The 70,400-nt window shown below is 33.2% G+C and overlaps 7 protein-coding genes across 20 annotated transcripts; 1 reads left to right on the top strand and 6 right to left on the bottom strand.

Annotated features, from left to right (window-relative positions):
* Nucleotides 1-4,735: 4,735 nt before the first annotated feature.
* LOC118046015 (protein NDL2) lies at nt 4,736-10,797 on the top strand. Of its 6 annotated transcripts, none has more exons than XM_035054770.2 (11): nt 4,745-4,945; nt 5,525-5,624; nt 6,104-6,201; nt 6,325-6,413; nt 9,054-9,114; nt 9,223-9,309; nt 9,400-9,477; nt 9,561-9,617; nt 9,755-9,810; nt 10,002-10,140; nt 10,244-10,797. In XM_035054770.2, exons 1-11 carry the CDS (start codon nt 4,886-4,888, stop codon nt 10,463-10,465), a joined length of 1,047 nt encoding a protein of 348 aa, XP_034910661.1. In that variant the 5' UTR covers nt 4,745-4,885; the 3' UTR covers nt 10,466-10,797. The 6 variants fall into 6 exon arrangements, with proteins under 6 accessions (XP_073262386.1, XP_073262383.1, XP_073262384.1 ...); XM_035054771.2 differs by having other exon boundaries at nt 4,746-4,945; nt 10,005-10,140; XM_073406284.1 differs by adding an exon at nt 5,329-5,439 and having other exon boundaries at nt 4,758-4,945; nt 9,054-9,309.
* A 763-nt stretch (nt 10,798-11,560) lies between these two features.
* On the bottom strand, nt 11,561-14,020 carry LOC118046016 (thiamine phosphate phosphatase-like protein). Its single transcript, XM_035054774.2, has 4 exons — nt 13,651-14,020; nt 13,248-13,369; nt 12,346-12,550; nt 11,561-12,114 (listed from the first exon to the last, which is right to left on the bottom strand). The coding sequence occupies exons 1-4, from the start codon at nt 13,786-13,788 to the stop codon at nt 11,740-11,742; spliced, it is 840 nt and encodes a 279-aa protein (XP_034910665.1). The 5' UTR covers nt 13,789-14,020; the 3' UTR covers nt 11,561-11,739.
* Nucleotides 14,021-19,368: 5,348 nt separating this feature from the next.
* LOC118046014 (homeobox protein ATH1) lies at nt 19,369-24,992 on the bottom strand. 5 transcript variants are annotated; one of them, XM_035054767.2, is made up of 5 exons: nt 23,682-24,992; nt 21,055-22,368; nt 20,294-20,646; nt 20,111-20,171; nt 19,369-19,956 (listed from the first exon to the last, which is right to left on the bottom strand). In XM_035054767.2, the coding sequence occupies exons 2-5, from the start codon at nt 22,240-22,242 to the stop codon at nt 19,801-19,803; spliced, it is 1,758 nt and encodes a 585-aa protein (XP_034910658.1). In that variant the 5' UTR covers nt 22,243-22,368; nt 23,682-24,992; the 3' UTR covers nt 19,369-19,800. The 5 variants fall into 5 exon arrangements, with proteins under 5 accessions (XP_034910658.1, XP_034910657.1, XP_034910659.1 ...); XM_035054766.2 differs by having other exon boundaries at nt 21,055-22,477; nt 23,682-24,991; XM_035054768.2 differs by having other exon boundaries at nt 21,055-22,456; nt 23,682-24,991.
* A 6,116-nt stretch (nt 24,993-31,108) lies between these two features.
* On the bottom strand, nt 31,109-32,094 carry LOC118046013 (abscisic acid receptor PYL2). Its single transcript, XM_035054764.2, has one exon. The coding sequence runs from the start codon at nt 31,883-31,885 to the stop codon at nt 31,316-31,318; it is 570 nt and encodes a 189-aa protein (XP_034910655.1). The 5' UTR covers nt 31,886-32,094; the 3' UTR covers nt 31,109-31,315.
* Nucleotides 32,095-35,080: 2,986 nt separating this feature from the next.
* LOC118046012 (K(+) efflux antiporter 6) lies at nt 35,081-42,922 on the bottom strand. 3 transcript variants are annotated; one of them, XM_073406349.1, is made up of 20 exons: nt 42,543-42,921; nt 41,992-42,035; nt 41,466-41,524; nt 41,257-41,335; nt 41,116-41,177; nt 40,962-41,037; nt 40,742-40,816; nt 40,184-40,255; nt 40,014-40,096; nt 39,261-39,330; nt 39,081-39,158; nt 38,859-38,947; nt 38,647-38,743; nt 38,463-38,516; nt 37,611-37,706; nt 36,826-37,014; nt 36,657-36,734; nt 36,395-36,439; nt 35,564-35,653; nt 35,081-35,435 (listed from the first exon to the last, which is right to left on the bottom strand). In XM_073406349.1, the coding sequence occupies exons 1-20, from the start codon at nt 42,763-42,765 to the stop codon at nt 35,352-35,354; spliced, it is 1,743 nt and encodes a 580-aa protein (XP_073262450.1). In that variant the 5' UTR covers nt 42,766-42,921; the 3' UTR covers nt 35,081-35,351. The 3 variants fall into 3 exon arrangements, with proteins under 3 accessions (XP_073262450.1, XP_073262452.1, XP_073262451.1); XM_073406351.1 differs by lacking the exon at nt 41,466-41,524 and having other exon boundaries at nt 42,543-42,709; XM_073406350.1 differs by lacking the exons at nt 40,014-40,096; nt 40,184-40,255 and having other exon boundaries at nt 39,261-39,329; nt 42,543-42,922.
* A 4,994-nt stretch (nt 42,923-47,916) lies between these two features.
* Nucleotides 47,917-53,431, bottom strand: LOC118046010 (protein REVERSION-TO-ETHYLENE SENSITIVITY1). 3 transcript variants are annotated; one of them, XM_035054760.2, is made up of 3 exons: nt 53,074-53,431; nt 48,964-49,337; nt 47,917-48,554 (listed from the first exon to the last, which is right to left on the bottom strand). In XM_035054760.2, exons 2-3 carry the CDS (start codon nt 49,270-49,272, stop codon nt 48,132-48,134), a joined length of 732 nt encoding a protein of 243 aa, XP_034910651.1. In that variant the 5' UTR covers nt 49,273-49,337; nt 53,074-53,431; the 3' UTR covers nt 47,917-48,131. The 3 variants fall into 3 exon arrangements, with proteins under 3 accessions (XP_034910651.1, XP_073262520.1, XP_034910650.1); XM_073406419.1 differs by having other exon boundaries at nt 48,964-50,233; nt 53,097-53,431; XM_035054759.2 differs by having other exon boundaries at nt 53,097-53,431.
* A 5,582-nt stretch (nt 53,432-59,013) lies between these two features.
* Nucleotides 59,014-67,773, bottom strand: LOC118046009 (serine/threonine-protein kinase EDR1). Its single transcript, XM_073406189.1, has 13 exons — nt 67,080-67,773; nt 65,365-65,787; nt 65,039-65,142; nt 63,414-64,549; nt 62,189-62,229; nt 61,472-61,540; nt 61,275-61,375; nt 60,607-60,691; nt 60,437-60,529; nt 60,235-60,303; nt 60,090-60,139; nt 59,802-59,978; nt 59,014-59,719 (listed from the first exon to the last, which is right to left on the bottom strand). The coding sequence occupies exons 1-13, from the start codon at nt 67,476-67,478 to the stop codon at nt 59,614-59,616; spliced, it is 2,853 nt and encodes a 950-aa protein (XP_073262290.1). The 5' UTR covers nt 67,479-67,773; the 3' UTR covers nt 59,014-59,613.
* Nucleotides 67,774-70,400: the final 2,627 nt, after the last annotated feature.

The following is a 70,400-nucleotide window of genomic DNA, read 5'->3' as shown; positions in this document are numbered from 1 at the left end:
AATGACAATAATAATGTTGGGGTATTGTATAATTTCCTTTTAGGGTTTAGACATGGGTGGTAGGTGTGTTGATGTTAGATGGTTGAAAATGACACGTAAATATTATTATTATTATTATTATTTTCAACATGATAAACTTTATTAATAGGGTTCTCAGATATGTTTGTTGACCTAGATTACAATGATCATGTGTCTGCAGAACAATATATCAAATCAGTATAGAGAGTAAGCATTTAATTCTTGTACGATTTAGTTTTGTATTTTAAAAATATTTTAAAAAATAATTAAATATTTTTTATAATTTTAATATTTTTAAATCATTTTGTTAAGTTGATATTAAAAATATTTTTTAAAAAATAAAAAAATATATCATTTTGATACATTTATAAATAAAAAATAATTACAATTATATTTCTAAATAAAACTCTTACTATTTTTATAGATACTAGTTTCAAAATCAGGTTTAAAAAATAAACTATTAAAATATAAGGAGAATAAAAACTATGTAATACAAATAAATAAAAATAATAAAAGGACGTGGAAACAGTAAACACAACATTAAAAAGATTAATATTTTAAATATGAATACAATTTTTCTAAATAAACATGATTTAGTTTATTTAGAGGTTGTTTGTTTACGCGGTTACGACAGCTTTTAAAACAAACTATGTAAACAACATAATTGGTAATATTAAAACGTAAATTACTGTGTATGTGGGGCCCATTGAAACATTGGTTCATGAGAAGCAGCTCTCAGGTGCTTCTCACACGGCCTCAGACAATGCCAAGTGAATTAATTCACTTGAGCACTATTCACGTCAAACAATGCGAGTGAAGCTCCCTTGGAATTGCTAACGTGAATAGTGTCTCAACTATTCATTGTACCGCATTCGACTCGGTAATTTTTTTTTTTTAAATTGTGTTTTACTCAAAAACCTAATGTTTAATATTATTCAATAACACTACATAAATTAGAAGGACGTCGCATGATAACGTAATATTAGCAGAATTTGATCTCAATTCCAATTTTGTTTCTGGTGATATTTTACCTGATTTTGTTGCATGCTCAAAATGACATGGAAACTATAGTTCTTATTGGATGAATTTCATACGTGATGAAATTATAAATAAGTTAATGGAATGATAAAAAAAAATATTTGATATAAAGTATTATTTATTTAATGATATAATCGTGATAGTTAAATCTACAATATTTAAATTAAAAACTATCAATATTAATATATCTTTTTTTTAGTTATTTTATAACCTCAATTTGAAAAGTATTTTTAACCAAACACATTAAACTTACTTTTAATCCAACCTCAATTTCATGAAATTTCATCATTTTAGAATTAAAATCCCTTGTCTTAAATTTTCCAAAGTAATTTTTCAAAAAAGTAAAGAGGTAAAAACACTTAAAATTATTTAAATTAATTTATTCTAAACAAAAACCAATGTAATTTTTATAATTAAATACGTAGGCAACATTTATAAAATAATATTAATGACTAAGTTTAGATTCACACTAGAGTTTTTTTATCTGCGCTATGTCGCGAGGCGGGTGAATTTTTTTCTAACATAAAAAATATATTCAAAGAGTGATGACATGAGTGAACCTGTCAATTTGGCTAACTCACGATCCAGAATAACCCTAAAGGAAGAAAAGGGAAACAAATATAAAATTCAAGGTACAATAGCCTAATGTCGAATAATAAAATAAAAAACTCAAAGTTAAATCATGCTAATCTTCGAAACTAGCAACTCCAGTTACAAGACCGAGATGACCATACAAAAAATCAAAAAACATCTTGAACAAAATTCTTAACCATCAAGAAATTAAAAGGAAATAAATATAATGAATTAAAAGAAAAACAACAATCAAGAGAATGAATACTATATATATATATATATATATATATATAAAATCAAATGGAAAGGGATGAAGCTGAAAAAAATTTAAAAAGAAAAAAAATCAAAAGAAAGAAAAAAAAATAAAAAAAAGAGGATAATGATTGAATTTTTGCCCCATTATTATTTTATCAAAACACCATTTTTACTTTTTAACCAAATAAAAAAAATCAAGTGATTAGCTAAGGGAAAATTATGTCAAAATCCATTGAATATTTTTTGCCATCATTTTTTTTATCAAAATAATATAATTTTTACTCTGTGCACAATAAAAAATCCAATTGAGCCCTGTAACCCTAGTTATTTGACCCAACCCGTGACTCAAGATATGACAGGGGTTGATTCCAGGCCGGATTTTAAAAGCATGATAAAGAAATAAGCACAAAATATGCTATGAAAATTCAATGAAATTAAACAACGAGGGATTGAATTGCAAAAAAAAAATAAAAATTAATCAATAAGAGAACTCATAATAAAAAGATTTGTAATCATAAGAATTAGAATTAAATTCAACAAAAAAAAAGAATTAAAATCAAATGATTATGGATAAAATCCGATTAGAAAAAAAATTAAAAACAAAAAACTAGAAATCAAAATAATGAGGATCAAACTTGATTAAAAAAAATTAAATGCAAAACGATGAAATTAAAAAATAAATAAATTTAATTTAGTACAATTAAAAGATTGAGAATTAGGCTGCAACTCTGCAAGATTGACACACCTTTTGAGATAGAGGAGAGAGAAAAGATGGAGGAAAAAAATTGTGTTGAAGCTTCAATGTGCAATAGATGTTGACATGCACCAACCCACCATATAAAGGGTGGCGTGATGCTAAGGATGCCAACCTGAATGGCAACAAGAGACACCTAAAAGGCATTGCATATCCCATCCAAAGGGCACTAACGTCTCTCGCCTATTGGTGCATGCATCAATTTTTTTATTTATCAAAAGATCAAAACACCCTTAACCCACACAAAAATTACAAAAAACAAAAAAAACCCATTGACCTTGAGCAAAAAAAAGTTGACCCCAAAGGTTGCTTAGTAATTAAACTATACAAAAAAAATATGAAAATCATAAAAAGCCCCTCAATTATAAGCTTTTTTGTTTTCAAGAGCATGAGAGTAATTACATTATGCAATAAAAGTGTGAAAATATTATTTTAGGCCGAGTGTGTGTTCAATCCTCTTATTTTTTAAAGGCAAAATAGTCATTTTACTATGGATTGCATTGTTCACAATCCGCATTAAAACACTGATAGGGTTTAACTTTATGTATAATTGACCATGAACTAAAATAAAATGAAAGAATATTACATTACAATAAAAATTGCAAAATTAAGTTTCCTTTTGAAGTTATTGCAACCTAAAAAAGATTATAGTGAATTTCAATAATAATCCACAATGATTTTTTTTTAATTTTTTAATCCTTTGATATTTTAGCTCACATAATGTTTGGTTTTGCAAAATAAAATTTAATTTTATTGGTTTATACCAATTAAAACTTTAGAGACTAAATTTAAGACTTTGACAAATATTGAGCCCCTTTAATTTTGTCATATTAGGGCAATATAGGGGTCTCACAATGTCGAATGGAAAGGTCTAGTGCCAAGTTGATGCTCAATTTGTTAAAATATGTTTAAGTTCGACTGATTTAAAATAATAAGGGATTTAAGGATCAAATTGGATTCTAAAAAAAATATACGAGAGATTATAGTTAACAAGTAAAGTAAGTTTGGTCATGTGAGGAAGGTTGTAGTGCTTTGGTTGTGCCGGTAGCCTTTTCGTGTGTTATACTAATTTTGCCCATAATTTTTTTTTTCTTGTTGTTGTAATTGCCTTATATTTTTTTATTGTATTATTAAATTTATCAAAATTAACTTAATTATTGATTTTTTTTTTATTTTTTTAAAAGTATGATCGTCTCTTATTTTTTTAAGGGTTAAAAAAATTTAATATAGTCCGTGGCATCACGAAGACGATCAATCTAGCAAATGCTACAGACAAAAGGCAGCATATTATAGTAAATTATACTTCATCAACTGCAACCAATAGAAAAAAAAAAAAAGCACAATTAAAATGTGATATCTGTATTTGAAATTAATGAATGTTAAATAATTATAATAAATATAAAAAGTATCTACGACGTCTCTTTTTTCCAAAGCTATAAGCTACCGAAAGTGAATGAATAATTAATTGAAATAAATATAAATATAAAACTAATTAGAAATAATAAAAAATCTCAATCTTTCACTCCAAAATGAACAATTGTCTATCATTTTCTTTTTGAAATAACTAGACAAACCATTTAATTTTTAATTTGACAATCCATTTAAAACCCTAACTATTATAATTATAAATTTCATTGATATAACCATTATAATTATAAACTTCGAGAGACGTTTATTTATTATTTTAATATGTCATATGTTTTTTGAATTATATTAAAAAAAATATAATATCTCAATTTCTAATTGAATTAAACCATGTATTTTAAGTATTTTAAAAATCCACAAGTTACTTAAATTTAATTTTAAAATGATTGAATTTAATTTTTCTAATATCCCACATGAATTAAATTAAGGGCTAAAATTTTAGACTAAACGAATTCTATGCCCGCCCATTAACCAAAGCACACTCATTAGTCAAAAGTCAACAATCAAGAAATCCATATCCATTGAAAAATAAGGACAGAATAGTAATTTCATCGAACTGTCGGTCTCTAGCTCAGGTTAAAATTAACCACGGCTCATGTTAGATACAAGGTGGAGGGGCCTCTCGTGAGTTCGCTGTCGAGCGTCGGTGACTCGCTATCAAGTTGACACTTTAAAGTGTTAAAAGAGAGAGAGAGAGAGAGAGAGAGAGAGAGAATGAATAAACGATTGACAGAACGAGAAAGAAAAACAGCCCTCAAATTTAAAGAAGAGAAGGGAACGAAAAAAGAAAAACAAAAACACAGAGAGGAATAATATCAAGAAATGGGAGATTCAAGTGACTCAGTCTCCATTGATATGGAGACGCCTTCTCTTTGTGGAAAGGTACTTTCAGTTGCCTAGGAAAGGAATCCTGACTTTTGGTTTGGTTTGGTTTCTTTTCTTTTGAATAAGGTGGAAATTAATTCCTGAAGATTCCATTTCCATTTCTGTTTGTGTTTCTTTGGTTCTAGTTTTGGTTAACAATCAAGAAATGTTTTTGATGTTTGATTCTTGAATTAATAAATAAAATGGTATTTAAGGAATGCAAATATGGTTTAGCTATGTGAAGATCTGCATTTGGTTAGTTGAGTGATGATTTTTGCCTTGTCAGTAAAGGTTTGTTTTTCAAAAAGAAGTGCTGCACATGGAAGTTTTTATATGCTTGTAGAATATACTTGACTTGGGCAGGCCTAAAATATCCCTTTTTTTTTTTTTCGTTGAGCAAGCGAGAGAGAGGTAAGAAGAGGTGGTCCTTCTTGGATGAAAGGTTTACCTTTTGAATGCTTGGTTTGTGCATTGATCATTTTACCAAATTAGTAGACCCTGCAATTACGATGGTAACGGTTTTTCTTTATTTTTGTTCGAGTTGATTTCTTTTGAGTGTTTAGCTGATTGAAATTCGATTTTGAAACGTGTTTGCAGGAGTATGTTATCGAAACTTGCTATGGTCATGTGTCTGTTTCTGTATACGGAGACCAAGACAAACCAGCTCTTGTTACTTATCCTGATTTAGCTCTAAATCGTAAGTAAACTGCCATTTCATATTTCATTTCAATTTTTTTTTTCATTCGTCATGCTGATAATTGATATTTGATTTTAGATGAATATGTGACCTTGCATTGCTTTTTTCGTAGTCAGCTAGTCAAGTTTTTATATCAGGCATTTGATATATGTTTAGGTGGGTTTTTGTTTTGGAATATGCATGCGGAAGAAATAGATCAAGCTGTCCAGTAATGTGGGAATTTATTGAGATCTATTGTCCGGGTCTTGTAAAAATGTTTGCTTCTAGGCTCACAGATGCAACTTCAATGAAAGTTTACTCATTGTGGACCAGGATTTGAATTGGAGGTGGTTTATTATTTTTACTAGCTCTATCAGTGTGTGATTCTGCGGACACAATAGGGTTTACTGGGTTTTTATTTATTTGTTTTTATCTTTTTTTGGAGACACACCACTAACAATGCTTTGACTTAAACTTATCCTTTTGGACTTTGTAAACAGATATCTCCTGTTTTCAAGGATTATTATTTTGTCCTGAAGCATGCTCGTTGCTTCTTCACAACTTTTGCATATATCATATCAGTCCTCCTGGGCATGAGGTAGGTTTGTAGCTCCTGGTTCCCCATGTTTTCCTTGCCTAAACTGCTCTAATTACTGGTTCTATGGAATGCGATGTATTACCTGTGTTTCTTATGCGGCAATTTCTTCAAGAGTTATTGCAGTTAGGAGCTGCAACAATTAGCCCTGATGACCCTTTGCTTTCTGTTGATGACTTGGCAGACCAAATTGCTGAGGTTCTTAACTATTTTGGGTAAGTACATATCGCTACACTTGCTTAAAACTTTCTTTTTCAAGAGTCGGTGATGCGGAACACTGAACAAAAAGAATTAAAGAATAAAAGAAATAAGCTTTTAGAAAAAGAAGCTAAGAATTGAAAGCTAAGAAAAAGAAAGAATGGGGATTGGAAACGTGCAAATTTGCAATATTTTTTTAATTAATCATCAAAACTGTCTCACAAAATGACAGAGAAGTATATAAATAGTAAAACCCTAAAACATCTCATTATTGGGCGCAACCCATCAAGTCAAATTGTTTAACACAAATAATTCCAAATAAATAAAATAAACAATGAGATAGGCCTAAATGGGCTCAGTCTCCTAACCAAAGAGTGATAGGCTATGCCATCCTACGTTGTCTCCATCCAAATACTCGTGTAATTTGCGGCGTGGGTCTAGTGTTCCCACCAACTCTCCAGGGGTTGGAGAAACTCGACCCCGTCGAGTGTAGTGCTGGGCGACTCTGATAATATTTCCAATGATCTGGATCAATCTGTTGCAAAGTAGCCCTAGTGATCTAAGTGCAATCTAAATCAGGTCGACCCACCCAACGAACTAAAAATTGTTGAACCTCACCATTCCTGGTAAAAATAATTTGTTTATCTAAAATAGCATTACTATTATCCTTTTGTTTTGATGTCAAGGTGAAAGGGATAGAGTTTTCAATAGGATCATTAGGAGGAGAGTTAGGTGGTATCTTAAACGGATCATTTGGAATAGGAAGTGGCCATCTTATGTCGTCTCTGTCCATATACTTGTGTAATTTGCGGTGTGGATCTGGTGTTCCCACCAACTCTCCAGGGGTTGGAGAAACTCAACCCCGTCGAGTGTAGTGCTGGGCGACTCTGATAATTCTTCCAAAGATCTGGATCAATCTGTTGCAAAGTAGCTCCAGTGATCGAAGTGCAATCTAAATCAGGTCGGCCCACCCAACGAACTAAAAACTGTTGAACCTCACAATTCCTGGTAAAAACAACTTGTTCATCTAAAATAACATTAATATTATCCTTTTATGCTGATGTCAAGGTGAAAGGGATAGAGTTTTCAATAGGATCATCAGGAGGGGAGTAGGTGGTATCTCAAATGGATCATTTGGGATATGAAGTGGCCATCCTACGTCGTCTCCGTCCAAATACTCGTGTAATTTGTGGCATGGGTTTGGTGTTTCCACCAACTCTCTAGGGGTTTGAGAAACTCGACCCCGTCGAGTGTAGTGCTGGGCGACTTTGATAATACTTCCAAAGATCTGGATCAATCTGTTGCAAAGTTGCTCCAGTGATCTAAGTGCAATCTAAATCATGTCGGTCCACCCAACGAACTAAAAACTATTGAACCTCATCATTCCTAGTAAAAACAACTTGTTCATCTAAAATAGTATTAATATTATCCTTTTGTGCTGATGTCAAGGTGAAAGGGATAGAGTTTTCAATAGTATCATCAGGAGGGGAGTTAGGTGGTATCTCAAATGGATCATTTGGAATAGGAAGTGGCTTATGGTATGCAACTAGATCTTCAATGTTAAAGGTGGAGCTAATGCCAAAATCATGTGGTAAATTAAGAACATAAGCATTTGGATCAACCTATTGTAGTACTTTGAATGGCCTTGCACAACGTGCATGCAATTTTCGATTAGTTCCTGAAAGAAACCGCTCGGGTCTAATTTGTATCATAACATTGTCTCCCACATTAAATTTATTATGTCGTCTATGTAAATCAGCTCGAAGTTTATATTGCGCATTGTTTGCTTGAATCTGTTTAGTGATCTTAACATGCAAATCCTGAATTCCACATGCAAAAGACTCGGCTGACTTAGATACTCTAGCATGAAGGGGCATGAGAAGAAGGTCTAAAGGTTTCTTAGGCTTGTAACAATGTACAACTTCAAAGGGACTTTTGCAAATCCAAAATAGTTTTGATGATGAACAATTTTTTTTTTTGTAATGAGAATAGTAGGACACTTTTTTTCCAGATCAAACTAGATCTAGGGTTAGGGTTACGAATTAGTATAAGCATGTAGATTGTTTTATTGTAAGAACAATTCAAACCCTGGCTCTGATACCAAATTTGATGCGGAACAATGAACAAAAATAATTAAAGCATAAAAGAAATAAGCTTTTAGAAAAAGAAGCTAAGAATTGAAAACTAAGAAAAAGGAAGAATAGGGATTGGAAATATGCAAATATGCAATATTTTTTTAATTAATCATTAAAACTGTCTTACAAAATGACAGAGAGACATATAAATAGTAAAATTCTAAAACATCTCATTATTGAGATCAACCCATCAAGTCAAACTGCTTAACATAAATAATTCCAAATAAATAAAATAAACAATGAAATGGGTCCAAATGTGCCCAATCTCCCAACCAAAGAGTGATAGGTTGGGTCATCTTACGCCGTCTCTGTCTATATACTCGTGTAATTTGTGGCGTGGGTCTGGTGTGCCCACCAAACGGCTGATTTGAAATTCATGCTGCAAATTCACCCTGGTTCACATTTAGATGGCCTAACTAGGTGCACTGGTGCATGCGTAGAAGGGCTTAACTGTCCTTTTCTTTTTGTATCATGAACATTGTTGTTTCTTTATTTGATGGATTTTTTTTCACCATCTGTCAGACTTGATGCAGTGATGTGTATGGGGGTTACAGCTGGAGCTTACATTCTTACTCTATTTGCTGTATGCTTTCCTCGGCACAGTTCTCATGGTTTGCTTCTTCATGATTCTAAATTTTGTTTTGACCTGACATTTTTACTGGTCCTTTTGTTTTATACTGTTTGGCCACAGATGAAATACAGGCAACGTGTCCTTGGCTTGATACTTATTTCTCCTCTATGCAATGCACCCTCTTGGACAGAATGGCTGTATAATAAGGTTCCTTCCCTGGACCCTGTTATGTTCTGCTTGCAGTCAAGTTATCCTATTTTCACTCTTATCCTAAATGTGATCTTAATATACTTGCAGGTCTTGTCTAATTTACTATACTATTATGGAATGTGTGGAGTTGTGAAGGAATTATTGCTTAAGCGGTATTTCAGCAAGGTATTTTTGTGCATCTAGATCAGAAATTAAGTCCATCCAAAATTGGATTGGTTGGATGATTTGATTCTAAATGATGTTGGCAGGAAGCTCGTGGTAGTGCTCAAGTACCAGAATCAGATGCAGTCCAGGCCTGCAAAAGAGTTAGTCCTCGGTCTTACCTATCCATATGTTTGTTCATTTTAATTATAACGCATGTAAAATCAGAACTTGAAATCAACCAATAATTGGCAGTCAAGACCCATACTTACCTTAACTTGATGGCGTGTGTTTTTTTCAGTTGCTGGATGAAAGGCAGGGTTTAAATGTATGGCGATTTCTTGAAGCAATAAATGGGTAATGCCTGTTTTTTGTGATAGTTTTTCTTGCTCATGCACCCATCTAACAAGCGTGGATGATAGAAGTCCATGCTTTGTAGGTTGAGTATTGTTTATTTTTATTTTTTGGCATGGGGCACTGTTTTAATGAAACAATGCCAAACTCATGCTATGTAATGAAACTTAAGTTTGTTATTCTTTGCTTTCTAGCAGGAGACAAGACATTAGTAATGGATTGAGAAAACTACTTTGTTGCTCACTAATATTTGTTGGCGAGAACTCTCCGTTTCATTTTGAGTCTCTTGACATGACCTCAGAACTAGACAGAAGATATAGTGCCTTAGTAGAGGTATGCATTACAGGTCTATATCCCCAACTTTCAAAATGTGGCTTGTGTGTGTATGTAAAACTGATGGAGCACTTTTATTTACTGAAACTATGGTGGTCTACAGGTTCAGGCATGTGGGTCAATGGTGACAGAGGAGCAGCCCCATGCCATGTTAATACCAATGGAGTACTTTCTCACAGGATACGGTATGTACAGGCCGCCAAAGTTAAGTGTTAGTCCAAGAAGTACTTTGAGTCCAATTTGCATTTCCCCGGAGCTCCTCTCACCGGAAAGCATGGGCTTGAAGTTAAAACCGATAAAAACACGAATATCTCTAGACGTCTAAAGGATTTGGATGGCTGGGGAGAATGCATTTTGTAATCTTATTTATTGGAGGAGTTTGTAATTTCTTTGATTGGTTGGGACATTATAAATGTTGGAGGATTAGAAGATTGTAGATAGAAGGAAAGGAGGAAAAGATACAAGGGAAAATTATTTAGAAAGAAAGCAAATGTTGCCATTCTTTTATTTGTAATCATAAACTTCAGTCCAGGTTGAAGGGGGTTCAGTTGTAAATCCTTGATTTTATTTTAAGCAAATAATGACGGTGACAATAAAGGGTGGGCGTTGAACTTGTGTTTTCACAGGTTTTATAGTATATACATATTTTTTCTTGTCGGGTTCCATGTCAATTCGTTTATGTCTTTGTTAATAAGGTAAGGGTACAAACTTTTTGGCAGGTTTTCGAACCTTTTTTGTAATTTAAGCTTGCAGATGCATTGGCTAGCGGGATGCCCCTTCCCTCTTTACTGGTATTGTATTGAATGAACTAAAATGTTGGGAGCCTTTCTGGAATTTTGTTCAGCTTCATGTTGATAACGAGCAACTGCGATAAGACTTGAGCACCAATGGGTGTTGAGTTTTGCTTGGATTCCTTTTAAACTACTCGTGCATGAGAGGTTAACCGGAGCCAAAAGCACGCCGTAACTGCCACCACCCTCTCTTGTATTGTGTCAATGAGTTGTCACTAGAAAGATAATGAGTGGTTCATCTTATCGGTAGCCGAATGCAGAGACGGTGGTGTTAGATAATAGCAAGTGGTGGCAGCAGGATATCCTTCAAGTATGAGGGATCTTGATTGGTTGAATTTTGGGATCGAAAATGAAATCACTACCGGCCATGTTTTATGTTAATTCAATGAAATGCTCTAGTAAGAATGGCGGGGCTCTGCTATCATTCAAGACGTGCAGACAGGGTGGTTGCGGGTGCATATTGTATGGTTTAAGTGTATTCTTACGTCATATTCCGAGTTTCATGGAAATCACTTTATAATGCTGACATTGATACACCTGTCATTAGCAAAGTCACTTCTGAGAAAACCATCCCCATTGCTGATCAGATCATTCCTTAAGAATTATCCAATCAAGCATCGACATGAATCGGGCAAATCATCCCTCTAGTTTCTTGCCAATCAGATTCAAAGCCATGCCACCGCAGGTTTATTTATTTTTACAAAGAAGAGAATCCAGCAGGAGACCTCCTGGGAGCGAGTGGTCACTAATGTCATAATACCATAGTTGATCATACAAGAAACATAATATTCGAATATATCTCCGGCACCTACTGAGGAACTGGAAGGACGTTTCTGTTAACAGCATCAGGTGCAGAAATTGAACTCGTTTGAAACTTGCAATCAACTAGAACCAATTGATCTGCTCTTACACTGCATTTCTCTTCAATAATGATATTATTCGTTAAATTATGCAACTTGGTCTCAAGCTCCTCCCAATCACTCCATTCCTGAATATTTGCCTCGACAAGCATTTTGTTGTTGCGAATGAGCTCCCACAGTGGAAAGTTCTTCCTTGGCATCAACGCATCTGTTTCTTTAAGCGTCAAAGCAGGGCAGAAATCATTTTTTCCATCACCAACATAGATGAACTGTTTTTCTCCCTCGGCCGAAACAGAAGCTTGGATCCTTTTCATCACCAGACCCTATTGAGAAATTAACTTTTGGTAAGCCAAATATCCTTATAGTTCTTAATTCTAGCTTTGTTCATTGAAAACTCCCTATCTAGTTTTTTCAGTTCTTTATTTTAGCTCCTACTTTCATTATCCAAGTTCAGCCATCAGCATTAAAAGGTATTTTTTCAGGCACATGCAAAAATTATAATTTCTTTTGGCAGGGGTTGAAAATGCCACTAGAGGGGGAGCTAGTGAACTTGCCTTGCACATGTTGGGAGGGCAGCTGGTGCACCCATGAGAAGGGAACTTATTAACATCATGGTACTGTAAGATTCTAAGCCTTCCTTCTGCATCAACATAGGTCGGGTTTGTGTTGATCTCGGAGAAGCAATCCATCAGCCCATTATGTTTCAAGACTGTCTCGATAAAGAAGTAATTTGAATCGCTTACTATCCTTAAGTCACACCTGAACAAATTACGCATCATATGTTAATGCAATGTCTTTTTTATATGCAGAGTTAAGATTTTTGTGAACTGATACATCATATACCCAGGACTTATATTGGCAAAACTAGAATATGAGGACATTAGTCTTGATGCTAACCGATCTAGCTTGAAAGACCAATTGTTCATTTCATCCAAACACACATGCATATGTGTAGGTATGTCTAAAACACCATGCTAAATGATTAAGATCTTGTCAAAGAACAATATATAAATCATATCTTCGGATCTCACTTAATCGCTTAAGTTTTTAAGTTGAATTGATTTTTTGATATGATATTAGTATCTTGAGTTCAAATATTAGCATCTTTATTTATTCGATAAAAATTAAATACAAGATAATATGAGTCTGTGCAAGTTTCAAGTCTAAAGAGTTTTTTTCACTTGAAGAATGTGTTAAAAATTAATATAAATCATATCCAAAGACCTCATTTAACAACCTAAACTTTTGGGTGAGATGATTTTTTAAAATGATCTCAAAACTTGAATGGTTAAGTGACCTGAGAATTTTTCTAAAAAGTTTTAGGTTCAAAACAAAACCAAATTGGAAGGGGTGGGATGGGAGTTTAGGGGTTGAGGAAGGACTACCCTTATCCTGTTCTGTTGAGTTGGAACAATAACAATAATAAAAATAGAAACAAACAGTTGAGGTACATTACCCAGAAGCATGGGCTGATTTAATTGCAGAGATAATCCTGGGATGCAATGGGGCCTTTTTCAAGCACTCTGCAATATCCTGAACTGTCTTCCCTCGGGAGTGAAGCTCCGTCATCATCTTATCCTGATATTTACAGGAACACGAGTTTTAGAACTAACTACTCAAACCCCTCTGATGTTCCAGGATCATTAAGGAACAAATAGAGTAAGAGAGAAAACCAAGAACATTTGTTTGCCCTTCCCTAGGGAAAGCAAACAGAAAATCATTCTCCTAATGCTATCAAAGAATCAAGTGCGTTGTCACCCCTGTTCGCAGACTGGTCATTGCCAGCACACAGCAATAGTAAAATCAATAATGCGTGATAAATGCAAGAAATTAACATGGATACATATTCAAGAACAAACCATGAGACGGTTCCAAGGCAAGGAAGGGAGGAGCTGAGCGAACAAGTCGTGGACATCTAGTTTTTCGACGACCCAATTATCACTATCACAGTCAATAATGGTCTTGTCGAAGTCGAAAACCACAACCACTTTTGCCATCACACCTCCTCCGACGCCCAGCTTCTGTATTGATAGAGAAATGTGTAGCAAGGTGGCTTTTTATAGGGCCGGCGCGCCAAGGTATTGGAAACAGCTCAGCAAGCACTACAAAGACAGGGCGCGCATTTGCAGTGGAGTGTCTGCTCAGAGTTGAACTCCTAATGGATACAAACTCGCTAGAGTTTAGAATTAATACGGTTTGAATTTCATTGGCCACTTTATGTATGTTATGTTTACTTCCTTGGTGGTGGGAATTATTTGATGGATCCATACAGATAGTTTTGTCCCCCCCCACCTTACCTTTTTCCTCAAAGTGAAATCCATTGAATTATTTGATGAAATCAAGGCCTTCTTAGAATATCCCTTTCATACCATCTCTCTATTGGGTTTCTTATATGAAAGTTATTATTATTATTATTATTATTTTAAGTAGAATTTCATGTATTTTACATTCTTGAACTTTAATTGCCAGGAATCCGAGCTTTAAATAATAATAAAAAAAACATAGCAAACAATTAATCAATTATAAATTAATATTCATATACCAAACAATAAAACCCTACCTTTTAATTGAAAATCCCAATTTGAAAACATTATGGTAAATTAGATATTTTATAATTATAATTTATTTTAATTTGTTTAGTTATTCTCCTGCATAAACAAACTATATATAACTCATAATCAATCCAATTATCCCCTGTTTTAATTTTCTGCATGTTATCGTAACTTTTTCTAATTTATAAGCTTCCTTTAGAGATGGAATAACTTTGACCTTAATAGATATATTATGGATCCATAATATCAATTAAGGAGAAAAACATAAAATTGAGGATCCAAATTTAAAGAGATTATGGGAAATCAAATAAATTACAATCATAAAATATTTGATTTCTCATCATCTCTTCAAATTGGGATCTTTTGATTATAAGTTTGTATTCTTAATTGATTCCATGGATACATAATATCTATTAATTATACTCTTTAATATGAAGAAAACTAAAAATGAAGAAGAAGAGATAATTGTAGTGATTTACCCATGTTATATATATAAAATGCCTTGATATTATTTGTTTTATGTTTTGAAGGCACTTTTGGATGAAAGATGCAAAAAGGAGTAAATTGAAGGTAATTGGCAGATTTGATGTTTAGTCGATGTTTTGTGCAGAGCGTGAGTTCTAGAGTTTGAAATGAAGTGATTCCAGTGGTGCTAAAAAGCTAACATCTATCTTTCTAGAAATTTAATACAAGAAAAAAAAAGAGAAAGATCATGGAAATCACATCCTTCAAAGTCAAATATCGCAGTCTGCCAATGTTGACATTTGCCCATTCAAAATTCAATATTTGGAGCTGCAGAAGTCCAATTGATGTAAATTCAATTTTTCTGGATTCCTGACTTAAAAACCTATCAACACTCAAAACATCAGTAAAAAATGATGTCATATGAGGGAGATATTAATTTTCAAAGTTGACAGTTGAATTCTGCCAGCAAACAGGTTTCGTGAAGGAACATGTTCAAATTATATTTTGAAGCATCTAAACCGGTGTCCAAGTTTTTATTTCAGCAATTTAGCTCCTCTAAGTCAAAGCTTGAAGATTTAATGCAAAGCTATTTCTCATTTTTAGAAAAATAGTTATTGAAGTACCTAAATGTAAATTGTCAACTTAAGGAAGGGCTATTTTGTAAAATAGGGACTAGAGTTTCTTAGCATATAAAACGAAAAAGAGAAGGGAAAGAGGGCAGAAAAGGGGCAGCAGCCAAAAGTGAAGAAACACAAACTCTCCTCTCTACAAACCAGAAATAATGCTTTCTTCCATCTTTAGGGATAATTGTTACATAGATATGTAAGGCTAAGCTCATTTTCTTGGTTGCAAGGACACAACAAACCTTCAGATTTCAAGAACTATGAGATTTATTCTTCCTTTATTTTTATTTTATATTATGAATGAATATGCTTGTTTTCCTATGCATATTTTCTATGATTGTTGTTGATAATTGCTAGAGCGGACTTTAAGTTATTATTATGAACAATCTATTTCTAAATTTGATATCAAAACCAGAGTTGTGATATATGAACTTGTGAAGCAACTAAGCTTGATAATTGTGGCGGAACTACATTATTAAACTTAGGGAGAACACTCAAACAAAGGAACACAAGCTGCGGACAACTTGGTTGTCAAGAGATCAATTAATTTATCTAGTTCTTAGGGCTGCCATTGAACTAAATCATTAATACAGATATTGTGATTGTTTGTTGGTTAGGGTTAATTATACGGCAGATCCGTTAATTAACCAATGTTAAGAAAAGATAAAAATTCAAAATATAAATTGAAGTTTCGTTTTAAGGATCAGTTCTAATTTCTGTTGGTAGATGTGTGCTTGCGACCAAGGTTTATTTTCTTGATAAATTTTGGTTTCAATTGATTTTGTTTGCTAGTTTAATTTCTTCCATAGTTTAGATTATCACAAATCAAAACCCCCCAATTGCATAACATATAACATAAAAATATGAACTAAATCTTTCTTGTGGGATCGATCCCTTGCTTGCTCTATACTATCTTGTATGTTGTGTTTTAAGCTAGGGTAATTAATTTGTACGACCGTGACATCGCAACATAAAATCATACATTAATTTAGTTGAAATTCCATTCTATCTTTTATAAATATTCTCATCCTAAATTTATCAAAATTCTTCCTTTAAAATAATTAGTTTATCTGATTAGAAAGTTTACGTGATTTATCACTAGTTAGCATTTCGTGTTATGATTTTATTACTTTATCTCACTCGAGTTTTAAGTTAATTTACCAGGGATGTTCATCCCAAATTACAACAACTTTCCTTCTAATTTATCATTTTTAAATTGAAAATTACCATATATAACATTGATTCACTAATTTTTAGGTTGAGTATGTAGATTGGGAGTTGAATTGAAGCAAGGTTCAGATCACGGGTCGGAAGGGTTAACCAGGTTAACCAATTTTGTTTTTGAACTATCTAAGCAATCCTGTTTTGACAAAAAAAGGTTTTCATAAAAATTCAATGAGTTTCTGATTTCTGTTTTATCCTAAATCAACACGGGTTTCTGACTGGATCAGGTCGATTCAATAATTCCTCTATTTTTTAAAACTCAGACTATTCTAGGCCCATGAGGGGCCTAGTTCAAGTTTAACCCGATATGCCAATCCTTGTTTTATAATTAGAGTTATTATAATATTATTAATTTTAACTCTTAATATAAACTAATGTAAAAAACTAATTTCTAATTATTTTTCTAAACATGTAAGTTTGATAGTAATATATATTAAAGTAAAAAAGATTTATTTTTTTTTTGTTTTTTTTTGTCTACCATAACCAAATATGATACAAAGACAGTCGTTTTGTCTTGTACACCACTACCAAACACAATTCTTTATTTCGTCTTCTGTTTTATCTTATTTTCTTTGTCTCCATTGTTTCTGTATTTTTTTTCTCTTAGGATATGAACCAAACACTATCTAGATTATACACAAATATGTTACACATCTACAATATATAAATTGTAGGTCAAAATTTAGAACTATTGATTTGATGTCTAATTGTTGAGTGGATGACAATTCTTATCTTCTTGTCTGAACAAAACATCATTGATAACATCAAAATTTGAATAGACTTAACTCATGAAAGTTCTAGGAAATTGTCTTGGCTTTATATAAAAAAAAAAATAAAAAAAAATTAAGATCATTTGGACTTCTAGAACTTGAGATATAGGCTGAATACTGAACAGTGTCCGGGTTGCAGGACAAATTCGGACTTCTCCGTTGTTGCTACAATTTGGACTTGAAAACGGTCTTTTTAAATCTTGGACTCCTCATGAAAGTTTTAGGTCTATGTATTAGATTTCCATCCATATAGAGCAGACCTAAATCCAAAATCTATAACTCTAGATATGACCCAATGACCGAATAGTGTTCCAGTTAGGACTAAACCAACATCTCTTTTATAAGTTTGACCCTCTCTTTATCTTTAATTTTCAGTGGTTAAACTCATCAATTAATCCTTTGATTTATGTGATAGGCTTGCATTTAAGATGAACATTTATCATAAATTAAATGTATCTTATAGTATCAGACTTGTTATTATAAAACATGCTTTCGTTAAGGAGTTATTGATATTTTAAGTGCAAAATGATGATATGAAATCTTGATAAAATGCACTTTTAAGAACTACTTAATGGCCCACACCACACCTTGGTCCATTTAATTTTTTTCCAACATGAAAAAAGATGTCAAGGCGACGCAAGCGTTCATAAGAAAGATAAAAACAACTCGAGACTTAGGTTATACTCAATCGAGTTTAATAACTTAGCTAATTTAATAATATGAATAAGAAATGCAATGACAATAATTAAACTTGAAAAAAATATGACAATGACAAACCTTTTTGCTAAATTAGGATAGTCTCGATGAAAAAAAATTGAATAAAATTATGAGGTTTAATCACCAAAAAACTCAATGTTGAAGGACAAGATAACCCGAATTATTTTCAAAACTAATGAAACATCCAATAGAAAGCAAATAAGAAAATAACGGTGCCCAACCTAAAATTAAATAAATTTTGAAGATAAAACTGAAAAACTAAACTCATTTTTTTTTTAAAAGAAAAACAAGTAAACCCGAGCAAATCTCCAAGACTTGAGTTAATCTCCTAAACTCGTAACCCATTAAATTTCATATTTGGACTCAACAAATAAGCTTATTTCCCAACCAATTTAATGTTAAATAACGAAACTAGAAAAATATGAAATTTAAAAATTTATCTATGTAAAAAAAAAGGCAATTAAAAAAAACAAGAATGAAATCTAACATGGAAAAAATTTATAAAAGGATTAAATAGCAAAACAAATTCAATTGAATAAATCATTTCATATAAAATGAATAGATTAAAAAATAAATCAAATATGAAGATGAAAACAATTGAAGGGCTGGCTTGAGATTTTGATAGGCCAGACATGAAATTTGAGGTTAAGAGAGAAGCAAGACAATATATATAATATATATATATATATATAAAGGCTGCTAACACAAAATCTAATATCTTTGGACAACACGTGTTGTCTCATAATAGAGTCCACCGCAGTGATCACAATGCCTTCATAAAACATGGTGTTTAACGACTAGACGACTTACGTGTTGCTAAAATGAAATGGAGGGGGCGTCCATCTGGAAACACATCAATTCTTTTTAATAATTTCCCAAACAACCCCAAGTGTACCTCAAATTACAAAAAAAAAAAAAAAAAACACTAATAAAAAGATGAAAACGTGCTTGAACCATAGATTAATAGATTAATTTTTGTTTGATTTCAAGGGTATACCGATCAATTTATTGTGCAAAATAAATGAGAAGACCAGAGAGCCTCTCATAGCAAGGTTTTTTTTTTTTTTTTTTTTTCTTTTAAAATTACTAGGGTCATTATAGTGGACAAAATATATTGAAATCCCAAAAGAAACCCTATACAATATACATAAACTAATAACAGTGTCATTTCACTATACTAAAAAATAAAAACATAAAACCCGTTATGTGACTAATTTGTTGATGCCCAATAAATTCCTTGAAAAAAACTAATAAACAGGAAATAGTGTCTTGTGCTACTTGTGCCTCTTAGATTTCTTTGAATTAACAAGCAAGGGAATTTAAAAAACACAGCAGGGTTCTTTGCATGATTATTTGGGGTGGCTCGAGCCAGACGTATTACTGCATATAATGAGGTCTGCAATATAAGAAAGATTGGCATGAATTCATGTTCAATGCATACATAAGAAATCCACTTAATTAATCCATGGCTAGTGGAGGGAACAGATCCTAATTAACAAATACGTGATTGAAATGTTAACCCCAAAAACACTTTGGAGCATTTATATACAGTTAAATCCATTTGCTGGATGTTTTTTTTTCCCCACCTATTAAATCATAATAGCAACAAAGTAGTTCTTCACGTCACTACCATGTCTATTTTTACATCCAACTCTAGCTCACATTAAATCTTGGATTGCTGATATGCTAATTCTGTGATTGCTGTTGGTTCCCTCTTCGTTTTGGTGAGCCTTTCTTCTGTTCATCTCGGCATACATCTCCTCTATCATTGGTTTCCATAGACGAACACGAGCATTTATAAACCAATTTGATACCTGTTTATTTCCAAAATTTTGTGAAGGAGATTGTGAGACAGCAGAACAAATGTTGAATCTTATAACGTCAAGTGATCAAAACACGAGAGCGTATAAGCATGTCCTTCAAATTCTTGAAATATTCCATCCAACTATACAATCTTTTTTTATGTACCTGGCTTCTTGTTAGTCCACTTTTTGCCGCAAGCAAATGCTTCTCTGCATCTTTAGGGTACCTGAAAGACATCAAACGTATGACTCACTTTTGACGCATGATTGTCAAACCAGGCTAATGCATTTTACCATAGTAAAATGGTAAAGACCTCTTAACAAGGTTAGTTAGGAGAAAAGATCTCACGGGTGAAGAAAGTTCTGAAACATCCATGCACGCAGAACTGAGACAGATCTTTCTGGTAAGCCTCTCTGGGGTCTCCACAGTTGGTCATTTTTCTTCAGCTGCTGGAGAGTCCATTGCTTTTGTAAGTATGAAGTTCCAAAAGATCCTTCAGTCTCTATGGTGTCTCCACTATCCAAATGAGCTCCCATTGCTAGGATTTGGTTGCTGATCCGCTCCCTAAGGCGTTTGTACAAGAAAGATATTGTTTGAAGAGAAAAACGTGTGTGAATCTGTGGGTCCAACTCAGTTGCAGCATGGAATGCTGAAATAACTGTGTGTATTTCATCCAAGCATTGGCTATATCGTTCATCAACCTGAGCATATGAGGTGGGGTGCCTTGTTATTGTGCCACGATGTTGTGTCCAACAAACCCACACAAAGTAACAAGAGATGGTAGCTTTCACCATAGAAGTAATAGGATAACCACACGCTCTTCAAGCAATTTATACTATAAATATGGCGGGAAATGATATTTGAAGTAAAACAAATTTTCAATTACAGCTTTGCCATTAAACTTTTCAATATTTGGATAGTTCAGTTTCAATGTTCAAACATTTATTCGATTTTGATCCAACAGAGCCCGTTTGTGCAGCATGTATGTCAACCGATTATAACAAAAGTAAGGAGTTACTACATTCATTTTAATCAGAAGCATGAATCATGACAAGACAAGATTTTATCACTTTCATAATTAGTTTGTACCAATACTTAAATCGACATACCACTTGCAGTAGAGTTAGCAATTGTGTTCTCTTTGCTTCCAGTGCCCGTTTCTGCAGTGCTGGATCCATTTGAACATCAATTCTATCATTCCCATCAGGAGATTTATCAAAACCCATCGGCAGCATCCCTCCCTCCATTGCGTAACTCGAAGAGAATAGTGTACTTGCTCCAGTCTTGAACCCCTGGTCTAGATTCTCCAGTGAATAGCTTGCAATTTGAGCAAGTATTTCCTGTATTACATGAAGATATCTGGATCCTAATAATACTTGTGAGGATTGACCAGTTTTGTAAGAACTGCAACTCAAAGAAAGCTCCTTACTGCTACAAGAAGTTTGTTCAGAGCCTAACCTTGTTTCTTTCGAGAAGTGGCATGCTACATGATTACGAGTGATCTCTGAGCTTTGATCAGGAATACTTCTGCTATCCATGACAGAAGGCTGAGATGTGGCAAGGCTTAAAGAGAGCTCATTAGCAAGTTTACCAGATGCAAAACATTCATCTGCACTCACATTCACACCATTTGATGTTATCCAGCCATTTGGTTGCAGGTTTCCAATGGATGAATGTGGTTGAAACCCTGCTCTTAAAGGTGTTCGTCCACCGAGCTCTATGGGAGCAGGAAACCTGTCAAAATCCTCCTTACCATTTGTGCTACCAAATACTTCACCACATCCATAATTCAAAGATGACGCAAATGAGGAATTCAAAGCATTGGTGCAATCATTTGAAACAAATGACCTTGACTCTTCCAAAGGGTAGCTTGATGGTCCTGAAATTGCCAAGTTGTTCAGAGTTTCTTGAAGACCACTTCTTGTAGCCACAAGAGTAGCAAGTGCATAATTAGGGATTCCATCCCCAAACTGCTCTTCAAATGGAGGGTTACCAGCAGAACGTGAACAGCCAGGTAAAGTATCTCCCACAACATTCCTTCCAAGAGATGCAACTAATGCATCTGAGTTCATAAATGAAGATCGATTTGCTGAGTGAATGTTTGCATGGAGATCACTTACAGGTTCTCCTTGCAATGTTGGAAGCATGGTAAATCCAGCCAATGTTTGATTATGGTGGTTAAGGTTGAATGAATCCAACTGGACAAGTGAGTTGGGGGTTCTTTGTGATGAACAGTCCATGGTAACAGAATTCCTTCCTGCCATATCTATTGGAACACTAAACAAACCATTCTCCATGATATTGTGAATCAATTAAATCACATGGCAAGGGACACAAATAGCAAGTTCCTATGCTTAGCTTGTATGACAGACCACTTTCACTTGCAAAACAGCGTTCCTTGCACTTATGTGGAACTCCTCTCACTGAAGATCATGAACAACAGAACAGTAATCAGCCTTCCATAGCTGAACTATGCGTAGTTCTTGCAGGCAATCTTGAAGGTTTTAATTTCTGATGTCAAGTAAAATTCAACTGAAGAATTTCAATGAATTGATAAGGTCAGAGCACACTGATAGTAAACCATAGAACCACAATTAGAGGGAAAACAATGCTAGTATATATTCAGCAAAAAAATGGATGATGAAAAACGATCAATATCTGGCTGTTAGTTTGCAGGCTTCTTTGCATTTTCTCTCTCACTGGAAAACGTTCTAGAGCATTGAGAATGCACTTTTAAGCAGGCATAGCCTAATGGCTGTTTACTTGATAACTTCCTTCACTTAAGCAAGGTTTGATTCCCAATGATTGCAATTTACCAAATTGTAATAATGTCATTGGGGAGGGCCACCCCCGGCTGTGAGGTCGGAAAAAAGTAAAAAAAATAAAATACCATGGCGCACAAGCCTTCTCCAGCATAGGTACATTTTACGTTATTTCAACTTAATTTTGATGAAATTAAGCCGAGGACATTCATTTCACACACGCATAGAAGCACATCAACAACCACTTTCATTTACTGACCCACATATAGATAAAGGTGAAGATAATTGTTGGAAGCACAGCAAATTGCCATCAGGCACAGTTCATTCTCAAGAAGATACAACTAGCCATTAAAACATGTGAAAGAAGGCCAACATGTACAATCTCGTTCAGATATCTATGACTTCGGGCCTCTTTAGTTGCAGTCACCACAGCCCCAAATGGACCTAGCCTAGTCTTATACAAGTGATAATACCGTCAGGCCATGGAAAATATGCAAGAAAGGAGAGCATGGATCGAAATTTTTACAGTTGACGGAGGGGTCAATATGAACCATATCAACAATATAAGGGAGAACATAGGTGTAATCTAAGAATGCTATGTAACTAACACCATTCCCGATGCAGTGAATAGTTAGCTATAGGAGATTTGCAGATGTGCTTGCTTTTAAAACTTCCAGAGCTCTCGAGCACTATTATCCGTGTAAAAGCAGAAAGGGTGATCAGAGATGGACGATAAAGACCATGTAACTGAAGCCTAAAGAACACCAAAATAGCATCCAAGGAAAGCAAGGGAAAAAAGAAGAACAAATACCTAAAGAACTCTGCACGAGTATGCTAAAACAGTTGACATCAGGCGCAAAGAAAAGCAAAATTAACAGTTCAAATGTGTGTTTTGAACTAATGTATGGACATGGCAGGAGTGCTGGAATTATAAAAAAGGAAGATATGAAGGAAAGCATGTGAAAATGACCAACCTTTTTCACATTTGTTGAATGGGGATCACCCAGGAAAAGACAGCCCCTGTAGACACCTTGTAGACGGCTAAATAATGAGAGTTAAGAATTTTCATGCAGATTCATGGGATTTCCCAAATCAGACATACGAAGTTTTATACAATCACAAGACAAAGTGGACTGGTTGACAATATATGTAGGCTCCCTCGAACAACCCAGACACGCTATTATCAAAAGGCACAAATTTCCTGTGAAATCATTGGTTTCTCTTTCTCCATGAAAGAGCACAATCAAAAGCCCAAAAACAGTGGTAACTTTTGTTTTTTCTATAACAAAAAGAAATTAAAAAAAAAAAAAGCAACAAGGACTGCACTAACCCCACCCTCCTCTAAGAAAAAAAAAAAGATGGTTAACTTGTTTGCATGATCAGAGAAAGTATGGTTTTTTCTTCAAGAACCCGAAACCCAAGAAACTGAGATTCAGATTTTCAGACTCCTTCCGTCTCTCTCCGCAAGATTTTAAAGCTCATGAACACAAATGGGTGCTGAAAATAAAGGACAAAAAATTCAGAAAACTCACTCAAAAGCAAGAAAGAGGGTACCCCAAAGCCAAAAAAAAGCTTGCGCGGTGAGATGGGAAGATGCATAAAATGGACCCCTTCATGGAGACTAAACTGGAGAGAGAAAGAAAGAAGAGCCACACAAGAGTAAAACAAGGGGATGGAGAGAGAAAGGAAGAAAAAAGAGTGATGAGGAAGCAAATTACTCTTTGGTGCAGTGCCACTCATTTCTCTTGCAGGCTTTTGAGGGCCCATTGTTTCCCTCTCTTTCTCATCCTCACCACCTCTCATCATCTGTTTCTCTGCAATCATCACAATCAAAATATCTGGATTCTCTCTGTTACAACTTCTGTTCATGGCAGGTCTTCTCAGCATCATTTTTCAGATAAAGTACTTTGCTCTTTTAGCTATTTTAAGACAATGAAGCTAATGTGATAAGGGAGGAGAGTTATTCAAATACAACAGCAGGTTTATACTTTCTCCAAAGAATCTTAAATGTTTCAGCTTTTGGAAAGATTGAATGAATTAATTTGGTTTATTAATTGAATTCTTCTATATATAAAACTTATTGAATAAATAAAATATACTATTTACTCAGCTTGTTTTCGTTTTTCTTTAAACTTCTTTCAGATATACATGCAAGAAAGAACAATGTTTACGAGATCAAGTTTTTTAAAAAGTGTTAATTTCAAAACGAATCACACCTCTTTGCAAATACGTAAAAAACCCTAATTTTAAAAAATTATAAAATTCAGTTGCTTAAAAGCTTTTTAAATATTAAAATGAAGTAAATGGTGTAGGAACTGGGATTTGTAAATTTCAGACTTTAATGTTAGAAATCACACTGTTCCAGACTTTTTAGCAGTGTACTTTACAAGAAATGGTGATGCAAGCAAAACAAAAAATGATGAGAAAATCTAGAGAGGAGATTTGACAAATTTATTGAAGCAATTACAAGGCCTATCTACCCTGTTCTTCTTTCGGATTTCTATGGGCCACACACCCTACTGGACTCCTACTACACAATGTACGTGCAGCAGGCTCTCTTTTTCTATCTATCTACAAGGGAGGAGACCTATGATGATGATGATGATGCAGCACTGGTTTCAGGTGATCTTGTTCCCTCTGCATGTTCTTTGATCATGCTTTAAGTAACTCAAGATTCATCAGATCCATGCGGTAGAGTCCTGAGGAGCTGATGTGATGATACAATCCCCATCTTCGGTGTTAAAATTTTGAGTATAACGAGGCTGGCAACTGAAAAAAAAAACTCTTGCAATTGGTGAGATCTCTAGTTTCTTTCAGAGATGTTGTTACTGTCATAGACTCATAGTTATTTCCGCCCCCTTATGTCCAAATGATACATGTATTTGCAATGATTACATGCGCATTAAAACTAAGTTTTAGAAAACAAAAAAGAAAAAAATTAGTCATTGATGAGTTGATAGGTATTTTTTTTTATATATTTAATTAACATTTTTGCCATCGTGATTTATTACAAGAATGATTCTCAATGAATGATCATCTTGCGACTTGTGATCTTGCAATGCTACATTTGTCATGGGAGACATAGTAGTATATCTATTTCTACAAGTTTAGATTTGATGATATTACCAAACAAAAAAACAAGTAAGAAAATAAAATTCATCAGATTTAAAATTGTGGTATAAAATATTTATTTTAAAATAGATTTTTATTTGAAAATAAATCAAAATAATATTTTTTAGAGTTTTTATTTTATTTTTGATATTAGCATATCAAAATTATCAAAAACACACTTAAAAAAAATTAATGAAATGTATTTTTAAAATTACTAAAAACAAAATATAAAACTATGACAAACACCCCAACACTCATTATTTAGCCTTTGCCCCATTTTTATACCAAAAAATTAAGAATGCTTAGGTAATTTAAGTTTATGAATCAAATGTAGAAGCCTAGATAATTTGAATGAAGAAGATGGAAAAGTTTGTTATCTTATTCGAAAATGACAAAATAACAAGTATTTTATATATTTCTCTTTCACACAAGCACATTCAATTTTAAAACATAATTGTTTTTGTTATTTATTTTCAAAAACATAAAAGTATTTATAAACTATGATTTATACACATACTTTTACACATGATTGTAAGTTGTAAATAAAATTATTATATTATTTATGTTAACAACTAAAGGAAATGAAGATTATATGTGTGCATATTAAAAAAACAACAATAATAAAAAAAACAAAGATAAGTTTGGTTTTGTAGTTTCTCTAACCTAAACAACTAAACCCGAAGAGGTATTTTAATACCTAATACCTTAAACTCAACTGACTTTGGAGTTATTGGCTCAATGTTTGTTACATGGGTTGATAAGAAAGCTTAAGAAAATCAAACATTGCACTATCTACATTTAAGTATCTGCAACCCGAGTTACTAAACTTGTAAGGGTGTCTCAACACCTAATACTCTAAGATCAACTGGTCTAGAAGTCAATAGCTTAAAGCTCGTTAAGTGAGTTAAGGATGCATTATGTTTTAAGTTATATTATTAAAAATAAAAAAAGAGAATATATATCCCAACCAAAGGAAGTTAACTTTAGAAAAAAATTAGAAAAATTTTTATTTTCTTTCAAACAAAGCCCCATAATTATGTGTTGATGTATTGAGCACAAAAAAAAAATTATTAATATTTTGATTAAGAGATATATGGCAGACACATAAATCTAATGATAGTTTGTTTATTTGAATAGATTAGTGAAAGTAAAAGGATGACTACCTTAGTTTTGATTCTGTAAATTATTTTTCTATTTTAATGCTTTAATTACCAGGAACTAGTAATAAGCTGGTTGAGACTGTGATAAGTACTTAAAATGCATTTTTATTAAGGTTTTATATCATCATATTACACTTGAAGTATCATTAAATTCCCTAACTTAAACATGCTTTATAATAACAAGTCTAATAAAAATGCTCATTTTAAATGCAGGCTTGTAAAATATGCATATTTCACAATTCAAAGGATTGATTCATGTGTTTAACTATTAAAATTAAAGAGACAAAAAGAGGGCTAACTTCAGAGAAAAAATTTTAATTGGGTTAGTTCGATTCAAACTAGAACACCATTCGATTTTTAAGTCATAACTGGAGCTTTAGACCTTGGATTTAGGTGTGGTCTAGCTTGAAGGAAAGCTAAGATATAGGCCTAATACATTCATGAAGAGTCCAAGATTCAATATTGATGTTTTGAAGTTCAAAGCTTAACAACAAAAAAGAAGTTTGAATTTGTCACGCAACGCATATATTGTTCGATGTTCAGCCTATATCTTGAGTTTTAAATGTCCAAATGAGCCTGTTTGTTTTTTTGTTAGTGAAATGAGACAAATACCCACAACTTTCATGAAGACCATCTATTTAAATTCTAATATGATCATTGATATTTTGTTCAACCACCAAATCAATAGTTTTAAATTTTAGCCTATAAAAAAAGACATTTACCATACATTTAGTCATCTTAGTTTTCAGATCAAGATCATTCTCTTACTTTTTTTTTTTGTATTTTTGTAATGTTCAAGTTTTTATTTCATGTAATATTCTTATTAATCTCTTATTTATGCTTATCATTTCCTTTACTATACTTAGTTAATTTAAATCATGACTATGTTCTTATCTTGTTTATTTTTTTTTTTCTTCTTCTTCATTATATTTAGTTAAGTTTATTTTTTTTCAAAGTGAAAAAAAGGTTACATTAATGATGTAAGAATAAGTATAGTACAAACTCTTGCTATCTCTTATGTGGTTATGATTCTCATACTAAGTTCTTAATTAAACTTACAAACTTTTTAAATGATTAATCAACTTCATCGTGATTTTATACTACTTGTTTACGTATCTTTATCGACATAGGGTAATAGTGATAATTATGTATAACTTTAATTCTTAAAAACAAATTCTTGTTGGGTCAAGTTGCAAACTATTTAAATATGATTTTAACGTATCTTGAGAGATGTCCACATCAGTTCGTATAAGAGGTTGTGCTATTATTAGGTTATATCTCTTTAATCTTTAGATTGTATCATTTCTTGATTTTCTTTCTTCCTAGTTTTCGTCTAGGATCATGTTTCTTTTTTTTAAAAAAAGAGTCTATTTCTCTCTTATTTTTTAAAATATTACATCAAATCTTATATATAAAAAAATCAAGCTGCTTAGCTTTTTGATTTTGCCGAATACAATAAAGAAAAAATATGTTAGTGATCTTTATCTTCTATATTTCTTGATTTCGACATAGAATAAAAAAAGGAAACATAATCTTGTTCTTGCCGAATTGTGTGGATACAAAAAGGAAAAATGATAAGAATTGGTTGAATTGACAAGTTAAGACATAATCGAATACAAACCCTTGAATTTTAGGGTTGGCCAAAAGTTTCTTGAATATTTTCTTGATTTTGCTAAATAGATACATACCAAATCTTGACATTACTGACTTGGATTCTTGTTTTTCTTGGATTATTTTGCCTTGTTTCATTTAAATTTGGGTAGTATAGATCTTTCTTGTTTTATTTTAATTGTTTTCTTAAAATTCTTGAATTTGAATCTTGATTTCTTCATTATTGTTTAAATGTTGTTTAAATATTGTTTTCCAAAGATATTAGACTAGTGAGCATAAATATTTATTTTATAATCATGCAATTCTTATATTATTAACATGCGTACTAAGCATATATTCAAATTTGCAAAAATGATATATATAAAAAAAAATTGTAGCCTGCATACTAAGCTTAAAATTTATTAAATTTAAACTAAAAATATGTAAAGTACTTGCTTAGAATTTGATCAATTTAAAATTTTATTGTTATCAAGATCAATTCTTTATCTTTTAAGTTTTATTACTTCTCACTTGGTGCAAACATGATGTATGTAATAAATCTTTCAAGATTCTAACAACACCACAATATTTAAATGCAATTCTAAACAAGGTCCACATACTTAAGAAAATATAATCAAATATCTTTCTACAAAAACTAAACTTAAGCTCTAGATTGTAAGGAAAAAATAAAAAAGGAAATAAAGCTTAAAATAAAAGAGAATAAACTAAAAAATAGAGATGAAGAAAAGTATGTAAAATCTAAAAAATGAATGTAGTGACACTTTTCTTCAACCTTTTTTATTTGAGAATTTTAGAATCAAGGTTGGTAGAAAATTAAAAGGGTATTTTTGAGTGAGTTTGTACAATAAATAAATTCAATCCCCCCCCCCCAAACCATCTTAAAGACATTTACCTTACATTAATATTAATATGATTTATATATTTTTAAATACTAATCTTAAAGTTTAAATTTAAAAAGATAAGGAATGAAGCACCGTCCAATTCACCAAGGCAACTAAAACTGTTCAATTAACTTTTATACCTATAGAATGTGTGTGTGTGTGTGTGTAATTGGCACAAAAATATATAGTTAAACTAGTGATTACATTCAGTTCCTATGACATGTCATCAAAGCAAGGCCACGTCAGCAACATAAAAAATAAAAAAAAATCTCCTTCCCTGCAACTGAGAGTGACTTTTCCTTCCACCCTTCCAATTTATGACAAATTAACTCAGTTCCTCACTGAAGAAAATCAATCCACGTAATCGAAGAGAACAAACATTGGGCATGCAGATGAAGATAGCAAATTTGGAGTGGTTGCCATAATCTTCGATCATGGGGTATGGGAGGTGCAGGAGGTCTTTGAAACTATATATCATGTTTTTCTTTCTTTCCTTTGCCTTTCACAACCACACTAACATGTTGCCTTGGCCTTTTCTGAGATGTTTTCGTGCTCTTCCTAGATGTAGAAGAGAAGAGTGAGTGCTTCACTAACCCTCCCTTCTTCCAGTGATTATTTTTTATTCAATAAGATTTTTATTTATAAAAATAATTAAATTAAATATTTTTTTAAAAAATCAAAACCAGTTCAAACCGATTGATTTCAGTTTGGTTATTTTAGAACAAAAACTGAAACTCAACCGATCTATTTCGGTTCAATTCGGTTATTTTATATTAAAAATAAAAAGCTACATTGTTTTTTGGGTTTTTTTTTTTTTTGTAATTTTTAATGGGTTTTGTTCGATTTTTTCGGTTTAGCTAGTTTTTTTTTAAATTTTCAGTTTAGTTTGATTTTTTAAATATTCTAATCGGTTTAATCTCTATTTTTTTTAACAGTTTGATTTTTTTGATCTTTTTTTTTTCTAGTTTTCTCAATTTAATCAGTTTTTTAAATTTTTTTCTCACACTTAATTAACATTATTCTTCAAACAAAAGATCACATATTAGGTTGTTTAAGTAACCAGACTCAATGTTATTTTAGGTTTGACTTTGCCACCAAACCTAAAATATTTAATAAATTTTTTATTTTTTTTATATTTAAAAAAAATTTTTTTTATTATTAATCTACTTTAGAGCGCGATAATGTTGGTTCACATGTCCTCTAATGTTGGTTCGATAAATTTTTTAATATGTTTGTGCTCGCCAGGTTTGACATTGAAGCCACACGAAAAGCTATGTATGTTTCAAATTAATATGGTCTCTCTCTTCCCACATGTTTCCAACCATATGATATGGACTCATTGTTCACATCCAAAGCAACAAACCCACGTAGTATCTTTTCTCCTCTCACTCATTAATTTGCGAGTAAACTTCAGTCTCATCATTGACAGAGGCACAGATATGTCAGCCATTTCTCCTGTAAACATGGCCAACCTAGCTTTTGTATTACACTACACGAAAACCAAAGTACTGGAACTAATTGGATTCTAATTTCTGCCATGGTAACTATCCAAACACCAGATAGGTTAATGTTTTAGTTAGTTAATTAAAGGAAAATTCAAGAGAAAAGAGGAGGCAGAAGAATGCTTTCATCACTTGTTGTGAACCTTAGTTAACTTATTGAAAATAAAATGATAACGATATAACAGAAGTCGCCTAGTAAAACTAAAATATACAAACCAATACCAGCTGCCTAGCCAGCAAGAGAACAGCAGAAAAGGAAAAAACCAACATGCAAAATCCTTAACTGAGCGCTAAGATTTCAAATGGGAGAATCTTACCATCATCTAATTAAGCCAATACAGAATCATTCATGTCCATGCAGAGATGCAATTGCTACCGCTGCCAGTTTTTGAAGATTTGACTTCACAACAGTGTCTACAAACATCTTTGTATCTTCACCTGTATTGCCCTCTGGTATGTCCACGATATATGACTCCAACACAATAGCGTAAACCTTGCCTTCCTTGTTGAACTCATTGACTGATGTAACAGACTTATAATTATTTAGCCTATGCTCACCACCAACGACCCTAAAGCTCAATATATGATTCTCATCATCCAAAATCTCTAGTCTTTCAGTGCTTGTAGAAGCTGGTAGGCCAGAAACAACTGTTACCTCTCTCACGCTGCCTACACCACCGTCACCAGCAGTCATGTTGCAACTCTTGATGAAGTGCTTGTATTTCTGTGGGTTGTCAAACCTACGAACAAAAGGCCACACAACATGAGCTGGTGCATCAATGCGCTGGGTTATTAGGGATGTGCATGTGTTGGGTGCTGGCTCAAATTTATGGTATGTGTCAATCAAGGGCTTGAGCTCCATATATTCTTCTTGGGTTAGGCCTTGTGGTGGCGGGGCTTGATCCGTATCCATGAGGGGAAGAGCTGGTACAGCATGCAAGGGGAACAAATGGGGATATAGCTAATGAAGAAGGAGGAAGAGATGGAGGTCTAGGCTCTCGGAAAGTCTGACGTTCGCCATCTTTAAATAAGAAGCAAGATGGGCGCTCTGTAAAAGGGTTAATCAATACTTTAATCACTCAAACAACACATATTAACGGGTGGTATTTGGAACTTGCATGATTCTGCCAGCCCTTTTAGTTTTCTTTATTTTGTGCCTTTGTTTGAAATGTCGAGCGAATCAAACTTTGACCAACCCTACCTCTTTTAAAAATTAACCTACATTTACTCAGATTTTTCTTGATTAATTATATATGTTCTCAAACAACCCTCAAACCGAGAATCCAAAATATTTTTATCTTGATTAGCACATAGTTAGCAATGGTAATTGTTGAATGTTCGGGATCCAAAGAATTAAGAGAATGGAAGAGGAGGAGAGAAGAGTAAAAGAGGGGGCGAAAGGGCAAAGACAAAATGAAGGGAGTTGTCGCAGTAGCTGAAAAGGCAAGCTGGAGATTCGTGGATCATGTGAGGAGTCTAACAAACTCCCGCGTGATCAATAACTTCACTTTGAAGCAGGATTCCCCTTAACTCACATTAATTATTATGATTATTAATTCCATGCATTACCACATCACAAATGTATTTGCTAAATTCCATGCAATCTGTTTTTTTTTTTTTCCCACTATTTATTCATGAGAAGAAACATTAGGTCTTACCACATCGCAAATTTCACTATTTGCAATTTTAATGTTTGATCTAATATTTAGATTTAATTATTAATCACTTCAATTTAAATAAATTTAGTTTTATTTATCTTTGAGAAAATAAAGTGAACTTTCTTTGAATTTAGATTCAAAAACATAATTTAAATCAATATGTAAAAGTTATACCAATAGAACCTAAATATTTATCAATATTTATGATTTTTTATGGGGAAATTACCTAAAATCTCTCAAGATTTTGCATTGTAAAACTTTCCCTCCCACATTTTAAAAATTACACTTTACATATAAAGTCAACACTAGCTTTAAAATTTGATGAAAAGACTAAATATCCCAAACTCGGTTTTTTTTTTTTCTTTCCCTTTTTCTTTTGTTTTTCCTTTCTTTTCCTTCCTTGTCTCTTTTGATCTCCACCGATCACCACAACCATCTCTTCCCTCTTCTCTACTTTCTTCTTTGTTTCGCTTCATCCGACCATGCCATCACCATAGTGAACCACCAAAGCCTTTAAATTGAAAGCCTCATTTCTAAATTGAAATGGGGTGGCTGAAATCAAGTAAGGTTGAGGTTATTTCTCTAGAAAGGGATAAAGGGAATTCTGCCAGTTTGAAAAATATGGCGCGCGAGTCAAATCTAATGGATGTTGGTTCAATAGAATTGATGGTTGTTTGATTATGGTGGTTAATTCCAATAAAAAGGTATTTTGTTGGTATGATGATTTTGGCTAATATGGTGGTGTTGGTTTGTGTGGTGAGGTTATAGAGGTGTTGTGTTCACAATAGTTGTAGAAAAAAAAAAGATAGGTTACTAGATAATGGGTTGTGTTGCGGTGACAGTTGATAGAGAGAAGAGATGGTTGGAAGTGGTAGGGCGGCTTATGGCAAGGCTACTTAGAGATGAGCAAGTAGTACATGGTTATTGAGATTGAGGTTAGTTCAAGTGGGTTTGGTTAGTGATGGTGAGGGAAAAGTGTGAAGGGATGGTTGTTGATGGTGTAGTTGATTGAAGAGAGAAGAGGGGGATTGGTGATTGATGATGAATGCACATTGTTGGTTGAGAAAAAGGTGTGGGTGGTCAGGAAAAAAAAAGAAGAGAAAAGGAGAAAACTAGTAATTGATGGTGAAGATAGGTTGTCAGTTGAGAGAGATGTAGATCAATTATATTTTTTGTTTTTTCTAGCAACACTTTGACATTAAATCAATTATAAAGGGAAATCTATAATTATCTTAGAATTTTTGTTGCCTATGTTTAACAACAATACACGTATTAATAAGTAAGGTGTAATTTTACATACTAAAACATACACTCTCTCAAACAATGAGAGGTTTTAACTAACCTTTTTATAAAAGTTAATCAAAATAAACATATAACTAACCATATAATGATTGAAGTGAATCCATATATAAAGGGGGGAAATTAACTAACAGTGCTTTGAAAATGAATATGAGAATAAGCGGGGTGTAATTGCAAAAACTTTAAGGACCCATCCGAATATATGTAAATGAAATTCAAAAGGAAGAAATCACATTTGCAAGTCAGTTGAAACAAGAGCAAAGAAGGAATAGGGAGAGACAAGAGGAGGCTGGCATGGAAAAACAGGAGCTGTAAGAAAATCAGATTTGTTAGGATTGAAAATGAAGAAAAGCTTTTTATACTTCTAATAGAAGGTTATGATAGCAAACCTATGCCCTCCCAACATAAACGAACGGCTGTGATCGTTTTCAATATCCACTAATGATTTCTTTTTCTTCATTTGCCCTTTGTTTTCGTATTTCTATTTTTTCTTCTTCTACTACTTTGCATAGTGGTAAATGCATCGCCCAAACCGTTTAAAGCCCCTACTCCATAGCATAGCATTCGAAGAAGCACAAACCTCGAAACTAGAGCTAAATTCGAACGGCTTCGTTCATGATTTCATTCGCCAAGCTTGACACACCAATTCATGGGCTCTACTCAGGCTAGCTCTCTTCTTGTGATGCTCCCACTCAAGAATGGCTTTCAAACAGGATGAGCTAATGTTACCACAAGATTTTAGAACTTGTGAGAGTTTAATCAACCAATTTCAAGCTCCTCTCTCCAGTCTCTGATATTCCAAGACTTGGTCCCCTCAATCAGAAGCCTCGAAATGCCCTCTAGATTACATGCTTGAGATGAGCAGGAGAGCAAAGCCAACAGCAAGACACGCAGAAGATCTGAAATCTTATGCACTGGAAAGAGCTGCAATGTTTGGAAAGAAAAACAGATTCAAATAACACCCAATTTCTTGAAATTTTTGTTTTTCATACAATTCAGGTTAGAAATTGCTCTGCATAACCAGGTCAATGTTTCAAGAGATTCTGTCCAATAAATTCTGAACATAATATATACATCTGTCCAACAGTAGCTGTAAAATGCCGTGACATTGAGCTGAGTTTTTCCAACGTTATTGGAGGAAAATCTTAAAATTGAAAAAAGAGATGCAATATGCACATGTTCATTTTACAAATTAATAAGACATCAAGTATGGGTTACTATGAATTATCACTGTAATTTCCAGCAGGACTGAACATATGATACAACAAAAAATCATGGAGAAGAATTTCTATCTAAATTGAACTCAAAACTGTCCCAGTCCAAGAGGAATACAGACTTGATCTGCACGGGTGAAAAAAGGCCGCAGCAGAGTGCTAGTCATATAAACTTGACAAACCACTTTATGACATATATGTATGGAGCTCATGAGTTATGAGGTACTTCGACCAACACACTAATCCGTTGTTTACCACTGTCTGATCGGAAGATTTCTCCTTTAGATCCAACCTGTATGTTGAAAGCACATGATCAAGTCTTACAAAAAAAAAAAAGGAGATCCAATAAATACAAGTAGATGGTCAATCCAACCAACAGCTACAAGTTGATGTCTAGACAATCCCATACTCAATGCTTACCTCGACTGCACTGTCAGGAGGGAACCACCGTAACAGCACTCCTAGATGCATTACAGCAGGAATTAGCTTGAAAAGCAGAGTCGTTGTCACCTGCAGGTATTTTACACAAGTTAACATCTGACAAAATGTGTGTGCAGCAACGGTAAATTCAACACATCTTGGGTATTTTAAATACTGACAGACAAAAAAAAATTGATTCCTCTCAGTTCACTTTTTTGGCAACTCAATGCCACCGGAAACTTCCTTCTTAAACAATGGAGATAGAAAAGCATTGCCTACTCTAATCACAGGTCTAGCTTCCAAAGGGCAGTCACAACTAGGCTGCACAAAGTTTGTCCATCATTTGAACTTCATCTTGTACTGTCACATTTATTTCAAGATGCATGGCAAGGGTATCAGTAACTTCTTGTCCCATGTTAATTGTTGTTTCCACATGCAAAAAAAATTTTTTTTCTAACAAAGATCAGTAAATAAAAAGCCACAAGCATGTAGCACATGTCCACATTATATCAAATCAGTGTCCCTTGTCCACATCAATCTCCAGAGTAAAAATAAGCATCAACCACAATTGTAGTCTGAATTGCACTTTTCACTTCATGCAGTGGGAATTTTAAACTGAAAAGTGGTGGATGCAAAATTCACCATCCTATTAGAAGAAAAGAATAATCTAAACGTGCAGTTAAATTGCAGGAACAACTTAAACTAGAAAAATAAATTATGTTTTCTGAGACCAACAGTTAAAATGCACTAGGGCAAATCAAACCCCAGGCTAAAACAAATGGCAAACACATCTGTAAAGCCCACAAACTAAAGTAAAACAAATTGCCATACCAAGCTAAGGGCTGTTGTCCCAAGAAGCAGCAGGTAAAGTTTTCCCTGAGAATGATCAAATTATTAGCTTGTTAGCTCAGCAGTAGCTTGTAATCTCCAGAGATTCTCTCAGCATGACTCAAGGCCAATTCCAGTAAATATTACCATGGACCACCACCATTAATAAATAATATAAAATTTGACATGGTTCATACAAAATTCTCAAAGCCAGGAGTTCTCTATTTAAAAAAATTTCCAGATAAAATGTAATAGTACCAGTTACCTCAACTAAATGAAGATTAGAAGCACGGCTAAGAAGAACAAAAGCAAATTCTCCTATTTGAGCCAAAGACATTCCAACCTACACATTTATACGATATAATTAGGTTTCCTCAATCAACAACCGGTATTCTTGAAAGCAATAGAACCAGTAAGCCATCACAATATCTTACAAGAAGTGATGTCTTGTTGTTGTAACCAAATCCCTTCACAACAGCAGTGATTATGGCTGTTTTTATGATGATGACCAATATAACAGATGCCAGTAATATATCAACATGGCTCCAGAGAAAATGAACATGGATCAGCATTCCAATGCTGGCAAGGAAAAGAGCAGCAAAGAAATTCCGAATAGGTTCAATCTGCACAAGGAACAAGCTTCATGTGTGGAGTAACTGAGATAGCACTCTGGTACTGGTAACAAATATCAAATGTCAAAAGCTTCAACAAAATAAAAATTAAACTATTGTTGCAAGGATGAACTGTGACTACATTGCATGATAGCATTGTGGTTTCACACATCCACCGTAGCATTTACTTATTCCAAAATGCATCCCTGAAGAGCACCTCAAATACACAGTCTAGTATTCATTTAGCAGAAACAAACAACATTTTCTACACCTATGAGACAAGGATTACCTCTATTCATTACTGAAAACAACAACAACAATAACAAGAAGTCCAAATTCAGTTGAGTCAACCAATCAGATTAGAGTAGCATTTCATTGCTGGATTCTAGTGCCATCATGGAAAGCCTAACTAATTTCAAGAATCTCCTGATGGTAAAAAATATTTACATTACTAAATAAAGGAGAAGGAACCACTTCTGTGTTTCATGGTCGGAGCATAACCTCAGCTGCTGCATATATTACAGAATACAAATACATGCACCTTCACAACTTCCATTGACAAAATAGCACACTAACTTTAACTTGCTTGTTCTAGTGTATACACTTACTTGTTCTAGTGTATGCTGAGCAAGATCAGTTGTTGATATCATCACCCCAGCAGCAAATGAACCCAGTTCTAGGCTTAGACCAAGCTTATCACTACTCTGGAATATTATATATATAAAAAAAGGAGATCATAGTGTCATTTAACCTGCAATGCAAAGAAATTGACAGAGATAGGCAGCTTAAATTATCTCATGAAACCCTTTAAGATGCAAAGTGAAGCAGAGAATGTAAGGACTTTAAGGAATGCAACACATTAAAGCATTACCAGCTGCAACCAAAATCAAATAACAATAACAGCCCAATTAACTATGGTTGTATGTGGCATGCAGATACACACCACTCTTAAGTTGTCATCTATCTTTGGGATTCTCATCCTCTGAAGGAACCCTCTAAACCAGATGCCCAACGCACCGAGATCCAATATCTTATTTTTTGGTTAGAAAAATAACCATGTTCAAAATGGAATAGTATTCTGGGATCTGCTATTTCACTTACAAATTAAGTATTGTTTCTACACATGGCATATCAACAATTTTATATATCATACAGCGTTTCCTAATAAACCTCTATTCATGAGCTTAACTATAATACAAGACTTCATCACCGTGATGAAACACATTGGACAATTAAAGCCCAACATATCACAATTCACTGGTTCGAATGCTCTAAATACAACTCTTTCATGGCAGCTGTTTGATTTCTGTACATATATAGGAACCAAAATGAAACAAAAATACAACTCTTTCAGAGCAACTGTTTGATTTCTCTACATGTATAGGAACCCAAATGAAACATAGCAAGCAAGCATAGAAGAGAATACTTCTAGAGGTATAACAAAAGCAGATGAAACATACCCAGGCCACAAGCAAGCAGAACGCGACTGATGCTAATTGATAGAGTTCATTTGTCTGCAAAAATGCATTACAGTCTTGATAAAAAGTGCAATGTAGCTAAAACACAACACAATTTTTTTCAATAAGCCCACATCAGAGTAACTTCAAAAAAAAAAAAAAACTTAATTATCAAATAAATGCGTACCTGTGATGACAGGCTCATCATCAATTTAAGAAACCATGGAACCCAAGTGCAAGATAATATAGACAGAACAGCCAAAAATGCAATCAACACCACCAATCTGGAAACAAGAGGGAGCATATTATAACAGATAAACAGCTTTAATGAGCACGCATGCATGCAAGCTAACTCCAAAAGACAAAGTTGACAGCTCAAGTTAATTAATATTTACTTACACTTTAGTCATGGACATTAGTCCTTGAAGAACGCCAGAAGTTCCACCTAAAACAGGAAGCAGTGCAAACAGCAAACCAACTGCACAGTCCTGGAAGGTAAAACAATCCAAAGACGCAAGTGGTAGAAGGAAAGTTCACATGGATAAGTTGAGTGCCAGAAAGCGATAGTGAAACAAAACAAACAAAAGAGAGAATTGAAGAATGAGTGAAAAGAACTTCAACCTGCAAAATAAGAGTTCCAATGGTAACTTGCCCATGAAGAGCATTAGTAGAATTCTTTTCCATCAAGAACTTCAATACCTGCACCAAACCATGCACCTTTGAGATCATGGCGTTATATCACAAATTCTATGATGAGAGGTAGTCCAAATGATTCATGACACATTTGGATAAGGTTTTTACCACAGCTGTTGAAGACATCGAAAGAAATGCACCAACAAACACACCCTCAGAAGACTTGCCACCACATAACTGCAAACAGCATCCAATCAGAACTGCAACATCAAGAATGAATAGATGTGTGCAATATACCCTACATACCAAGAAATTACAAATGCAACATGCTTTGTAGCAAAACCAATGATACAATACCTCCACTGTGCATGCACCACAATGGCAGGTAAGAGCTAGAGATTTTACTACTGCCAGTGGGTTTAAAAGAGAATTAAAACTTTGAAACATTGTGATAGAAAAGATGCACATTTGATCCAATTTTACAATGGAAACATGCAGCAACTACCATAGGCACTAAATTAGGAACCATCATACATATTCGAACTCTAATCCCATTACTCCACTGGGTAGGAAAGTGGCATGGGGGCATTATAACAGTCAGTATGGTCAAAGCCTGATACCAAAATCTAAGAGCCATAAACTATAGAATGGGAAAAGAGAAGTTAATGCTGTATTGAGTATGGGATCATTTCTATAACTGTCATTCATTTAAATTGTCAATTTTTGGGCCAAGAATTGCATACCTAAAATCATTTCTTATTTCTTCAGATAGAAATTTTCTAGAATTCAAGCTTTGTTCCTTGTGATTTGGTTAAATAATCAATTGGTGTATGCTTTGGTAAAAGTGGTCTTCACATGTTAAGGGAAACTCAGCAATATAATTGCATATAATTTCTGAAACAATAAGTAGATTATCATATCATGGCTGTAATGCCACATAAGAACATGAATAAAATAATTTCAAGCAGGCCACCTACAACAGCAACTGCTCGGACAACTCGAAGCTGAAATTGAAGAAGATGAATTTTAGATATAATTTTAATGAAAAAAAAAATCATTAAGAAAGAAGAAGAACAGAGTCAAAAACAGACTTTTGTTGTCGAGAACTCCAGGCCCAAGGCAAAAAGAAGAAAAATTACACCAAATTGAGCCACCGTCTCAACCTGGCATGCATGCATGTAAAACAAGTCAATTGTGAAGTTGGTAGAAGAAAATTAACATTAATAACATGGCAAGCTATGCCATTAAAATTACAAAATTGCAACAATTGCTTGGAAATTTGTTATTGTGTTGGCAAAACATCATAAGAAGATAATATGGCATCTTGTTTACAGCTGCAATTATGACAGAGGTAAATCATTTAACTGCTGGTTGCAAAAGCTATATTTAATACCCTCAAATCATTTGAGAACTTTTTGATGTAAAGAACAATCTCTGTTAAAACTGTGAACGGTAAAGGTGAATTATCAAAACTTTAGGAGTTAAGACTAAAATAATCTTCACAAAATAATCCATTTGTTATTACTGCTGCATTATGCATTCAGAGCCTGTCTCATTAACAAATTAAACTAGAGCACTAAGGCAAAGAAAGAATTGTTCAGAAATGTTTTAGGGGAACTGGCAGAGGAATGCACATCTATGCTACATACTTGAACCATTTCACTGACAAAGTTGAACCCTCCAGGACCAATAATAGATCCTGCTAGCAAGTATCCAGTAATGACCTGCAAAAATTTACCGCTAGAAACAGTGATATAAGAGTGGCATGATAAGATGGTACAACTTAACGAAATGGAATGCTCAGACATTGAATTATATCCTAGCATTGCAGTGAGTCATGAACTAAGCAGAGATCAAATATAATCAGACCGGTTGTCCAGCACAAGCAAATGCAATGCCACCACAAGTTGCAGACACAATGACGACAACCAAATCTGATATCAATCTACAAGGCAAAAATTTCAGATTGATTACCAGCTGAGTAAGAGAAATAAAATGCATCATAAGAGATTAGTACACTTACCGCAAGTCTAGCTGCAGCACTGGATATTTTGATTTAAAATTGGATATAATGAAGACATTATCCTGAAACAAACAATTATTTAGCAAGTATAATACTAATAATGTCACCAACTCCGGAAAGCTTCCAATGAACCAATGATACCTTTCGATCAATCAGTGTTGGGGTATCTTCCGCTCCATTATCATTGTCCAAATTGAAAACATGTTGAAATTTAAACAACCTAAAATGAGATTCACGAGAGAAATTTTTCAAATGATACAGCAACAATATATACCAAGTAAATGCAGAAACAAACTTAAACATCAAAAAATAAACAAGAAAGCCACTAATTACAAGACAGAAGCTTATACTTTTCCTCTTTCGAGTCATTTTTCTTCGATTTAACTCTGGCAACAGTTTCCAAAACTGCCTGAGCAACACAGAAGGTATCAAGAAGAAATGTTCAGCAAAAACTTGTTCCAAATGAATTCAAACAAGGGGAGAGATAGAAGCTCAAAACCAAGCAGACTTTTTTTAATGCAACTGATAAAATTTATGATGAACAAAAAATAATTAAAACAACAATAAAAATAAACACAAGAGAAGAGAAGAACACCACCATTGCGAGTGTTTCTTGCCATGGTACATTTTTTCGATTAGAAAAGACTTGATCAGAATCTCAGATAATTCATAGGAATTATAAAAGCATGAATTTGTTAAAGAAATTAGACCATAGCAAAGAAACAAAAAGAATGGCATTATCTGACTGCTTAAGTTACATTATGCCTCAATCACTGATTTTTTGTTGAATAAACCCCTGTTACATCCATAAACTAATTGCTTCAACAGAGTTGAATCAATTGCTTCAAAATCTGAGAAGAATACAACACAACCAACCTGCTGTTCTGCGACGCTGTTGTTGAAGCTTCCAGCATCAGTTGCTGCCGATAAGACAAAATAGGTAAGGGAGGAACCATGATTAGCTAGATGTTATAAATAAGCATGCAAAGCTCCGGTGATTCGTCTTTTGCGCAAACAATAACCAACATAGCAGAATCCCCGTACAAATTGAATTGTTCGACTCTACTCTATTGTCATCTACCTTCAATTTAAAATGCAGGACACTATAGCATCGTGTCACTATAGCATCGTACCAAGCCTAAGAATTAAAATTGAATAAGATTTAAAGGGAAAAATTTCTCAGTAAGACTGACAATTCCATGGAGTTTTCGACTCTGAGATTTTGAAAATGAGTCTAAGAAGGCAAGATCTAATCCTCTATATATCAACCGTCAATAAAGTACAATTCACCAAAATGACACTCAACGAATCTCAAGAACTAACTAGTCACAAAACAACAAGAACAATAGCTAACTAAATTAAGAGTGATTTAATACTTCTTCAACGCAAAATATAAGAACTAAACACTAAAATCGAGAAAAACGAACCTTCGTTTTGATCATTTTCAGTGAACTCTTTCTCGAGAGCTTTATCGATGATATCAGCGAAGCTACTGCCTTCTCTAGGTTTAGAGAGAGAGGTGTTAGAGAATGAAGTGTTGGCGGTGTACTCGAGCCGATCTGACTCGTTGAGTTCGTCAGCGAGTGAGAGCGAAGCGAAACAGAAGAGCAAAAAGATGAGTTTGCAGAGAAATGGTTCTCTTCTCAACATTGCTTAGAGGAGAAATAAATTTATTTATTTATTTATTTATTTTGGTTTCTCTTCTGCACTACTTCCTCTGTGTGCTCAGAGAGTAGTCAATTGGTAGTCATGAATCAAATATGAAGCGAACCGGTGGCGAAGATCTGATGCTCCTGTTTGGAGGTGAGATGTTGTTCTTTTAAAAAAAAAAAAAATTCTAGAAACTGGTCCTCTTCTCTAAAACAAATGTTCATGTGGTCAAAATTTGGATCAAAAATTTATTTTTATTGTGATTTAAAGTTTGAGTTATGTAATTATTAATATAATAATTATTAAAACTTATATAATTATTATTTTAAATCTCATAAAATTAATAAAAATGCACCTGAGATGATCAAACATCTATATTAATAAATAAATAAATAACACATTAAGTGCTAAAACATTTGACAATTTCTTAAACTTTTAAGTTTAAACATTAAAATTAAATATAAGAATGTTTATTCATAAATCGATTTTTACTGCATGTGTTTTTTAAAATTGTTAAAAAATACTTTTAATTGTTGAAAATATTTAGTAATTTTTCTCTAGAACATATGCTTGAAAATTAATTTTACTACGAACATGTTAGTTCAAACATGAATGTCAATTCCGGTAACTTCGCTTAAAGCATTATTTTAAAATAATTTAACTCCATTATATAAATATATTTTTAAAAAAAGAATCATATTTCTAAGGAAATACCTTTAAAATTGCTATAAATAGATCTATTTGGATGAATTAGAGTTAGAAGCATAAACAATAATAAATATGTGTTTGTGATTGTTGATAATTTTACAAAATATATATGAATTTATTTTTAAAATCAAAAGATAATAAATTTATAAAGCTTTCAAAGAATGTTTAAAATGAAAAAGGTTTCTCAATCATAAACATAAAAAAGCGATCATGATAACATGGATTTATAAGTGATTTGTTTGAAATGTTTTGTGAAGAAAAAGGATATCACCATAATTTTTTAACATCTAGAACTCTTCAACAAAATGAGGTTGTAGAATGGAAAAATATATCTCTTCGAAATATGACGAGAACTATGACGAGAACAATGTTAAATGAATTTGATACCCCTAAATGTTTTTTATGCAGAAACTATAAACATATCTTGCTATGTTTTAATTCGTGTTACCTTGAGACCGAAGTTGAAAAAGATTTCTTATGAGCTTTAAAGACATAGAAAACCCAACATCTTATATTTTAAAGTTTTTTATTCAAAATGTTTAATTTTTAACACCAAAGATAATTTAGATAAGTTTGATTCAAAATCTAATATTAGTATTTTTCTTGATTATTTCTCACCTAGCAATACTTATAGAATATATAATAATAGAATATTTTGTCTTGAGGAATCTATGCATGTCGCATTTGAGGAAACTCAAAATGATAATTTTTTTTAGATTCTAGATGAATTAATGAAAGTGTTGAACATTTGAGTCTTAATGATAAAACCTTTATGAAGGCTAATAATGAAAAAATTAGATAAAGACCTACCAAATACAAACAATCAATAAGAGATGTTAAGTAATTCTTTTGTGCCACCAAATGAGCTAAGCTATGTAAGCTCTTATCCCTCCAAAGTAGTGATCATTGGTGATCCATTTGAAGGAACTAAGACTAAAGCACCTCTTAGACACATTAATGAGCATTGTGTATTTGTTTCGCATATAGAGCTCAAATCCTTTTTAAAAGCTAAAGAGGATGCAAATTAAGGATGAAATTGAAAATATCTGAGACCAATGACCAAGTTGAAAAACTTGTTAAAATTATAGGGTCCTTTTAAAATCTTACAAGGGCAAAATTGAATTAATTCTTGAAATCAAAATTCAATTAAGGACTTAATTGATGAATTCAAAGATTGAGGGCTGAAAAAAAAAGAAAAAAGCTTAATAACCTAATTGAATCTAAAGTTGCTAAAACAACATAGTTTGATTTAAATAAAATGATACATTTTGACCAAAACAACATGTTTTGATTTAAAATTATGTTTTTTTGGTCAACATAAAGTAAAAAGAAAATAGCTAAACAACACGCCATTTGACATTGTTCATCTTCTTTAAAAAGAACCCGAGAAAGTTGTCATTAATGCCACTTTTTAGGCCTTTTGTCCTCTCTCATCCCCTTACAAAACAAGGCAAAAAAAAAACACATCACCCTCACGCTCTGACACTGTACTACCTCTCTAACCTTGTACCTGTTGGTTTGCAGCCTTGTAGCTGTTGCAATAAGTGGCTAAAACCTTTGACCCAACTAGCCTTAACAACCTAGTTTTGATAGTATTAGGTTGTTAGATTATGGCTAATAGTTAGGATCATTTCTAAGTGAATCAAGTGCCAAAAATCAAGCCTGGAAGGGATCTTAAACATCTTATTCACCCTCGATAAACAAGGGTAAAGCTAAGGTGAAGAAAAGAGAGAGAACCAAAGGAAAGAGATGAGGAAAAGGAGAGGAAAAAAAAACAAACAAAAAAAAAAAGTATCCATACCCCCATATAACTACATATACTAATTCAACCAAAAAACTAATTCATTACATCATTATAAGCCCCCCCTTACAAACCATCCTTCTCCATCATATACCAATTAAAAGCTACACCAACAATTAACATTCTCTATCGTTGCTTCCATCCTTACCAATAGTTCCATCATAAACCACCAACGACACCAACAAGAACACCACTAGCCTACTTCCATCCCTAAGACAGATAACTACTCCTTGCTTATTTCCCATGTCACAAATCCTTACATGAAATAAATCAATACATTGTAATTAAATGAAAATTGATGTTGATGTTCCTTCTTTTCTGCTGAAAGATGCACATGGGTTGGGTTAGTTGGTAAATAATGAGGTTGGACCCTCATCCCATCTCAACCTGTTTAGCTGAGTTGGATTTCAAAAAAAAGCTTTTGGGTTATTTTTTATCCAACAAAATCATGTTACTTGAGCTTGAGCCCAATCTATACATATGGGTTTGGGCCCATTAAGCCTCATTTCATGATGCCGGGCTAAACACAACTTAGACTTAAAAATGTGTTTGGCATGCTCTCTTTTTACCAAAGAAAGGTTTTTTTTTTATCCTTAAGGTTGTTTTTTTATTTTTAAAGATGAGATGGATCTTGCTCTTTCAAATCTCTTTCCTCGTCAAAGTTACACTATGGAAGGAGAAAAAACACGAAAAGGGTGTTTGTTTGACTGGAAAGTGGTTTCCTGAAAATTATTTTTCAAACTTTTTTGTGTTTGTTTATTTTATTAGAAAAGTTGGTTAACAAAAATATTTTTTAGTCAGAGAAAAATTTGGCATAATTTTCAGGAAAGTATTTTTCTTTATTTTGGGCGGAAAAACATTTTTTAAGAAGTTGTGAAAAATTTAGAAATATCATATTATTTTCTCATTATATCAAATTTAATTCCTCAAACTTTTGATTGATATATATTTTATTTGAATCTTTAAAAAAAAAAAATTCATCCCTTAAAAATTGATTTAATTTGATTTTTATATTAACTTTGATCCTCATTTTTATAATTGTTATTTGCTTTTCTCTTATTATTTTTTTAATTGAAATTTTTTATCTTTCAAATTTGATCCTCATTCTTTTGATTGTTACTTATTTTATTTGAAATAATTTATGAAATTGTAATTATTATTATTTTAATTTCATCATCTTTTAATTTTTTTATTTGTTAGATTTGATCTCCATTATTTTGATTATTATTTATTTTATTTGAGATAATTTATGAAATTAATTTTTTTTTCAATTTCATTTTCATTCAATTATTTAATTTATAAAATTTGTTTCTCATTATTTTAATAAACTTAAAAAAAAAAACATTAATAAGCTATTTTCAAACTAATTTTCTATAACACAATCAAATACTGAAAAAGTTTTTTCAATTTATTTTTCATGATAATGTAAAACATCGAAAAATAATTTATTTTTCAGGAAATTACTTTTCTTTGAAATTATTATTATTATTTTTTTTAAAAATACTTTTCAACAAATAAACATGATAAAATGATAAAATGATGTTAGGTAACATCTAGAAAGAAGAACGGTAAGCTTCTTACAATATTTTCACATTTCTTAGGGATCCTGCTAGCTTGTGATCGACGGGCACCATTGCCCATTGCTAATTGCTCAATGGCAGTATGCTGTAACCCGTTTGGATATGGCAGAGACATTTTCTTTTAAAGATCTTAAAGAGGCAAGATTTAGATTGCCAGGTTTATATTTGCAGAATTACATCTGATAAATTTACAGGAGAGATTAATGCCACCATTGTGCATTTTTGTGTCTCTATTGATGGATATACGACCTTTCATCTTAGCATCCGTCATCAACCTACTAGTCTTGATTACCATTTTCAGACAATGGAATGTAACGGGAGTTAATCTGTCATTAAAATCAGATGTGATGCTGGAAGTCTGCCACTGGGACTGTACGGAAGTGTTCTTTGTACATAATATACTCTGGAGGCTTGTGAATTACTGTACACAGTTGCTTCATGATTTATTGGCATCAAAGACGTGACATTCCTCCTGATTGGGTATGGATTAACCATGTAGATCAGACGTTTAAGTAGATTTAAAGGCTTGTCTGCATGCATTTCTGTTGAGCATTTTCCTTTTCTTCTCAGCATGGCGGAAATCTTGTAATACCAGCTGATAGATTCCTGCATGAGGTAGCATTTAAGTGCAAGATATTCTTCTGTAATGTGCAAGGGTTGGAGCAACGTAACAAGGAACCTTTTATTTGGATGAATGCAATGAACCTTCGGGGAATCAAGTTCCTACGAGGTTTCATAAGTTGAAGATTGTTCCGTGAAGCAACTGAAGTACATGCTTGCCCTAAATAAAAATCAGTTCTTGTTTTTGTAGTTAAATCTTCTCGAGAGGAGGCAGAAACGCTGGTTGAAATCATCATGTTAACGTTCCAGGAACTGATTTTTATTATCTACATGACGAATTCAGAACATCTCTCGCAAATTTGAAAAGCTACGTTTGGATGAATCTTGTCATGCAATTAACTTAAATCCCTGGCAATGAGGTTTTGATCTGCTCTCTTGATTTCTAGTCCCCAGGTAGGAGACAACACAGCATAATAAATATTCAAGTAATGCTCTCAAAGGTAAGTTTTCAAAATCAGCAAAGAACATTCAATTTCATTTCCAAAACAACCCTACAATGAGTTCATTTTTTCATGATGATGGGGCAGAGATTTCTCCTAGCATCAACACGACTTCCATGGTGTTGTGACTGTATTTGGCGTTATAAACACTTACAAACAATATACTGATTCAACTTCATACCCAAATCAACGCCATCAGCATAGATTGCAGAAGTTTTAGCATTCTAACAGGCTTTTGAAACAATAAGTGCCCAACAAAAACCACACCATAAGGAGGAGAGAGAATGAGAACAGGCCAACTAAGAAGGGCCAGCCAACCAAGACTACACCTGTGCAAAGCACAACTGCGAAAGGAAGGAAGGATCTGACTATGGATTTCCAATCTATCCAATGCCCCTTGAAGAGTATTAGAACTGCCACATCTATCATGTTCCAATCCATTGATCCACCATAACATAACCGATTCAGACAGTTGGCAACAAACGAATGACAGTTGCATGTGAAAAGATTGTATGTTTTGTGATCAAAGTGACGCATGCTTGACTGTAGAGCATCATCCCATGTGATCGCAGTCCCATGTTCTGAGTGCTTGTAGCCATGCTTGCATGTGTGTCCAGTTAGGTTTGGCGGAAAGCAACACTAATTTTACAAATCATATCGCAGAAAAAAATTGTTAGTGGATCAACTTGTAGCACCTCTTTCATATAGTAATGCGGGAAAGAAAAGAAAATAAAAAAAAATGACATAGCAGGAGTACTTGATAAATTCATAATTGCAACCAGTTATTTTGAAAAACAAGTTGGGTGTATCTCAACATCAAGACGTGGCTAACCAGAGAAATCGTTTTATTCAGTCAACCTGACCTGACATCTTTTAGGTTTATAATGCAATCTATGAGCATGGATTTTAAGTCCTACATTGCCATTAACCTACTTTCTCAACAAATGGTGACAACAGTCATTGTAATTGTGTCTTTGTGCATGCATATGCATGGGTGCATTAGACGGAGATGGAGATAATACAAAGAGTATTCATGAACTAATAATACCTGTTCTCTATCAAGTTGAAAATATCTAGCAGCAGCACCAAAAGAAAAATCATCAACATTCACAACATTGGATCCTGAAAAATCTAAAATAGTTCCATCCTCTCTGCAAATGCCAACATGTCCAATGAAAGGTGCCAACCATGAGACAACTGGGAGTGGAGTCCAAATAAGACAGCACGGAAACTTCGCTTTCTTTGGATCAATTCCATCAAGAGGCCACAGTTCATGCTGAATTCTTGACGTGGAACTCATATGCTCAACATCGTAAGCTCCTTTTAAATCCATTGCAGAAAATTGTCCTAGTGACATCTAGCTTTGGTGCACTTTCTATGATGAAACACTGATGTGCAAAATTACACCCTCAGATATTGAACCTGTTACAGTACAACCAAGCAGATAGTTATCATATATCACCAACAAGATGGTCTCTTCAGAAAAACATGCCAAAGTCCTGCCAAGAATTATATATGAACAAACACAAAATGAAGGCTCCTAATGACCTTTGAAAAAACAACTGTGAATTCTCCAAAGTAAAGAAAGAAAGAAACAGAACAAGCAGCAGAGAATTTCCAAAACAGAAAGAAAAATCAAATCATTTTTATGAACTATACTGCAATCCATTCCATTCCTCTCGGAAGGTGCAGTCACAAGCAAGTGCAGAGACTGTTATATAAATATGAATCTTGGACGCTTATGGCAAACTGCCTAAGTGCTTAGGCTATACAACCAGGACATCACCCCCTACCCTCAGTTGTAGATTTTGCAGGATTCTAAAGAAACAGCAGAGTATAGCATGCTAGACGCTACTTGATGTATCTATATGAACAAAAGGGCTTTATTCATAGGGAAACATTTCAACCGGCAGGGAGCATTTAAAGTTCCTGAGTTCAAGCTTCCTCCCGAGTCATAAAAAATGGGCAACTATTAAGCTCACGAGCCTTTAGTTAAACATTATTTTCTGGACATTTAAGATGAGATATAAAATTTTCTATACATGGCATTAAGATATATTACATTACTGTGACATATAATCGCAAAAGTGAAGTCTGACATTTTACTGTTTGCTTCATCTTATGATCACTGCATAAGAGTCCACAACTAGGTAATAACTAGCCCAACTGGCTGCGCATTCTTGTTATATATTGTTGACAATTCCTAGTATCTTAAAGTTTGAGGAAATTAAGTTGGTAACCAGCCAATTCTCTTGGAAGTTCTTCAGTTTGAGCCCCAGCAACTCCCCTTCTGGTAAAATAGTTCTGAATTTCTCAACCTGGAATGACCGACAATGGGAACCAATATGCAGATCGGGAAATTAAGAATAAATGTTTGTATCATAAATTTTGTGAAATTTACTAATAGCTGAAGCTTTTGTAACTATTGGAAACGACAAACTAGCTATCAAGGAAAATATTAAAAGAAGAAACAAGTTTGCTTAAATGAAAGCATCAAATAGTCCACACCATGTCCACGAGTGAAGCATGTCTCTGCATTCTCTTTTTCAAAGCTGAAAGGAAAAGGACCAGCGTCTTAACATGGCTAATATTCTAGTCCAACTATAACTAGTAATCATAAACTGCACTGCATCTAACCATACCAACCAGCATTTCATATTAGGCTGAGTCAACTCCTAGTTCAGCAATCCTCTTTATGTGTTAATCACAATTGGAAAGGTTTTAGAACACCAATATAAACCATGATGCCTTATGTCTAGCGGTCAAACAAAGCAGGAAAACCTGTACAATCTTTAACCATTACCCCCTTTTTTTTTAATTTGAAACAGACAAAAGAAATCATTGCAGTAATCAAAGAGTAAAGCCCATCCTAGATAGTTGGGCCTGCTACAAGATATTTTAGCATCTAATTTCAGCTATATTATTATTTATTGGTAAGTCATCCCAGTTAGCCTTGAGACCAATAACCATAATTTTCTATGGCCCCCTCTCCTAGTATTTGTGTTTGGTAATGCATATGGAAGTGCTATTCAAGGTGTATATAGGCTGGAAAAGCATCAAAATTGATGTTTTTTTTTGGGTGCTTTTGGATGGTTTTTAATATGCTGATACCAAAATCATCAAAAAGCACCTGAAAAATATCAAAATAGATTGTTTTTCAGCCAAAACGCATTTTTGAAGAAGCACCTACAAGGCATTATCAAAACACACGCTATGACTGCTTTCACTTATCTTGCCATCATATATCATAATTCATTAAATAGAAGCACATTTTGAAGAAGAAAAAACTCCTTTTTCAATTGAAAGTAAAAAATATATTGAATAGATAGAGTGTCACCAGCAGCAAAAGTATGTGGAGAGAACCAATCTCTTCTCATATTCAGATCCCCTGTTTTTACATTTGAAGAAAGGTCGCCAAAAGAACAAAATTTTCAACAGTCTGAACTCTAAACTCTAGCATGGCTAAAACCATCTGCATGGATCTCTAACCCCATTAATAACAATTTAGGAAGAACCTTCCTGAATTGCTAGGAAACATCAATGCAGAGTTCCAACTAGTATTTTTCACGAGTAATGAAACTGGAATAAGGCACTACTCCACATTCTCCCTAAAGTGTAAGAACAAATCAATAATCCCTACTCATAGTCTACCATTCATCAGAAGCTCTCCTTCATAAATGAATTGTTGTTCAATATATCCAATCAACTATTGATGAATCAGACAAGTAACAATAATAATTGGAAGACCCGAACTTTTTCTATAAACCCACATACAAAAAAGCCTTTCAAATTACAAATATCAAAATAGATTGTTTTTCAGCCAAAACGCATTTTTGAAGAAGCACCTACAAGGCATTATCAAAACACACGCTATGACTGCTTTCACTTATCTTGCCATCATATCATAATTCATTAAATAGAAGCACATTTTGAAGAAGAAAAAACTCCTTTTTCAATTGAAAGTAAAAAATATATTGAATAGATAGAGTGTCACCAGCAGCAAAAGTATGTGGAGAGAACCAATCTCTTCTCATATTCAGATCCCTGTTTTTACATTTGAAGAAAGGTCGCCAAAAGAACAAAATTTTCAACAGTCTGAACTCTAAACTCTAGCATGGCTAAAACCATCTGCATGGATCTCTAACCCATTAATAACAATTTAGGAAGAACCTTCCTGAATTGCTAGGAAACATCAATGCAGAGTTCCAACTAGTATTTTTCACGAGTAATGAAACTGGAATAAGGCACTACTCCACATTCTCCCTAAAGTGTAAGAACAAATCAATAATCCCTACTCATAGTCTACCATTCATCAGAAGCTCTCCTTCATAAATGAATTGTTGTTCAATATATCCAATCAACTATTGATGAATCAGACAAGTAACAATAATAATTGGAAGACCCGAACTTTTTCTATAAACCCACATACAAAAAGCCTTCAAATTACAAATATCAAAATAGATTGTTTTTCAGCCAAAACGCATTTTTGAAGAAGCACCTACAAGGCATTATCAAAACACACGCTATGACTGCTTTCACTTATCTTGCCATCATATCATAATTCATTAAATAGAAGCACATTTTGAAGAAGAAAAAACTCCTTTTTCAATTGAAAGTAAAAAATATATTGAATAGATAGAGTGTCACCAGCAGCAAAAGTATGTGGAGAGAACCAATCTCTTCTCATATTCAGATCCCCTGTTTTTACATTTGAAGAAAGGTCGCCAAAAGAACAAAATTTTCAACAGTCTGAACTCTAAACTCTAGCATGGCTAAAACCATCTGCATGGATCTCTAACCCCATTAATAACAATTTAGGAAGAACCTTCCTGAATTGCTAGGAAACATCAATGCAGAGTTCCAACTAGTATTTTTCACGAGTAATGAAACTGGAATAAGGCACTACTCCACATTCTCCCTAAAGTGTAAGAACAAATCAATAATCCCTACTCATAGTCTACCATTCATCAGAAGCTCTCCTTCATAAATGAATTGTTGTTCAATATATCCAATCAACTATTGATGAATCAGACAAGTAACAATAATAATTGGAAGACCCGAACTTTTTCTATAAACCCACATACAAAAAGCCTTCAAATTACTAACCATTTTGTAACCAAACAAAAACAACCTAGAAAAGTAGGAAGATCAAACCCACATTCGAGAGAGAGAGAGAGAGACCTGCAAAATCCTTCGAGGCTTGTGAAAAGTAGCATGGAGTAAAATAAATGAATAGAAATCTTTGCAAGTGATGGTATGATGATTGTCCTAATTAAGAAATTCATATGAAGCTTCCTTCTCTTTTGAGGGTACGAAGGAGTACTGAACCAATAGATTCAGTACGTCATTACTATTGTCGATTACAGAATTTAGAATCTGTTATCGGACCCATCTGCATCCTGCAGCAGTAGGTCTCCAAGTGACAATTGCACGGAGAGGAAGAGCTGAAGCTCACACTTAACTTGAGAAAACCAGCCTGTATGCCCGTGCTGTGATGCGGGGAGACTTTTCTTTTTTAAATGTAAAAACAAAAAACAAAACTAGATTTTAGAAAACTCTTTCCCATTATTATTAAACGTGAAATTAAATATTTTTTATTTATCTTAGTAAATATCAAAATAATACTTTTATATTTTTTTTATATAATTAAAAGTTAAAAAAATAATGAATATAATGAATCATATTTAAAAATTTTAGATTGAATTCGCATAAATAATTTATTACTAATATTATTATTTTCATATTAGAAATATAATAATTTAAAATAAATTATTAAAATTCAGATAAAATTTTATAATATTATTTAATAATTATATAAAAAATTATAATAATATTTAATAACCATATCAAAATTAAAAAATTAAAAAATTCTGGGAGTGTAAAGAGAAGGGGTCAAATGTATCGCTTGGGCCCGCAGTAACAGGCCCGTGTGGCTGGCTTCGTTTTATTCCCGACAACATATCAATTATTTAAAAATAATGATGGCACTGCGACCAACGTGCTAGCCTATACTATGACGATGAATTATTATAAAATGATTTAAAAAAATATATATTAAGAGGTCCATAAAAAACCACAGTTGTGTGAAAAAAAAATAAAAAAAGAAGGAAGAAACAAGATGACGTGCAATCCCCTGAACTGAGTCTGTGACAAGGAAAAAAAGTTTACCAAACTCAGGCGGAGAGAGAAAAATTGATTGTTTGTCTTTTTTTTTTTTTTTTTAATGTTTTAAAAGTATTTTTTAAAAAATTTAAATTTATTTATTTATTTCAAATATTAGGTGTCGTGACAAGACATTTTCACATGATAACATATGTATGAGAGAGAGAGAGAGAGAGAGAGAGAGAGTGTGCATGCATGCATGTTTCCATGTTCTGATACAATGAACGGCCACTTTCGGTGACGCAAGAAGCATTGTCCGTACGTACAGTATCTTTGCTTTGACCATCCCATCCCTCTCCTTGTCCCCATAACGTTTCTTTAATAAAACATAACAAAAAATCTTGGTGGTTAGATTTGGTTGCAGTTAGAGTTCTTATATAATAAATTTGTCACGTGAATGTAACAGTTATTTTTTCATTACATTATACTTAGAGTGGTTGGTATTATAATACAGATTTTTTAAAAATATATTTTTTATTTAAAAATATATAAAAATTAATTTTTTAAAATATATATTTTTTTATTTTTAGCATTAGCATATTAAAACTATAAAAAACACTAAAAAAACATATCAATTTAATATTTTTTTCAAAATAAATATAATTTAAAAAGTATAGAACAACATAAGGTACCACACTCCTAAAATGTAATTGGAGGAGAAAATCAATTTGTAAAATTTGATGGGCCTCCTTCTTCAATAATCAACAAAAACCAAAACTCATTTGAAAAATATTTTTCACTAAGGTCCATTTGAACCATTCACTAAAATTTAGCCTTTTTATTCAAAAATTTTAATTTTAAGAGCGTTGAAGTCTTTTCATAATACTCATTAGTCATTACCAAACTGATAAAAAATAATTAAGTTTTTTTTTCTTTCAATTGCAAAGTGAAATGATTGAAAAATCTTTAAAAGCAAAAAATTTAAAACTATTCTCAATGACATTTTTGTTGTTTTACAGTACCTTTTTTTTTTTATTATTATTATAATAATGCAAGTTAAGGAATAATTTGGTATTTAACCAAATATAAAAAAAAGTATAAAACATAATAAAGCAACCAAAATATCTTTAAAAGCAAAAATTCTACAATTCATGTCAAAAGGCTTTTTCAACTTTTCATAATGGTTTTTTGTCATTATTAAAGTAGCTTAAGGGAAATTTGATATTTGATCACACATAAAAAATAAAAAAATAGTATGACATATATTGCACACTCTCCAGCATGTGGGAGACACTCACGCCTTCAGGTAGTTAGTGTAGTGTCTCCTGACATTCAAAAATACCTCTTTTGTGATATTGTTGGAAGCATCATCACATTTTCTTCCTAATAGTGCGGCACAAGTTGGCGATGATGTATTGGATTGTCGTTAGTGGACATTTGTTTCCCTTTTTTTTATCTCTATTCCCATGAAAATTACAGTTTAACATTCTTTGTTATTTGTATTTGAACTTCAATTCTTATTTTTTTTTATTTTGAATTTTTTTTTCTTAAACCTCTTGTAGAAGTTTTATTTGTATTCAATTTCACCCTTCCATTCCAATTTGCTATATATATATATATATATATTTTTTTTTTCAATTTGGTTCTCATTCTTTTGATTAATTTCTAGGTCTTTTGTTGAATTGATTTTTCTTTTTAATTTCACCCTTTAATCAAAATTTTATTTTTATTTTTTATTTTCATTTTTATTCTCATTCTTTTAATTGTTTTTTTGTCCTTTTGTTCAATTAATGTTTCTTTTTAATTTCACCATTCAATAAAAATAAAATTTATTTTGTATTTCAATTTTTTTCCCTCATTCTTTTAATTATTTTTTTGAATCCTTTTGTGTAATTGATATTCTTTTTCCAAGTTAATTCTTCAGTATCTAATTGGTTAGGAATTGAACTTCATGGTTTTTCTAGAAAGGGTGTTTCAGATCTAATGCTCCGAGACACATGCTTGAATATTTGTTTTTTATTATTATTTTCAAATCTAATGCTTCGAGACACATGCTTGAAACGTTAACACGTGATGGCATTTTTTTATTATTATTTTTCTCTTATTTTAATTTTAGCTTTGTGAGTTTTTATATTTTTTTTTCTACCAGGTTATCCCAATCTCATGACATGGACAACAAGTTTGGTGGGTAATTCGAGTTGACTCACCTTTTATTCTCCAAGTTACAAGTTTGTCATGTCAAATTAACTCGAGCCATTTTTTTTAAATCTTTTTCTATAACCTAATTTTGCCTATATTTATAGGTCAAAAATTGAGCTACATCGTTTGTTCTCATTTATAAAAATATATCTTTTCTCATGTTATTGTTATTACCTTTTTTATATTTGTTTCATTTGTTGTCATTACCTCTTTTTTGTATTGTCTAATTAAAATAAAACCAACTTATTTGACTTAGTCTAGTTTATAATTCAAGTCATAATTTTTTTTTAAAACAAAAAAACGTGTTTGCGCTACTCGAACATTATAAAGAAGTCTCAGGAAGATTATGCATTTACATAATTTGATCTCCATCTTAATTTTATTCTTGATGATATTTTAATTAATGCCATGCCATGAATACCATAGGTCATTGCGAATAGATTATGTTTGTGATAAGATTGCACCTAGTTTAATAGGACAATAAAATTAGGACCTTAATGTTGTTTTGCAATTTTTTTTATGTATTAATAATTGCATATTTCCTATTTAATTTCAATCTATGAAATTACTTCTTGTTATTTTTAGTCATTTTAGTATTAGCAACATTTTTAATCAAATACATATAAATTTCAAATCACAGGAATTAAAAGTGCTTTTTTTTAAATCTATTTTTTTCAAGTTGCAATTATAAAGTTATCACAATACCAAATATACATTAATTATGTAAACTCTTTTATGCTTTCAGCCATTGTGGTGTGTGGAGACAGATTAGGCACAAAATCATATACAATGAATGAAAAGCTTTTTTAAAAAATAATTTAGGGGTTTGTCTACTAACTTATTAGAAAAAAATCATGGTGTGTCTCTCCTTTTCAACTATATATAAAGCGTTTGTAAAACTATAATATACACAATAAAAAGCATACTGAATGATAAAGAAAAGTGATGTAAAATAACAGAGAATTTACAAGTTGAGTTAAAAGAGTTTCCTTTTCCATCTTTGATGTAATTTATAATTCTCTCTCCAACAAGTAAAATTAGTAGTCCCTCTATCTAAAACTCTTTCAAATCTTTCTTCTCATATATGTTCTTAATTACTAATGCCTCTTTCTTTGCATTCATTCCCAACGCAAACTTTGTGAACGTCTCCTCACATTGTTTCATGGTACTAAATTTGTTGATGTAGTCATGAAAATCATGAAAAAGATTCTTATTTTTCATGTGGAAAAGAACCCCAAGATAATCTCTCATGATATCTCTAGATGAAATTTTAGAAATCATTGTGTCCTTGCTTACAATATCTACATCCATGATAGAATGATCACAATGTGTTTTTGTATTCTCCATCTTAATACCAAAAGATTAAAGTTTTCAGCTTCCTTTTCCACCACATTATCTTCAACGCAATTGGCTAACTTTGAGACTTTTCATATTTAATTCTTCTCTTTGTGCTCTCTTAAATTCATTACCTTACAACTTAAAGTCCATGGTAGTCTATGAATTCCACCGATAATAGTTCTTACAACCTCAACCAATCTCGTCCAAGGTTTTGCCACCTTGCTTTTTGAGAAAGTTAAATAAAAGACAATATATGATAATTGAATTATTCATGTGCCTTGTATAAAATGTTCTTATAATCATCTTGCACAAACTCAAAATCAATAGCTTTTTTTCATAACTTTTCATGATGAAATTTCAGACATACCGTCACGAAATCTATCATCTTGAACACTATACCACCAATCTTTAGCATCATAAGTAAATTTATGTCTAAAGAATCATACCTTTTGATAAATGGGAATGCTCTTCTATATATATATATATATATATATATATATATATAAAATACACTTCAAACTTCGATAGCCATCTAATAAAGTCTTTCTTCAAGAGATTTCCATTAAAGAAAAGAATTTCATCATAACAAGGAACACATCTTCAAAAAGATTGATTGCGATATGAGTTCTCAATGCATCGCCTGATGTCTATGGCACTCTTCAAATAGACATGATGTCTATGATCAAGTGGAACAGGACACTCTGTTTGTCGTGGAGAATTGCTGCTTCCATTTTTAAAAGAAGATGAAGATGACAATGGTATTTTTAAAAGTGTGTTTTTGTTACTGTGGTGGTGGTGATGAAGGAATTTTTTAAGTTGGGGAGAGGAGGAACGGCGATGATAGGTGGAGGAGTGGAATTGCCTTGGGGGATTTCCTCGTGAGAGATTTTTATTCTACTTTCTTTCTGGTGCCTTTTCTTTCAAATATTTTTAATTTGGGGTACTTTGACTATTTGGCATTGATAGCAACAATTTGTCTTTAGAATAATTAATAATGCAGAATTATTATTTTTTATTTTTTTCATAGTTATATCGACAATGATAATATAGATTTGATTTTTTTTCTTTTCTTTTTTTCAAAACAAAATGGAAGTTTCTCTCTCAAATTACCCAGACAAGTCTTCCATGTAGCAGCCACAGCACAGCCCGAACGATTAATTTGATTCTACTCCACTGGCAAATGTAATATAACTATAAAAAATGATTTGTCATAATTTGCTAAAAAAGAATCCTATCTTGTGCAAAAGCATGAGCTTGGAGTTGTTAAGTACTCCTACTGTAGGAATAAACTTCGTTGATTCTCTCATTAAATATTACTACTTCCAAATCATGCAATGAACTAATAAAAAAAACAAAATTGGTGTAGCACTAACATCCGACATGAAATTGATTTTGTAACTCAAAGCACAGGATTGCAAGGGGAAAAGAAGAACAAGAACTTCAATGTTGCAAACAGAACTAGGAAACATGGAGAAGCAATAGGCAAAGATTAAACAGTGTTCAGGAGGCCGTAAGTATCTGTTACAGTCATGTAAGCTTTTCGTGCCCATTTGCGGTCGAAAGGGTTAGACTCTACATTTGCTTTATTTGATGAAAATTCATCTCATGGATGATAAATCTAAACTTGATACGACGAGCTAAAATAGAACAAAGAAAATATACACATGCCCAGAACATAATTGTTTTTTTTTTTTTTTTTTCTTTTTAATTCCACAATGATCCGTGGAGATCACATGTTTACAATTCCGGAGTAGGGCAAAGACCTCCAAAGATGAAGTTGAGATATTTTTTTTACAAGAATTGTAAACATGTGATATTTGCCTATATTTAAACTTTCCATGGAATCCTCCACTGCACTTATTGCAGTTGTTTAACTAACTGAGGATCTCCACTGTGTGATCAATGAGAGGGCCAGTGCTGAGTCCCCACTTTGAATGAACCAACACTTCCCTGTCCAATATTATCTTTACTGTTATAAATCAAATGAAAAAACTTGCTGCTGCTCCAGCTCTTCGAGCAAAAAAACAGCTCAAACTATTATTGAGGTAGCATTTTCCAGTCAGTCTGCTGTTTGGTTTGTATGGTTTGTTGTCTCAACAAGTAGATGTTGAGCGCATCGAAGACGGGTTATAAGCTGTGCAAAAGAGGGTCGTAAATTTGGCTCCCTGCAAACGCAACAAAGTATTTGTCATCACAGAGCACTTCATTCCAAATGAAAATATTGACCAGGTCTGTCAACTAACTCACAATTGCCAACAATCTCGTATTATCTGGGCAATGGCTGGATCAATGTACCCTGGAATTTCAAGATGTCGATTTTGGAATCCGACAGCTCCCACAACCTGCATTGGATTTAAGCCTTTCCAAGGGATTTGACACGTTGCCAACTCCCATAGTATCACACCAAAGCTGTAAATATCACATCTGCAAGCAAGCAAGTAAACCAACAGTATTGATGCTAGAGAAAACTTCCCAGCAATGCAAACTTCCTGCAATAAAATATGTTGGCATGTTTATGCACGTGAATATTCTTACTTCTCATTTGCTGGTTCATTTCTCAGGACTTCAGGTGCCATCCATTCAGGCTGCAATGGAAAAGCAAACTTCTTGCTTATTATTTGGTCTAAAACAATTAGAAAATGGAATTATGAGCATGCTACAAGTTTTAAATAAGTCTAACCGTTCCAGCAGTAGACTTCGAGGACAGAAAAGTATGGTGCTTAATGCGTGACAATCCAAAATCACAGACCTGAGGATAGAAAATTAATAAGATGTTGGAAATACATGCATTGTTTCTTTCAGAGAAGCTGCAAAAGATAAAGCAGTCCACTGAATTTCCAACAAAACATATGCATAACCAGAGAATAATTTGAGAGCCAGACCTTAACAAGCCAGTTTTTGTTGACGAGGAGATTAGGAGACTTTAAATCTCGATGCACTATGGTAGGATGGCTAGTGTGCAGGTAATTCATTCCCTTTGCCTGTAAAAAAGAAGAAAGCAGCTTTAGTTTGGATAATTGAATGGAGTAAAAAGAAGGATAGGTTATCTGACACTTGCCACATCAAGAGCCATTTGCATTCGCCTCTTTTCATCAATCTGAGAATTGGGACGATGCAGTAACCTATACAAACTCCCTCTGCACACAAATGTGTAAAGAGTGTGAGAAAAAACAAAAAATAATTATAACTGACTCAGTATTTACTATTTTTACTGAAAAAAGTTAATGGCCGTGACTTGGATAGCAATGAACTCCAAAAGCTCCCTGACAGAACACTTTTAATATAACGTAGCTTTGAAGAAGAGTACATATATGCTGAAAGAATGCTCTATTTTGCATAAACCTCAGAACATAAATGCTTTTCATAGGGCTTGCATGGTGGTAAAGACACTACAAAAGTAGGGCAGAACTTGTGATTTGAATGTTATCACTGATTAAATAAAACATCAGTGGCATGCCTAGAGATGCATGCACCCCAAGCAAAACCGAGGTAACGTCCATAATGTTAACTACCAGCAGTGAGGCGCCACAGGCTTCAGAATCATGCTTATGAAAAATTCAAGATATCCAAGTCAACATGGTGACACTTTTATCATATAGGTTATTCAGTTTAATAGTATATCAATGTGAAGGATGCAGGTGTTGGACACATGAAGCTTAATTTAATAATTCCAGAAACAAGAAAGAGTAGCATGTTTTTTTTAGGGGAAGTAATCTCAACCTGGGCAAGAACTCGGTTAGTATTGATAAGTGCGGGGGGCGAGTAACCGCTCCCATGAAAAGCACAACGTTAGGATGTCTTAATCTTAGCATGATTTCAGCCTGCATTAAACAGCACACAGAAATTCATTCAAATGTCATAAGAAACCAATTTTGTTAACATATACATATAAGATGTAGGAAGTTAGTAGTGCTTACTTCACATTTGAACTGAACCAACGCATCACCAGAGAAACCCTGGTCCAAAAATTTCTTCACAGCAACTTCCTGTCATGCAGAACCAAGAAGATAGTATCAAAGAAGCAAGCCTAAAAAATAAAACAGACGGACCAGTAAGTCGATGAATAGATTGGTGGTTCTACATGAAGTTTACCGCAGAGGCAGTTTCAACAAAATTGCATTATAAACAGAGACTGACATCATGGAAGTGATGCATAAAATACTGAAGGTGACAATTTTGAAACCAACCAATATTGCCCAACAAAAATTGAAACCACATTTTCACAATTTTCACAATTTTCACATTTATAATCATTGTCATAGCCAAAACACAGTAGCATAAGTACTGAATTGTAAACTATAATCAAATAATCAATATTGTGTTAAAGGTATCTCGCTATGCTAGATCTTAGACTTCAGTGGGCTTCCCCAGTCCCCCAAATGCCAAACCTTTATAGTTAAAGAATGGATAATTTGGCACTGGATGCAGATGGAATGGAACAGATTGGCAACCTCATTAACACCCCTTTCAGCAGAAACTCAAAAGGGCCACCTTTGGAAGCATTCAACTCATCAAATCCAGAAAGGAAGCCCTACCTTATTGTGTTAAAAGTATCCAACTCGATGTGCAGACTATGAAGTAGTTTATCACAAGTTAACGACAAAATACCCATATCGTGTCAAAGTATAACTTACAGTGCCATTCCAGTCCCCATGGTAGACCTCGCCATATGAACCTGCACAACAAGGCATGGTGAGACTCCTATTAAACAATCATAGCTGATATATATATATAACTCCAGACATGCATCACTCTCCCTAGTTAATAAAATCAATGGAAGAAGCCCTTGAAAGTATTACCATGTTGGCCAGATTTCCAAGTCTTCTCAATCACATATTCAAGACAATCCAAAGACATAGCAAACTACAAAGCTTACTAGGACAAGGTACCATCTGATAGAACTTTGGTCTCCTATTTGAAACCATGTCCAGAGAAGCAGGCTGGTTTTCTTCACCAAACATCACCTAACCTATTTTCCAGGCTTGTTTGGGCTGATAGCCAGCCTCCTACCATATATGATTGCAATTGCAAAGCCAGTATTGAAAGCAACACAATTCCTCCAAAAGGTAAAACTCCAATTTAGACTGATAATTTTAATAAAAGTGAAAAAGGCTTCATCAACCAACTTCCTTCTCTAACAAATCGATGGCATTCAGATAATGTTTGCATACGCTCAGCTGGTAAGAGATTGTACTCTTGCAGAGAAACTAGAACTTAAGAAATAAAGACATGTGGAGATGAAGTGCTATGCCTATGAGCCTAGTTCAATACCCATTTCTATAACTCATTAATGCACACCATATTATTTTTTTTCTTTTGATCCATTTCTAAGACTTAAACAGATAACAGATGTGTGTGATTAAAACCTCACAAGCTGCCTGGATCGAATATTGCACAGAATGGCACAAACGGATCCATATAACTAACTCCCAACTAGTTTCGAATTGAGACTTTCTTGTTGGTGGTGGTGTTAGGAAGCAACTACGTGACATTGAATCACAGGGTGGTATGTCTTTGAAATAGTTTAATTGATTCCAACCATTGTATGAATTCACACATCCAAATTATCATTTTTGGCATAAAAAGCCATAAAATTTATTACATGTTAATCACCAGCCAATTTTCATGCCCCCCTCATTACTGACCAGAAAGGACTTAAATATGCAAACACACACCCCTCATGTATATTGCAGGGTAAGACCAGCAGGCATTAATGGGAAACTTTAAGCAAGGATACATGGGGGAGGGGGGGGGGGTGACAACTTCCCTTAATCTGAACAGGATTCTATAAGTCTAAAATTGCCAGCAGCTTCTTCTTTTTATAAAACCAAATTAACTTAAACAAGAAGGAATTCTTACCGATGCCTATACGTTCACCGATCTCAAGATCCTCCCATGGAATTTCCCATTCAGCCACCTCCCCCAGCATAGGGTTTATTCTCTCACTGTAATCATTGCTAGTATGCAGACCACTGTTTGCTGTTTCCATCAATTTCAAATCAGATTCTTTTCCAGTTTCCATGTTAAAAAACCTTCCTGTTTTCTCCTGAAAGCACTGGTTGTCACTACTAACCAAGGCATGTTCAGGTCGTAATTGGCAAGGTTCCAATCCAGAGAACAAGAAAGACTCATGAAGCGGATTCTCATGCATAGCACTTCCAGCCATTCCAGATGCATGAATAGACACCATATCTATGCCGGAGGTATCTATTTGCAATTTTTCATTTGTTCTATTATTAAGAAGCACAAATCCTTCACTGGTGACATCGGAAGGGAAAGACAAGTCAGAATTTGAGATATTCACATTCAATTTTCTAGGTTCATCGGCTGAGCCCTCAGCAAACTGTTCTTGTTCATAATCACACCTAATGTTGTTCAACATACCCTCCCTAGTTAAGGACATAAGGGTCTGTTCATGCCCTGTCAACATGTCATCTAAACAACAGAGAAGCTGGTCACCTAGATTTACCCTGTTTTCTGGGTGAGCTTTCTCAAGCAGCTTTGATTCACCCAGATTCATATCTGAAAACAAATCAGGAGGAGGTGATGCACCACTCTCTAACAAGACAGCATGTAATTTCTGTGCAAATTCAGGATTCTTCGCTGCACTGATGACATACTTGGAAACATTTTTAACTTTAATTTTTTGTGCAGATGAAGGTTTTTCAGAGCCTGATAACCTGAGCTTCCCAAAATCATATTCGAATTTCTCAATTTGATTTTTCTCAACTAAGTTCAGATCATTCTCGTTTGTTTTGATGCTGACATATAATCCTTCTCCTGATGTTGAGCTGCCAACATGGGGAATCCTATCCAGGTTAGGTGAAATTGCAGGAACCCCAGATCCTTCACCCATCAACGCAGTTGAATCTTTGGGGTTTTCTGTAAGACTGGTGAACCCACTTATGTCAAATCCAGCTGTTGGAAGATGGCTGCTGGGCACCTCAGGAGGAATTAGAGTGCCCGGAGCACCCATCAGATCAATAATGTATTCACTGCACCAGTTTAACATGTAAAGAACACAATTACAAACAATCCCCATCAAACATTTAAGCCTGCAGTATTAGTGTTTGATTAGACATCAAACACATATAAAACCTGGACATTTTTGAATAATCATTCTCATGCAAAATAGATAAGCAAAAATTTGATAATTAAAGGAGAGTGGGCTTTCAAAAAGAGAGTGTATGCAAGGAATACATGCAACTTAGGAAATGAGATTTGCAACAAGGATCATTATTCATATTCAACATGTCTTGCAAAAGAAATATCCAGATTACTTATTACAAGTTCATACGTCTAGCAATACAGAAAGCTTGGATAGTTATTAACCAGAATCCAGATGCTAACATAAAATATCAATAAACATTCCCAGTACATGTATTGATTACCAATAGAAACATATAAATCACTTTGCAGTACCACTTGATGCAGCATGACACCAAATTAAATGGACAAGAAATGGGCCAAGAAAAAAACACTACCTTCCATCGTCCATCTTAATCAAATTTACAGCTCCATCGTCAGTGCCAGTATAGTAGCTCCCTTTAACCAGCATACATGGGAGATTAATCCTATCAGCTATCACCTGTCACCAGAAATGTAACGATTAATTTGAGTCCAATTTATTCACAAGTATCCGAAGAACTATCATAAGCTTGAATGATGATGCTGACATTCTTTGAATAGCAAAAACACAAAATATTAAGAATTTAAACAGACAAGATGGCCATTGTTAAGTTAGAAAGAATGAATATGTTCATTTATCATCAAGTTCAACTTTTGAACAGAAGTTAAAAGATCTCAAAACCTTAAAGAGCAAGGCCCTGTGGCGAGAAAGTCCAACATCAAGACAACCAAGGGGTAGAATGATAGAGTTCAGAGTGTTCTGTAGCTCTTTGCTTCGCCTTTTCCACCTGCTTGACATCTCACCAGCATCACTCACCGGACCACCCATTCTATCAACAACAACATCAGCAATTTTCTGGATCAAGCCATCAGAGACTCTGCTTTCCAGGGACATGATATAAGCTCTTTTCTCAAGATCTTGCAGTTCAGCATCAACATATCGGTTTACCATGATAACTTCATAATCAACATTTTCTGATATTGATGTTGCTTGAAGATCCACTAACAATGGCATATTCTCTTGAACAACTGAGTTTGAGGTGAGTCCACAAACATCATAAAAGCCATCCATCACTTTTTCATTATAACTTACAACACTATAGCTCTGCATGAAAGATATGGGAAAAATCGGTTGAATGTTTTGAATAGATAACATCAAGATTGGCACGTGACATGCATAGGAAAAGAAAACAAAACAAATGCTTTGTTTTTCTATTTGTGCCAGGGAATGGTACGACAAGGAATGAAAATGAAATTCAAGAACGAGACTTTTCAACATTGCAGTTCCTAGGAAATAGAAATCTCCAATCAACAGGCCTTCAATTTCATTTTTTTTCCTGGATGGAAAATATTCTGCGCTGCATAGAATGTAAATACATGTATGCATAAATGCTAACCTAGAAACGCTAAACTCACAAAGGACTGTGATAAAGTAAGTGTAAAAAATCACTAGGAAAAATTGTACTGGCCCTTGTATTGGAAGACCATCTCACTATGTGATCAAGTTTCCACCCCTCTTAAAAATAAGTAAGCCTTTGCTTGGTGCTTTTAGCTAGGGAAAAAATACAGCAGTTATCTTCCAATTGTTCAGCAGCCATTATATGAGAGATCTGAGGAGATTGCATAAACTTGGCTACAGGCATCCAACAGCTTCATTTTCATTCTTCCAAATTATTATCAAGCACTTTCATTCAATAAAATTCACGATGCAAATCTCAGAGCCCCCCAGCAAACCATGAAAACATTTAGAGAATTTAGGTTTTAATGAACTCTACTGCTTGATTATTATTTTCCTTTCATAAACACCACAAGCCACCTATTCTGCTTCGTTGTAAACAGAGACCCACACAAAAAAATAAACAATTAATCAACTTAGTCAAGACCAATCACTTTAATCACAATCCACAAGAGCCCAACAGCATGTAGCATGAACCTAAAAATTCAATTAATCCCCATCCCTTGCTTTCTTTAGCAAACAACAAGTTATGGAGAACATTTCTCTTCGCTTTCTCGTCAATTATGGAAAACAGGCAGTAATCAACAGATCAAACTTGTTATGCAACACAAGTCATCTGTAGAGATAAGATCAATTATCCACAATAATAACTAAAACAGCTTTATATTTAGCACATTAAATATCAGTCCACAAAAAAAATAAGTCAAACAAAACACAATCAACTAGTATAATAATTAAACTGATTCATGCATGAAAATGCAAAACAAATTAGAACCAAACTTGTCAAAATTGCAGCACTGTGCATCAATCAAAACCCTGAACCAACCAAATTAGAATTGACAAAACTGATCCGAAACAGCAAATGCAAAGTCAAAATCATATGAAATCCCCAAAAATAAGATCCAAAAGTCAAAAACCTAACCAAGTAGTAAAAAACATACCCAGTATCGGAGGGAGAGAGACTCAGCAAGAGAATCGGTATCAGTAACCGGAACGACGGGACAGCTCCGGAGACTAATCCGCTTAGCAGCATCGATCTGAGCAGATTCCGTATCCAGAGTCGAAGCCGGATCCGACGCACTAATCGCTAAAGCCAATTGCACTTGAAATTCCTCCTCTAATAAATTAAAATCAATCCCACTACTATCACTACTACTAATCGCTTCGACAGCCGTCCGATCCACTGCCGGGGATTCAACGGGCTCGATTCTTTCATTTGACGGACTCGGAGTGGTGCTGGGACTCGTGTTTGAACTCGAAACGGGTCGGGTCTCGCCACCAAATCGGTTTTGATGGTCACCGATGTGGAGCTTTCTTAGTAGATGCTTCATCTTCGACATCGATCATTAACAAAAATAAATAATTAAATTAAAAATAAAAATAAAAATCAGTTTTTGATTTTGATTTGTTTACGCGTTGTGTGTTTTTGACGGGGTGGGTTAAGCAACGCACAGATGGGAAAGAGGAAGATTCACTTAACGTGCGCACTCTTGTTCTTGAAGCTAAGGACTATGAGCGTATGTTTATTCATCCATCAACAAATTGCTGAGAGAGAGAAACTTTTAACCGCTCAAAATCCATTCCCTCCAATTGTATGCTATGCATCAGCCAAAAAAAATAAAACTCTGTTTGAATAGTATATACTCTATGTTCCTTTATTAGTATTTTTTTTTTATATATTTATATTTAACTTAATTAATATGCTCAAGTCAATGACCACACTTTTCTGCTACTATACGTCACTCCGTATGGTGTTCTGGTGAGCTTGTTTCATCTTGACCGTTCAATTGGTAGATTTTACGTGGTCGTTGGATGAGTGGGGATTAAGGAGGTTTTCTTTTCTTTTCTTTTCTTTTTTTAAGAATAAAACAGGTGTTCAAGATCTATAATAGAAATGTTTAGTATTAATTCATGTTAGGTCGTAATTCTTCTTTATGTAGATTAGAAATGTGATTTTTATGATTTTAATTCGATTAAAAAGTTCAATTAATTCATATTTGTTTTCAGTTATATATAGATAAAAATATATAAAACTTGTAAAATATAATTATATGAATTTTTCAAATCAAGATGATTATGAATAAATATTATGAGATAACTATATTTTTTCTAAAAATTTTACATGATTTTAACAAAATTTCTTCTTTTTTTCATATAAAAAGTGAAATAAAAAATGATTCTATAATATTTGTGTAATTGAAATTATAAATTATATAGAACTATAAAAAAAGCCGATAATATATATATATATAAAATAGTTTTTTGAATTTTATCTTTTATTTATTTAGAGGACGTTTGAGAATATAGTTATGGTTGATTTTCCAAGTATTTTTCACTTAAAAATATATTAAAATATTTTTTTTATTTTTAAAAAGTTATTTTTATATTAATGTATCAAAATAATTTAAAAATATCAAAAAATATTAATTTAAAACAAAAAATAAAATAAAATTTAAATTTTTTTAAATTTTTTTAAAATATAAAAATAAACTCACGTAGTCTATGTACGAATGTGAACTCATTGGTAAAGGAGTTTTAAAACATGTTTGATGCATTTAAAAAAAAAAAAAAAGAAGAAGAAGAAGAAAGAAACAGCTTGGGAAGAGGATGACTAGAAAACGGCAGGTTCCCAGATGGTGCGATGCTTGTGGTAGACCAGCACCACATGGAATCATATTCTAGTGTACTTAAACTATTTGCTGTACATACTGGTGTGTATAGAGCTTATACCTTGTGACATACATGTAAACGAGAGGTTTGCGAGTTGTTTTTGAATTGACCTTTCTCTATTTTTTTTATGTGTACAACAGCTAAGTACTAACCATTTTCGATTTTTATTTATTTATTTATTTTACTTTTACTCCGTATCTGTGGATATTATTTTTAAAAAATATTTTTATTTAAAAATATATTAAATAATATTTGTAAAGTATTTTTATTTAAAAATATATTAGATAATATTTTTTTTATTTTAAAAAATTTAAGATTTACATTAAAATAAAACAAGCAAAAAAAAAAAAAACAACACATTTTAAAAAGGAAAGGGAGAGAAGTGGAGGTTTGCAGCCCACCCCTGTATCTCAAGCCAATTTAGAGCGTGTTTGGCAGTGTGGTAGCGGTTGCTTTTCAAATAACTTTTCGTGCCGAAATACATGCAAATGATATTTTTTCATTTTTTAAAAATCATTTTTGACATCAGCACATCAAAACGATCCAAAAAGTAAAACCGTAACTCAATTTTAGCAAAAAAAAAATTAAAATTTACCAAAACGTAGTTACAAACACAAAAACAAACGCTTCCTTAGTCCCTCTACTTCACATTAGGTCAAATCGACACTCTAAATATTTATTCTTAACTATTGTTTTCTAGTTTTGTAGTAATTTTTATTTTTTAAAGTATTTTTAATTTAATAAAATATTAAATTGATATATTTTTAAATACTCTGTTTTGATATATTAATATAAGAAATTAAGAAAAATATTATTTTAATTAAAAGTTATTTAAAAAAAACACCAATATTACACTACTAAACAAACATACGTAGAAGCATATTAGTTGATGGAAGCAAGAAGAGAGAGGAGCCAAGGCAGGTTTTGGTTTAAACGATCCACGCAATGGTGACGGTTTTTAACTTGGTAGTGGATAAGATTTACCACGGGTAAAAAAGCACAGTAAATAAATAAACCTGGTGAGCACAGCACCGAAGGGCCAGCAGGAACACATAAAGACAAAAATGCTTTCCAGTTTTTTGGAATATACTTATTATGTCCGAGCATAGATGCACAACGGCAATCTTGCAGTGAAATTGACTCTGAATCCGTATAAAGGTTGCCCTCTATTGGTCAATTCAGAGCTGGCAATGATTTTGTCCATGAAAGGCCATCTAGAATTTGATCCCAAGGGTACACAAGCTGTTTGTTAGTGTTTTAATAGTAATTTGTAGATATATTTTTTTATTTTTCAAAAATTATTTTAATAAGTTAATATTAAAAATAAAATTTAAAAAATAAAAAAATATTTTGAAAAGTAATACCTATTACACTTCTAGGCTGGCTACAATTTAAGTTCCAAGCTTGTTTTTAAAATTAAAGTGTTTGGAATTTCAGGGATGAAACATAATTAGTCAGACTTTAGGTTTGTTTATTAAAAATCACTAATTCGACTCCTATAAATTTTAGAATCATTGAAAATTTATATAATCGTTAATTTTAAGACTCGTAAAATTAATCGAGATGTGCCTTAAGTAGTTCATACACCCATA

The sequence above is a fragment of the Populus alba genome, chromosome 18, assembly GCF_005239225.2.
Source record: "Populus alba chromosome 18, ASM523922v2, whole genome shotgun sequence".
NCBI classification, from domain to species: domain Eukaryota; kingdom Viridiplantae; phylum Streptophyta; class Magnoliopsida; order Malpighiales; family Salicaceae; genus Populus; species Populus alba.
This window is presented reverse-complemented; position numbering and strand designations above follow the sequence as displayed.

Coding starts and splice junctions, on each gene's coding strand:
- LOC118046015 (XM_073406282.1), top strand. CDS start 4,886: ATGGGAGATTCAAGTGACTCAGTCTCCATTGATATGGAGACGCCTTCT. Junction 4,946..5,524: donor CGCCTTCTCTTTGTGGAAAG/GTACTTTCAGTT, acceptor ACGTGTTTGCAG/GAGTATGTTATCGAAACTTG. Junction 10,141..10,243: donor GATATAGTGCCTTAGTAGAG/GTATGCATTACA, acceptor GGTGGTCTACAG/GTTCAGGCATGTGGGTCAAT.
- LOC118046016 (XM_035054774.2), bottom strand. CDS start 13,788: ATGGCAAAAGTGGTTGTGGTTTTCGACTTCGACAAGACCATTATTGAC. Junction 13,370..13,650: donor TGCCTTGGAACCGTCTCATG/GTTTGTTCTTGA, acceptor TGTAAATATCAG/GATAAGATGATGACGGAGCT. Junction 12,551..13,247: donor AAATCAGCCCATGCTTCTGG/GTAATGTACCTC, acceptor TAATTTGTTCAG/GTGTGACTTAAGGATAGTAA.
- LOC118046014 (XM_035054767.2), bottom strand. CDS start 22,242: ATGGAGAATGGTTTGTTTAGTGTTCCAATAGATATGGCAGGAAGGAAT. Junction 20,647..21,054: donor TGCTAACTCTACTGCAAGTG/GTATGTCGATTT, acceptor TCATATGCTCAG/GTTGATGAACGATATAGCCA. Junction 20,172..20,293: donor TTTCAGAACTTTCTTCACCC/GTGAGATCTTTT, acceptor GATGTCTTTCAG/GTACCCTAAAGATGCAGAGA.
- LOC118046013 (XM_035054764.2), bottom strand. CDS start 31,885: ATGGATACGGATCAAGCCCCGCCACCACAAGGCCTAACCCAAGAAGAA.
- LOC118046012 (XM_073406349.1), bottom strand. CDS start 42,765: ATGTTGAGAAGAGAACCATTTCTCTGCAAACTCATCTTTTTGCTCTTC. Junction 41,336..41,465: donor AATGACTCGAAAGAGGAAAA/GTATAAGCTTCT, acceptor ATCTCATTTTAG/GTTGTTTAAATTTCAACATG. Junction 36,735..36,825: donor ACAACAAGACATCACTTCTT/GTAAGATATTGT, acceptor ATAAATGTGTAG/GTTGGAATGTCTTTGGCTCA.
- LOC118046010 (XM_035054760.2), bottom strand. CDS start 49,272: ATGTCACTAGGACAATTTTCTGCAATGGATTTAAAAGGAGCTTACGAT. Junction 48,555..48,963: donor TTCAACTTGATAGAGAACAG/GTATTATTAGTT, acceptor TTGTAAAATTAG/TGTTGCTTTCCGCCAAACCT.
- LOC118046009 (XM_073406189.1), bottom strand. CDS start 67,478: ATGTCGAAGATGAAGCATCTACTAAGAAAGCTCCACATCGGTGACCAT. Junction 64,550..65,038: donor ATTAAGATGGACGATGGAAG/GTAGTGTTTTTT, acceptor AAACTGGTGCAG/TGAATACATTATTGATCTGA. Junction 61,541..62,188: donor ATGGGGACTGGAATGGCACT/GTAAGTTATACT, acceptor TCTGCATGACAG/GAAGTTGCTGTGAAGAAATT.